The sequence below is a fragment of the Bufo gargarizans genome, chromosome 6, assembly GCF_014858855.1.
Source record: "Bufo gargarizans isolate SCDJY-AF-19 chromosome 6, ASM1485885v1, whole genome shotgun sequence".
NCBI classification, from domain to species: domain Eukaryota; kingdom Metazoa; phylum Chordata; class Amphibia; order Anura; family Bufonidae; genus Bufo; species Bufo gargarizans.
Window position 1 is genome coordinate 251,640,213 of NC_058085.1, and position 72,089 is coordinate 251,712,301.

General features: G+C 44.9%; 3 protein-coding genes and 1 non-coding gene across 4 annotated transcripts; 2 read left to right on the forward strand and 2 right to left on the reverse strand.

Annotated features, from left to right (window-relative positions):
- Positions 1-5,470: 5,470 nt before the first annotated feature.
- Positions 5,471-18,814, reverse strand: TMEM17 (transmembrane protein 17). Its single transcript, XM_044298946.1, has 4 exons — positions 18,660-18,814; positions 14,807-14,910; positions 8,034-8,147; positions 5,471-6,432 (listed from the first exon to the last, which is right to left on the reverse strand). The coding sequence occupies exons 1-4, from the start codon at positions 18,766-18,768 to the stop codon at positions 6,199-6,201; spliced, it is 561 nt and encodes a 186-aa protein (XP_044154881.1). The 5' UTR covers positions 18,769-18,814; the 3' UTR covers positions 5,471-6,198.
- A 3,276-nt stretch (positions 18,815-22,090) lies between these two features.
- Positions 22,091-22,163, reverse strand: TRNAT-UGU. The gene has a single exon. It is a non-coding gene; the product is annotated as a tRNA-Thr (tRNA).
- Positions 22,164-32,395: 10,232 nt separating this feature from the next.
- Positions 32,396-48,153, forward strand: LOC122942331 (gastrula zinc finger protein XlCGF26.1-like). Its single transcript, XM_044299889.1, has 7 exons — positions 32,396-32,460; positions 39,121-39,241; positions 40,216-40,401; positions 40,489-40,612; positions 40,879-40,967; positions 44,806-44,917; positions 46,006-48,153. Exons 2-7 carry the CDS (start codon positions 39,170-39,172, stop codon positions 47,160-47,162), a joined length of 1,740 nt encoding a protein of 579 aa, XP_044155824.1. The 5' UTR covers positions 32,396-32,460; positions 39,121-39,169; the 3' UTR covers positions 47,163-48,153.
- Positions 48,154-49,450: 1,297 nt separating this feature from the next.
- Positions 49,451-68,718, forward strand: LOC122942332. The gene is made up of 4 exons (XM_044299891.1): positions 49,451-51,340; positions 52,549-52,626; positions 67,617-67,722; positions 67,986-68,718. Exons 2-4 carry the CDS (start codon positions 52,596-52,598, stop codon positions 68,674-68,676), a joined length of 828 nt encoding a protein of 275 aa, XP_044155826.1. The 5' UTR covers positions 49,451-51,340; positions 52,549-52,595; the 3' UTR covers positions 68,677-68,718.
- Positions 68,719-72,089: the final 3,371 nt, after the last annotated feature.

The window sequence follows — 72,089 nt, forward strand, 5'->3', positions numbered from 1 at the left end:
AGGGCCATACAAAAATGTTTCTTTTGACTTGTGATGCCTAGAAATAACAAAAATAATTTCTGCATTTTTTTTTTAAATGTGGCAACTAAAATTTAAAATATTTGTTGCCACTTGAACTAGATAGACTATAAACAAGTGGCAAGTCCACAGTATTCGGGCTCATGCCCAAGAACGTATTTTCATTTTTTTTTTTTTTTAAACGGAAGTTACTCCGTATGCATTCAGTTTCAGCATGTCCGTGTGTCTTTTTGCGGACCGTATGTGGAACTATTCATTTCAATGGGTCCGCAAAAAAACGGAAGTTACTCCGTATGCATTCAGTTTCAGCATGTCCGTGTGTCTGTTCCGCAGAAAAATAGAACATGTCCTATTATTGTCCGCGTCATGGACAAGGATAGGGCTGTTCTATTAGGGACCAGCTGTTCAGTTCCACAAAATACGGAATGCACACAGACGTCATCCGTATTTTTTGCAGATCCGTTTTTTGGGGATCTCAAAATACACACAATAGTGTGCACGAGCCCTTAAACTGGTACAATTCACACTTCAAGAGAGGAGACAAAAGGGGATGATTTTCTGGTTATGATGTAGCCAGCCAAAGTCCTCCGCCCTTAGACCTTAAAGGGACTGACCAGTTTTGGAGACTTTTTTTAATAGATCCCTGCACCATGTTGTACCTGTTGAAAAACAAATATTCACCTGCTCCCCGCTACTCTGTTTATGGCTCCCTTTAGCAGTCTTCCAGTCCCTTTCTTGTAAACTTACAGAGGTAGAGGGTCACATGTGCTTTTACAGCCAATGATTGTCTGAGGCCAGTCATTGGTTGCAGTGGGCAAACATGACCCCCAGCCATCCAGAAGTTTATAGAACGGGTTCTGTATGACTGCTGAAGGTAGCCAGGGAGGCATAATAGAGCAGTGGAGACCAACACAGTTCTGGTTAAAAGTTCTCAATCATGGACAACCCCTTTAAGGCTCAAAGTATTAATTTTATTGGGGGAAATATAGCTGTCAATGTTAGGCTGTCTCCATACTGGTACCAATAACTAATGATTATAACAGGCACCATAGCACTTAGCCTACATCTGCCATGCAATAGTCTGCAATGGATCCAATAACTGCCTGAGTGACAGAGTCCACCAAATTTTAATGGGTTCTGTTGGGTTTCCGTCTTTTGACTGCAGGAATTATGCTGCATGCTCTGCAATTCTTGCTGTCAAAAGTGATGTAAACTTTAACAGAAACCCCAAGCAGAAGGACATAATGATGAACAGATCCTCAATAAAAGCACCCCGACTGTGCTTTTAATTGGGACACTCAAAAAAGGGTGACACAAGTGGACACATTGCATTAATACAGCTTGTAGCCCAGCAGGGTCAGTTAGCTGGAAGCAATTCATTTTCCGGCCAAGGCTACACAGTAGAGCACAAGTCCCGGAAACATCATGGGGCTGTTACACCCACAATGCAACCATAGGCGTTTTTGCAATCATTACACTGTCACCTGCAAATCTTCTTGCCAAGGAAAACCACTGTGGTTGCATGATGTTAGCCCTACAATTTTATGGCAAGTTTTAGTTACCATGTTTCAAAGGTTGCCTTTTCTTGAACTGGGGTTTAGCTTGTAATGATTATAATACCATAAACGTGCATGCTTAAAGAGGTTTTCCAGGCTCCTGATAGTGATGACCTATCCTCAGGACATGTAGAGAAGTATTGTGTAATCCCACTCAGGACATGTCATTAATATCCAATTGGTGAGGGATCAATACCTTGCACCACCACTGATCAGCTGTTCCCTGCAGCCTCCAGCACTGGAACTAGCACTATGAATGGAACAGGAAGAACAGCTCCGTTCAAAATGTAATGGGCATGATGGGTTACTGCAACTCAGCTGGCGTTCACTCCAATAGAAACGGAGCTGCAGTAACTCAGCATGGCCACTACACTTTGAATGGCGCTGTTTTTCCTGTTCCATTCATAGTGCTAGTTCCAGAGCTGGAGGCTGCAGGGAACGGCTGATCAGTGGAGGCGCGAGGTGTCAGACCCTCACCAGTTGGATATTAATGGTGCATCCCAGAAAGAAGTTATCAATATCAGGAGCCTTGAAAACTGCTTCAACTTGGCTGAATGAGCATATTTATTTCAATTGACAGAGTAGAAAAAGGCGCTGTGAGACCCCTCTAGTAGCTGCTTATTTCCCATGAGAACAAAGGATCGGACATGTTAAAATCCAATGGGAGTAATTTATTAGGAGTGGTGTTTTAAACGCCAGTCTTAATAAGCCCCTGCGCTGGCAGTGGATACACCCAAGTTATGTAGAGGCGTCGGCCTCTATATAACTTCGGCGTATCCATAGCTGCTTCTAAATGTAAGCTCACTTCCTTGCTGTCTTACATTTAGACCATTTTCTATGCCTAAAAGAGATGTAGAAAATGATAAATGAGACGGACCTACCAGCCCGTCCCCTTCCCCAGCCACTTTTTTTAGACCTGGCGGGAGCCTGACCGGGGGAATATGTTACACATTCGATTGTCAGCAACAAAATCCCTGGGTTCCGACAAGCTTTGCCTTCTGCGCATTGGTGATTGGCGGTATCGTATTGGTAAAAAAAAAATAAGACGTTATGGTTATGGATTGATAAGTAAAGTGCAGGTTTTGAAATTCATATTTGTTGCCTATGGTCATAAAACACGTCACTGACTAACGTATAGTCCTTGATATATGTCCTAGTGTGGCAGATCGTCCACCTTACACAATATTCAGGCCGGTGAAGAAGCCAATAGAGCCCAGATTGTGCAGATAGCCATGTCTTGGCACATTCAGCACCTCTAGCACAGACAGGCTAGACAGGGGCACTATGGTTCCCATCAGAGGTTATAAACACAGTTTGTGACAGAGATTGAATAAGAACTAGAGAAGGATGTAAGAATTTGGCACAGGATGGGGTGCAGAATCTGCCTCAGAAATGTCGTTTTCTCTGCTAACAAGCAACAGATGGTGTGAAGGATGAGATGGAGCGGGGGAAGAGGAACAAGCAGGAAAACAAGGCCAGATTTAAAGGGGTGTGTGGAAATGTGGGGAGTAGGGAGAGCCAAACAAGAAGGCTGATAGTGACAGAGGACCATACAAAGAGTTAACAGAAAGGGAGAAAACAGAACAGTAGTCCAAGACAAAGGCAATATCAAAAATGAAGAAATAAAACCGTAAATGATGGAAGAACAGATCTGAGTCATTAGAAGTGATAATATGGTGTAATTAGAGGAGCGCATGCTATACATCTCCGGCATTAACATCGCAATCTGGTCACACTGAAATCGAGGACTCTTCGCACCATGTGCTTAAAGAAGAAGTTGAAAGACTGCATTCAGGCTACTTATTCCCAATAGAAGTGATACCTTTAAGGCCAACGCACACGACCGTATCCGTTTTGAGGTCCGTGTGCTGTCTGCATTATATTTGTGGATCCATTGCTTCCAATAGGTCCGTGGTCTGCAGAAATACTCTATCCTTTTGCACAATGGACTTACGGATGCAGAAAGCACGCGGACCATCCGTATGTTCGTTTCGCATTAGGATCGAACATGTCTTATACTTGTCTGCAAAATGCGGACCACAGACCGCATCCATATTTTGCTGATCCGGTTGTGGGGACCCTAAATCAGTAAGCACTTACCGGACCTGTCAGACATGTAAGAGGTCTTTGGGATTTGTGTTCTAGTTGTTTCCTGACGCTCCATTACTAATCTAGTTCTTTCTTCAAACCGATTGTAGATCTTCCAGCATTTCTGCTCAATCCTTCAAAGGCATAATGTACGGCCCGGCATTTGCTTGTTGGCCAAGTGTGCAGATATATGGAGGGTTACGAGGAATAGCTGTCCGCCAAACGCTCATGTAGCTGACTTTGTGACCCCTGGAAACCTGTCCCTGCCGAGGCCAGTGAATGGCTGCGGCGGTACACGTGACAATGGATGGGACGTCACACTTATGGTCCTCAGGACCCTCAGGGAGATGATTAACAGGGGAGTGGCTTTATGTTTTTGTTAAACGCATCCTCGGCCTTTGTCGATTGTACCTTAGGGGTCAGACAACCCTTTTTAGGGGCCTTTATATGTGGCAGATTTTGCTGAAGAAAATTTCTGCAACTGAAAATCCGTTTCATTCATCTGAATGGGGTCATTTTAGCAGAAAGGACATGCACTCTGATGAATGGAGCAGATTTTCACATGAAATCTGACGCATATGAAGGCACCTTAAATCTCCGTTCCCAATATGCAGGAGCACCACATTGGGAAGACTCGGGCACATGGTTAAACAGTAGCATATGTCACTTATTGGTCCCAGTGTGGTACATGTTTTTTGCGGTGGCTTACAGTCTGCTACACTTAGCTACTTCTTAAAAAAAAAAAAGTATGCCAACGCATGCCAGCCCTACAGAAGCCAACAGAACACTCTTGAGGTGAATGGGCGCCTGTAGCTATATTCAGCCGAGATTTCCAGGAGCATGCACTGAACACATTTACATAAGATGTGAACGGAGCCTAAAGGCTGATTCACATCTGCAGTTAACTGATCCGGCAGAGGAAGGCCCTGCCAGAGTTCACCAGGTCAGGCATAGCCGGACAACTGGTCCGGCTGAAGCTGGCAATTATACCGGAAAGCATCAGGATCACCATTATAGTCAATGGGGTATGGCGGTGCATGGCAGTCCAACTATGTAGGATCCACTGAACTTTGGGAGGCTGTTCCTCTGCCGGATCTGTTACAAGCCCTTAGGGTTGTTTTCTTTAAAGGGGTTGTCCAGGATTTTAAAAGTGATGGCCTCTCCATCACTTTAAGGTAAATAGGTAATAGCATGTCCTCTACTACTTACATGTTTGAGATACGGACACAATTTCCCTTACACAGCTCTCGAAGGAAGGCAGAAGAGAGCCAAAAGCAATAATTAGGGACTTCAGAGACCACTAAACATTGATTCCATATGAAAAGGTTTTTGTTTCTTTCCAGAGACCCTTTAACAAGGCTTAGCTTATGCCCGCACTGTATGGCCATACGAATTCTCCACTAAGTGCTGGTTTTAGGCCACTGAATGGCAGGACTATGTTGCCAATACAAATCGCTATTCTTTCTACAGCCAGTTCATTTTGAGAAGGAAAGCGGAAAAATACTGTAAATTGTGCTGCCATCTAGTGGCTAGTTCGAACACTGCAATCATTTCAAAAATCTGTTTTGCATGAATGTTCATGAGAAAAAGGGAGAATAAGGTTTGAAGACAAATTATTCCCTTTAGCCACTAATACAATTCTGTCTGTATCTCACATGTTTATGAAAAATATTCAGTTCTACGTCTGCATACCTAGAGAAGACTCTGTACCTCGCCCAATATGTGTGTGTAACCACCCTACAGCGTCACCTTGGAGCACTGGATAACTACTAAAAATAAAATAAAACAAAAGGTAGTGATATGTTTTTAATGAAAAAATTCACGTCCAAAAGTAATACAATTTCTTGAAAGAACGAATATATTAAGAAAAAAAGCATCAGCAATAAAGAGTTATTAAACTGTAACATGTTTTTTTTTTTCTCATCTGAGAAATTGGTGGCATGTCACCCCTGGGACCCACACCTATCTCCAGATCAGGCCCCCTGAAACTAAAGAAGAGCGCTCAGCGCTGAAAATTGCACATAGAACACCATGAGCTGCTATCTGCAAGTCAGATGCTCTCAGCATCACCAACAATGTTCTTTCATCTGCCGTTTGGATGCAAGCAATTGCCAGATAGGGCTGTCCTTAAAATAAATGCCCTTAACAAGTTGAATCAGGTGAGGGTCCAAGTCTTGGCACTTGAATAGGACAAAGCTACAAAATTTAGCACCACTGCTTCTGTAGACCACATCCAGGTAGATAGACCATGAGTGCTTCAGCTCCTTAAAACATCTGATTGGGGGGGATTCTGAGAGATGGACCTACACAGATCTGATATTGATGGCCTGTCCTGAGGACAGACCATCAATAATCTAAACAAGGAAAAATCCTTGAAGTATAGCTCCCACCAGTTAAAGCCTATATATAAGGATGCCCATAAAGTGCCTTTATCTCATTATGAGGAACAATTACAAGATGTTGAAGTAACCATACAAGACCAGTTACTTTTCAAGTAACAGAGCTTGACTACCTCATCCACCCTGATTGGGACCATTTACGCATGTTCACCCAAGTTTCCGAGCTGGTGAAACCTCCCAGCAAGACGTCTGGTGGTCTTCCGTAGAGTAAGTGACGACACAGGGATTTGAAAGAGCAAGAATGCAGTCAGTATTCCATGTGACGCTCGTTCAAGTGGCAACGGTTCCACGCCAGGATCACTTAGAAGAAAAAGTAGAAGCGGCAACTGCAATAGGATGCTGAGCAGCCAAAATCCAGCTAGTTCAGGGACCTGTGGAAAAACGCAGGATCACATTAGTAAATTATATATGTGAACAGACCCATTAGCTGGCCTCTTGAATATCACTAAATTGAAGTTGTGGATGTAGCTCTTTCCGGAAAACAAGTGCCATGGCTCCAACCATGTGGTCCCCGTCTACCAGTCAGGAGTCATAATTACAATACAGTAATTAGAATATAGATGCCCTTTATTAAACCGGTCTCTCTGGTGTCATGCACCCACACATGTGCGGTGCGCTCTCCTTTACTTTGGGGGCTTGTTTTTGAGATAGATGTGCAGTCCCAGAGATGAGACTTGCACCTACGTGACATTGATGGCATATTCTAGTGATATGCCATTAAAGTCTGAGATGGGCCAACCCCTTTAACTTCAAACAGGGAGGCGGTTAAGAAAGGTTCAGTGACACCACAAAGGATGAATGATCTTTCTGGGAATGTTCTTTCCAAAAAGATCCTTCATCCATGAATGATCTTTCCATAAAATGAAGATATTTCATCCAACTATTGGGCGAAACTTTTAAATATGAGCAACTTCTTTTCAGACGATAACTGTCTGTCTTCGATTGGCTAAAATGATCGCTACATATGATATGTCTAAAATTTTCTCTTTTTATACATTTTAGACTAACGTGTAAGGGTACCTTAAAGGGGATGTTCAGTTGTTTTTTTTTGTACAAGTGAAGGGTTATCCTCAGAATAAGCCATCACTATCTGATCAGTGGGGGTCTGACACCACACCGATCAGCTGTTTCGGTGTAGCTTCTGCGCTGGAACCACACAACAGTGTAGTGGATGGAGCTGGTTGCTGTAGGCCTGCTCCCACTGAACTGAACAGGAGCAGTAATCAGCTCCGTCCACTACACAGTGGTCTGAGCTGTATAGTTCCAGCGCAGGAGCTACACTGAAACAGCTAATTGATGGGAATGCCTGGTTTCAGATCCCTGCCAATCAAATAGTGATGGACTATCCCGAGGACAGACCTTCACTTGTAAAAGGCTGAAAAACCCCTTTATGGCATGAACCAATCTGTCCTAAAAGGACAATCAGTCCAGATCACATTCTCTAAATATGTTGGTTCAGGAGATCATCTAAGCCTTTCTTGAATTGCTAAGTTCCTTAAAAGGGGTTGTCTCACTTCAGCAAGTGGCATTCATCGTGTAGAGAGTGTTAATAAAAGCCACTTACTAATGTATTGTTATTACCCATATTACCTCCTTTGCTGGCTGGATTCATTTTTCATCACATTATATACTGCTCATTTCCATTGCTACGACCACCTCTCAATCCAACAGCAGTGGTCATGCTTGCACACTATAGGAAAAAATGCCAGCCTCTCTGGTGGCCGGGTTAATGGAAGAGCACATAGGCTGGTGCTTTTAAAAAAAATAAAAATAGTTTCACACTAGTGGTAAGTTCTTCTGGACCGCTGTTCAGATTGAAAAACAGCCTGGCAGAAGACACCGTATCCAGCATAGCCAGATACTACCTGACCGTGTCAGACCCCATTCACTATAATGGGACTCAACGGGGATCCAGTGTGAAACGGAACCTAGGTGGCCGTCTCAAAACTTCCCTGCTCTGCGTTTACTACACCTTTTCTTGCAGGTTTCCACTGTATCCGAGGTACAATCGAATGACTTCAATCACAGACATCAGGATCAGAAGAGTCACAAGAATGAATTTGTAGTGATCTGGGAGGAGACTGTACTGCAAAAACAGAAAAAGCGACAAGCCGGTGTAAATATACAGATTATAGTTAGTAATACTATAGTAAAAGACTTACAGAATGAAAAGATAAGCTACTGCAACAAGAAGGGAAGACAACTCCCTGAGCTAACGAGAGGGGACACTAATAGGGCAATGTAGGGGACATTATACATAGCAAGGCAGGACAAGCCGCTCACAGATAGCACAGTATGGACTGGACAGTGACCATATACTGGAAATAGGACATAATAAAGCTCTGTTCTGTGCATGCCACTGAATGCCATAAGTGCACATGTCGTCTGCAGGCCACAGTGTTACACAAAAACAACCTTATAGCATGCTACATACAAAAAAACATCACAAATACACATCTGCCAGCCGAACAGTACAGTCTTCATGATGCCAGACAGCTGCTGCCGAGGACCATCTGCACTCTTCAAGGGACTGTCCAGACAGTGGAAAAGGTACGTAAAACACTAAGATTACTTAAAAATAGCAAGAAATAAAAGGAACAAAGAGAATGGACAGAAAGCGGCTTACTATACAATACATGTTAGGGCACAGCCATGATCCACTGGGAAAAACGACCCATGTGTCGGCAGTGACTCCCCTGATCCGAACTGACTGCATGATAGTAATGAGTATCTGACAGTGGGTCTATTGCAGTGTACTCACATGATGATGAGCGCAGTACAATAGCCTGTATCACAAGAATCAGGGGAGCCGCGGTATGCCCGAGAGATGCACCCATCAAACAAAGCACCTTGACTGAATCGATCCTGTAGTTTTGATGCCACAATTTAACACCTCACTATTGGGCTGTCCACTGGTATAGAGGGAGTGCTGGCCATTTTTGCTGAGAGCAACAGCTGTAGGCTACATGCACACGACAGTTGTGTGTTTTGCGGTTCGCAAATCACGGATCCTCAAAACACGGATGTGTCCGTGAGCATTCCGCAATTTGCGGAACGGCACAGACAGCCTTTAATATAACTGCCTATTCTTGTCCGCAAAGCACGGACAAGAATAGGACATGTTACTTTTTTTTTTTGCGGGCCACGGAACGGAGCAACAGATGCGGACAGCACAGGGAGTGTTGTCTGCATCTTTTGCGGCCCCATTGAAGTGAATGGGTCCCCATCCGAGCCGCCAAAACTGCGACTCGGATGCAGACCAAAACAACGGCCGTGTACATGAGGCCTTAGTCATATATATATACACAGTGGGATGCGAAAGTTTGGGCAACCTTGTTAATCGTCATGATTTTCCTGTATAAATCGTTGGTTGTTACGATAAAAAATGTCAGTTAAATATATCATATAGGAGACACACACACAGTGATATTTGAGAAGTGAAATGAAGTTTATTGGATTTACAGAAAGTGTGCTATAAATGTTTAAACAAAATTAGGCAGGTGCATAAATTTGGGCACCACAAAAAAGAAATGAAATCAATATTTAGTAGATCCTCCTTTTGCAGACATTACAGCCTCTAAACACTTCCTGTAGGTTCCAATGAGAGCCTGGATTCTGGTTGAAGGTATTTTGGACCATTCCTCTTTACAAAACATCTTTAGTTCATTCAGGTTTGATGGCTTCCGAGCATGGACAGCTCTCTTTAAGTCACACCACAGATTTTCAGTTATATTCAGGTCTGGCCATTCCAGAACGTTGTACTTGTTCCTCTGCATAAATGCCTTAGTGGATTTTGAGCAGTGTTTAGGGTCGTTGTCTTGTTGAAAGATCCAGCCCCGGCGCAGCTTCAGCTTTGTCACTGATTCATGGACATTGGTCTCCAGAATCTGCTGATACTGAGTGGAATCCATGCGTCCCTCAACTTTGACAAGATTCCCAGTCCCTACACTGGCCACACAGCCCCACAGCATGATGGAACCACCACCATATTTTACTGTAGGTAGCAGGTGTTTTTCTTGGAATGCTGTGTTCTTTTTGCCTCCATGCATAACGCCCCTTGTTATGGCCAAATAACTCAATTTTAGTTTCATCAGTCCACAGAACCTTATTCCAAAATGAAGTCCAAATGTGCTTTAGCCCACCTCAAGCGGCACTTTTTGTGCTGTGGGTGGAGAAAAGGCTTCCTCTGCATCCCTCTCGCATACCGCATCTCCTTGTGTAAAGTGCGCCGAATGGTTGAACGATGCACAGTGACTCCATCTGCAGCAAGATGATGTTGTAGGTCTTTGGTGCTGGTGTGTGGGTTGACTCTGACTGTTCTCACCATTCGTCGCTTCTGTCTATCCGAGATTTTTCTTGGTCTGCCACTTTGAGCCTTAACTTGAACTGAGCTTGTGGTCTTCCATTTCCTCAATATGTTCCTAACTGTGGAAACCGACAGCTGAAATCTCTGAGACAGCTTTCTGTATCCTTCCCCTAAACCATGATGGAGAACAATCTTTGTCCTCAGGTCATTTGAGAGTTGTTTTGAGACCCCCATGTTGCTACTCTTCAGAGAAAATTAAAAGAGGAGGGAAACTTACAATTGACCCCCTTAAATACTCTTTCTTATAAATCGGAGTCACCTGTGTATGTAGGTCAGGGGTCACTGAGCTTACCAAGCCTATTTGAGTTCCAATAATTAGTTCTAAAGGTTTTGGAATCAATAAAATGACAACAGTGGCCAAATTTATGCACCTGCCTAATTTTGTTTAAACAATTATAGCACACTTTCTGTAAATCCAATAAACTTCATTTCACTTCTCAAATATCACTGTGTGTGTCTCCTATATGATATATTTAACTGACATTTTTTATCGTAACAACCAGCGATTTATACAGGAAAATCATGACGATTAACAAGGTTGCCCAAACTTTCGCATCCCACTGTATATATATTTTAGCAGAAAGACCCAGCTTTGCACAGGTATATTTCATTTAATGTTTCTGTGTGTCGTTAAAAGATATCAACAGTATCCCCCATAACAGTGACCTCTACAGCACCTTCACCCCTTAACACTGACCTCCATAGTGGACCGTCCCCTTATCTGTCACCTCCACTGTTCCCTGCCCCCTTTAGAAAAGTCCTCCACAGCAACCGTCCCTTTAATAGTGACTGCCACAGTACCCCGTTCCCTTAACAGTGACCTCACAGTACTCTGCTGACTTAACAGTGACCTCCACAGCAGCTGCTCCTTTAATAGTGGCCCCAGCTCCCTTAACAGTGACCTCCACAGTGCCTGCCCCTTTAACAATGACCTCCACAGCAGCTGCCCCTTTAATAGTGGCCACTACCCCCTTAACAGTGACCTCCACAGCGCCCTGCCCCATTAAGGCTAGGGCTACATGACGACATCTGTCGCTCGACATTTTGTTATACCAATGTTGCGCAACAATTTTTATAATGATAGGCTATGGTGTTGCACTGCCACATGCTGCGACTGCGACACGACAGTCGCAAAAAATCCATCCGAGATGGATGCATGTAGCAGCGTAGTTGTACCGTATGTGTCGTGCGACTTATTGTCGTCGTGTAGCCCTAGCCTAAAGCTGACTTACAGCACTGAAGAAAAATGGCTGGGTTGTTATAAAAACCTGGAGTAAAACTGTGTGTATGTGGGAACTAAGGGCCTGTGAGCTTCTAATGGCTGATAAGGGACATGTGACCGTGTGTACAGCAGGCTTGTATTGGCTAATGCAGGTAATTTTTTTGGGAATATCTGAGGAACGGTACGTCCTAGATCTGTGACTAGCAGAAGGACCCGGCTTCGCACGGGTATATTTCATCTATTTCATTTTATGTTTCTGTGTGTTGTTAAAAGGTATCGACAGTATCCCCCATAACAGTGACCTCCACAGTGCCCGGCCCCTTTAACAGTGACCTCCACAGTGCCCGGACCCTTTAACAGTGACCTCCACAGTGCCCGCCCCTTTAACTTTGACCACCCCATTAACAGTGACCTCCACAGCGCCCGCCCCTTTAACATTGACCACCCCTTTAACAGTGACCTTCCTAGTGGCCGCCCCTTTAACAGTGAACTCCACAGCGCCCGTCCGTTTAATAGTGGCCCCTGCCCCCCCATGCATGTAGCAGTGTAGTTGTGCCGTCATACGTCATATGACTGAATATTTAAGGATCTGTGAACTGCTAAAACCTGTGATCAGTTGTTATGGCAACCTGGAGTAGGACCTGCGAGCTTCTGTTGGCTAATGAAAGACATGTGACCGTGTAAATGGCAGTTCGCATTTAAGTGAAAGGCTTCCTGGCTTGTGTTGGCTAATGCGGGTCATTTTTTGGGAATATCTCAGGAACGGTACATCCTAGAGAGCTGAGACTCGCTCTATAACCTTCCTGGACACCTGATGTACCTGTGTGCCAAATTTGGTGAAGATTGGTCCAGTCGTTTGGTCGCGCATAAAGAACGTCTAGACAGACGTCTAGACAGAAACTCATTTTTATATGTATAAGAGACTAGCAGAAGGACCTGGAACGGGTATATTTAATCTATTTTATGTTTCCGTGTGCTGTAAAAAGATATCGACAGTTTCCCGCATAACAATGACCTCCACAGTGGCGTCCCCTTTAACATTGACCTCAACAGTGCCAGCCCCTTTAACAGTGACCGTCCCTTTAGCATTGAGCTTCATAGTGGCCTCCCCTTTAACGGTGACCTCCACAGTGCCTGCCCCTTTAACGGTGACCTCCACAGTGCCTGCCCCTTTAACAGTGACCTCCACAGTGCCTGCCCCTTTAACAGTGACCTCCACAGTGCCTGCCCCTTTAACAGTGACCTCCACAGTGCCTGCCCCTTTAACAGTGACCTCCACAGTGCCGGCCCCTTTAACAGTGACCTCCACAGTGCCTGCCCCTTTAACAGTGACCTCCACAGTGCCTGCCCCTTTAACAGTGACCTCCACAGTGCCTGCCCCTTTAACAGTGACCTCCACAGTGCCTGCCCCTTTAACAGTGACCTCCACAGTGCCTGCCCCTTTAACAGTGACCTCCACAGTGCCTGCCCCTTTAACAGTGACCTCCACAGTGCCTGCCCCTTTAACAGTGACCTCCACAGTGCCTGCCCCTTTAACAGTGACCTCCACAGTGCCTGCCCCTTTAACAGTGACCTCCACAGTGCCTGCCCCTTTAACAGTGACCTCCACAGTGCCTGCCCCTTTAACAGTGACCTCCACAGTGCCTGCCCCTTTAACAGTGACCTCCACAGTGCCTGCCCCTTTAACAGTGACCTCCACAGTGCCTGCCCCTTTAACAGTGACCTCCACAGTGCCTGCCCCTTTAACAGTGACCTCCACAGTGCCTGCCCCTTTAACAGTGACCTCCACAGTGCCTGCCCCTTTAACAGTGACCTCCACAGTGCCTGCCCCTTTAACAGTGACCTCCACAGTGCCTGCCCCTTTAACAGTGACCTCCACAGTGCCTGCCCCTTTAACAGTGACCTCCGCAGTGCCTGCCCGTTTAACAGTGACCTCCGCAGTGCCTGCCCCTTTAACAGTGACCTCCGCAGTGCCTGCCCCTTTAACAGTGACCTCTGCAGTGCCTGCCCCTTTAACAGTGACCTCCGCAGTGCCTGCCCCTTTAACAGTGACCTCCGCAGTGCCTGCCCCTTTAACAGTGACCTCCGCAGTGCCTGCCCCTTTAACAGTGACCTCCACCGTGCCTGCCCCTTTCATAGTGACCTCCACCGTGCCCGTCCTTTTAATAGTGACCTCCACAGTGCCCCCCTCTTTAACAGTGAACTCCACAGCTCCGTTTAATAGTGGCCCCTGCCCCCATGCATGTAGCAGTGTAGTTGTGCCGTCATAAGTCACATGACTGAATATTTAAGGATCTGTGAACTGCTAAAACCTGTGACCGCTTCCGTTTTGTCCCCATTCATTGTGAATAGAGACAAAACATAACTGAACAGAACCACTTGGTTGCGTTCGCATACCGGAGAGCAAATGGCAGCATGCTCCTGTTTGCTTTCCGTCCTTGGATGCAGAGCAAAACGGATCATGCAAGTCAAACGGATCCGTGACACAATAGAAAATGAATCTGTCCCCCATTGACTTTCAATGGAGTTCATGATGGATCCATCTTGGGTATGTTAAAGATAATACAACCGGATCCGTTAATAACAGATGCAGATGGTTGTATTATCAGTAATGGAAGCGTTTCTGCTAAACCCTGACGGATCCAGTAAAAACGCTAGTGTGAAAGTAGCCTAAAACCGAAAACGCAAAAGAATGTTTCAGACAAGCGTATTACTCTACATTCCTATAATGTCTGGCTCAGTAGACCTGGGGATGTGCCAAGACTAGTATGTATGATCATAGCCAAATCGTGTAACCCTTTGATGTTGGGGGAAGGCATAACTCAGTGTTTGAGAGGGAACCCCATGACTGCCCCAAAGTTCTCTAGGATTTCAGACAAATTGAAGATTGTTCTCCTCATTATGATTGGAACGTGACAACTCTATATGATCTAATATTCTCGCAGATGCCAGATGCACAACCAACATGGTCGATAGGTACCATATGCCCGTACATTTTCTACTGCCATCTGTGACACTGACAAGAAGCATCTAATAAAACATGCAAAACAATTCATGAAGAACGTCTACTGAAAAGGCACACGCTGAGCGCGGACTCAAACAGTAGAGGACTGACAGTGTATGTCATGTTCATCAACACATCCATTCTAATTAGTACCTTTAATTGAAGCGCTAGAACATCACAGATCCACCAGAACGGGAAATAAAATGTGTTGAAGTAGAGCGACATCTGCAGCGGCAAACTGGAGACAATGTCAGCCTCTAAAAGAGAAGATAATCAGCGATATGATAGAAAGAGGTCACACAATATCTCCGACTGGAATCTACATACACCAAGGTGATGGTCCAAGGGGTTACGAGAAGCAAGACCCCCTCTAGAAGCCATGCTGTAGGGTCAGTCACCCCAAAACGGATCTACTGGCCCAAGTATTGGACTACCTAGGCTAAGATGCCAAGAACTGGTTTGCAGACATTACATTGTGGTCCCAATTTTAGGGATGTCTGATGAGGGTTACATATATGTGAAGACTGGGAATAAGTTCTGAGTGAGGCAGATGAATAACAACCTATTTTTGAGGGACCAGTTGACTTTCTAGGCTAACTCGTCTGGAGTCAAATGAAAGGGGTTTCTCATACGGATTATTTATCCTCAGGATAGGTCATCAACATAAGATCAGCTGGGGTCCGACTCCTGGCACCCTCACCGATCAACTGTTTGAAGGCCGGGGACTCTTCCTAGGCTAGTGACATCATATTCACATGGCCTAGACGTAGCTCAGGAAAATTCAAGTAAATAGAGCTGAGCTGCAATACCAAGCACAGCCACAATTCAATAGACAGCGCTGCGAGAAGGCCAAGTGCTCACTGGAGTGCTGTGATCAGCGGGGATGCAGGGCGTCACACCTACTGATCCGTTATTGACGACTATCCTGAGGATAGGTCATCAATATTTTAAACTCCCAGAAAACCCCTTTAAGGGATTGATTTAAACTATGGTAATATCTTTAGTGTAGCATGTCCACCAAGTTCATGACGGAACAGACACTCACTCGACAGACTCGGATGACCTCTGTTCGGGCCCAGACACACCGAAGAGGCTAGTGATTGGCTGCAGTGGTCACGTGATGTCAGCCGGGTAATCAGAGCCCTGCCAGTAGAACCAGAGTGACGGCGTCTGTCAGGTAAGTAACAATCTAGTCTTTATTTCAGGTGTGTGTTATCCGGTTTCCTCTAAAAACTGGACAACCCCTTTAAAACTTAAGGGGGCGTTCAGTTTAGAAAACCCTTTTCGTACACCTTATTAGGGGATTCTGAATTAATAGAGGGGGATCCTATGTATGGGATCTGCTTAACCGAATATCTACAAAGATTGTCTCTCGCTCTGGGGGACCTGTCCTGTCCAGGGGTGGATTTGGTATTTCTGGGGCTCCAAGCAGACCCATGTCCGGGGCCACCACTGCATTGCTAAACTCCACCCCATCAACCAGCTAAGCCCTACCCTCAGCTTAGCAGTGTAGCCTGGGGACTCCTGCTCTGCAGCTAGGAAGGGCCCCCTCCCCCCACACAAGCAGTATGTCTGAACATGGTCTTCTGCTCTCTGGGGCCCCAAGCATTTGATTGGTTTGTGTGGTGGTTAAGTCCACCCGTAGTCCTGTCCTACATTACACAAACAACCCAATTGAAGATGGTCCGAGTGGAGAATCCCTTTTAAGAGGTTGCACTAGTATAGATGGTGGTGGCAAACCTTTCGGATAAGACATTGAAGTCACCTCCACTCAGGTGCGTTCCGATTAGATACTGGGTCTTGCCACAAGAGGGCATAAAGAAGCTTCCCTTGCTGTCCTGTAAAAAGGCTCTCAGAGGCTACTTTTGAATACCCCTTGGTGAGAGATGGTTGACTGCTAGACATGCCTCTATGATGGACTTGAAGACATTTTGACCAGTTTAAAGACTTTGAGAGGGGGGGGGGGGTGCGTCATTGGACGAGAGATGCAGGATGGTCATTTCCCGCCATCCTAGGTCCTTCTGACCTAGCTGTTAGCATCTTGAATAAACCTCACAGAAAGGACGTGCTGTCTCCATATTTCTTGTGGATATCCAACTTGTTAGGGGAAACTAACCACTTCCCCTGGAGACGTTCACCCACCACCAGATCTACCTGGGTGTACTGGCCACCATCTTTGATTTTTTGAACTAGCTGTTAGGAGATGTTGGGAGCAGTGGTTATGTGAGGGCACACACAGTGACCAGGCTCCGGACGGCCCAGACAGACCACCGGTATAGAGCATCATATGATCCACTGACGAGCACAAGCAGTTCCCAGTTTCATGGTCCCCCATCCAGACACAGGAGACACCTATCCTACTCTCCATTGTGATTTCTATCCAACAACTTCTTATTGTCACTGAGTTTACTTTGGATGCCGACCATTACCACCTCATAGCCTGAGCCTTAGGAGTTTTTTTTATCAATAATCTTTTTTTTTCCCATCTTTTGTACTTTACTTGGGATTTTTTTTCTCTATAAAAACTTTATTGATTTTCTTTTTGCTATTTTTTTTTAGTCCCACTATGGGACTTACACTGCAATATTCTCCTAGTTATACTTCTGTACTGTAGTAATTGTCAGTCATATACTTGGATAGGCCCCTAGTTGTCACGGCCACCAATTGGCAGCACCCAACAGTGACGCCAACAGGGTGCAAATGGGCTCTCTGAAAAATCACCTAGATGCTGCAGTTGTTAATGACTGCCACCAAGATCAGATGCCAGCCGTTATGGCCAACATCCGCTGCTCACAGCTCAGGCAAAGCTTACGCCGTCCCATACATTTACATAGTTGAATGTGAACCACTACTTGCCAACAATGTAACTGCGCAGAAGAGGGCAGGGAGGGGTTGGATTTGAAGCTTTAGAGGGTCTTCCAAATTTTTTATATTGATGACCTATTCTTAAGATGGTTCATCAATATCCAATCGCCAATAAGCTGTTTGAAGAGGCTGCGGTGCTTGAGCGCCACGACCTCTTCCTAGGCCTGCGATATGGTGTCCATCAGCCACAAGGCCTTTATGCAGCTCAGACCCATTCAAGTGAATGAGACCGAACTGCAATACTGCACTTGGTATACTATGAACTGGATGGGCGCCAAGGCACCTCCAAACAGTGCCAAGAGTCGCACTCTGGTTCACCAATATTAAGATCCTGTAAAACCCCTTTAAAGGGGCAATCTGGGTTCAGTTGGGGTCCCTGAATGCAAACTTTCAGTTTGACGTCGCTGCGGCCAATCACTGGCCGCAGCATTGACCTTCTCTTGCTCCATGTGACCATTTGTAAAAAGGAGCGGGTCAACGCTCCGGCCAGCGATTAGCGGCAGCAATATTAGACCAGAACAGAGCAGCGGGAGGCCGAAGAGGGCGAGTAGAATTATCTTTGCAGGTCTCCCCCCACACATAGAAGGGTGACTCAATATATAACCTGGTGCTATTGTGTAGGGCAGGGGCAGTGTCCATGAGAGCAGTGTACTGGTACAGTGTGCCAGTGTTAAACCACCACCGCAACTGGAAACACGTGTTACTGGTGGACATGGTCTGGATGCATTCATGCACAAACGTTCTGTATAGTGTTGAGCGAACTTGTGGTTTAAGTTCGGCGTCTAAAGTTCAGCTTCCGGTTATCGAAGAATCCCGATCTGGATTCCGAATTCCGTTGTGGTCCATGGCAGCGGAATCAATAATGGGTAGTGTTGAGCAAACTTGTGTTTTAAGTTCGGCGTCTAAAGTTCGTGTTATCGAAGTGTCCCGTTATGGATTCCGCTACCACGGACCATAACAGAATTTAGAATCCAGATCGGGATACTTGAATAACCCGAACTTTAGACTCTGAACTTAAAACACAAGTTCGCTCAACGCTAGTTCTGTACCCATACATCTATCACATGCCCATATCAGATGCCAGCTGTAGAGCCCAAGCCCCTGGCGGCACACCCTGGGTACAGCAGACCTCCATACTCACCGCTGCTCTCAGTCACTTCGCTCTTTTTGGGCACAGTTCTCCTCACATCACTGAATATGTTGCGTGTCATAGAATCTAACTGCCGACGAACAGTCCCGGGGAGCGCCATGTTGAATCTACTGGCTTCTCAATACAGCCAAAGCGTTTCCATAACAACCAGCGTATCCGGTAAAAATGAGCATCACTGCGCCTGCGTCATCTGCCTTCCTGCGCCGTACGCTGAGGGGGTGAAAGTCGACAGTGCGCATGCGCAATAACTTTCGGCTTGTGTGGCTGAAGATTTTTTCCTTCAGGTTGCGCACAGAAGTATCTGTTCAGAAGGAGCGGGATTATAAAAGAACCGCACCGTTATGTATAGTGATATGGCTGTCACATTTGTGGACCAAAGTCATATGAAAACTCTCAAAGAATCTTGTGTTAATTGAGACGATTTAACTAGCAATTTTTTCATTCAAGGAGCTATAACTAAGTCTTTTTTTGGGTACATATAACTCACTGATTGATTTATTAACTCTCTCTTTTTTTTTTTTTTTTTTTTGAAGGGATGGGGAAAAAAAACAGCAATACCACCACTTAGTTTTTATTTATAAGATACATTTTTCGTCATGAATAACGTGATAACTTCATGCTCTGGAGTCCGTACAATTGCAGGGATATCAAATACATATAGGGGAAGATTTATCGAAACGGTGCGGCTTAGAGGCCCATAGCAACCAATCAGATTCCACCTTTCATTTACCAAAGGAGCTATGAGAAATGAAAGGTGGAAGCTGATTGGTTGCTATGGGCAACTGAGACAGTTCTACTTTTTACCACTATTGATAAATCGCCCCCATAGTTTTTTGGAATTGCACAATGAAAGTCTAAAAAAAAAAAGTTTATGTTTTTGTATTGCCGCATCCCGAGACCCATAACTTTTTTATTTTATGGCTGATTTTTGTGGGATGACTTTGGGGTATATAACACTTTTTGATCACTGTTTATTCAGTTTTTGGTGAAGAATTTTGGTGAACAATATGCGGTGAAGAATTTTTTTGGCAATTTTTATGTTGTTTTTATTGCAGATTATCTGTTTATGTTAACGACCTCATTGAAGTCTGTGGGGAAAAACAGTGCGTGTAAACTGCGTAATTGGCCGAACAATTGACGTGCTGCCGATTTAAAACATTTTAAAATCCTCACGGCAGATCAATTTCTGCTGGAAAAAAATACACAAAGGGAGAGATTTCTCAAAACTGGTGTAAAAGAAAACTCTCTTAGATTCCTCCTTTCATTTTGGACGGCTCCTTTGGAATGAAAGGTGGAATCTGATTGGTTGCTGTGGGGAACTTTTCATTTCCATCTCCCCTAGAGATTGGTCAGATTTCATTTACTTTCCTGGTACAGTATTAGGCCTCTTTCACACAACAGTTTTTTTTCCCAGTTTGTTGCGTTCCATAGACGGAACTATTGATTTCAATAGTTCCGCAAAAATAACGGAATGTACTCCGTATGCATTCCATTTACGTATTTTTGTTCCGTTGAAGGATAGAACATGTCCTATTATTGCCCGCAAATCACGTTCCGTGGCTCCATTCAAGTCAATGGGTCCGCAAAAAAAAAAAAAACTGAACACATACGGAAATGCATCTTCCGTATCCATTCCGTTTTTGCGGAACTATCTATTGAAAATGTTATGCCCAGCCCAATTTCTTCTATGTAATTACAGTATACCGTATATGCCAGATGGAAAAACGGAACGGAAATGGAAACACAACGGAAACAAAAAGCGGAACAACAGATCCATGAAAAACGGACTGCAAAATACTGAAAAAGCCATACGGTCGTGTACAAGAGGCCTTTTGCTGTGGTTTTTACACATGAAAATCCATGTGGAAAAGCTGCGTGGAATCCGTAATGTGTGCAGGTAGGCTCCATTTACACGTCCGTGTGTGTTTTGCGGATCCGCAAAACATGGACACCGGCAATGTGCGCTTCGCATTTTGCGGACCGCACATTGCCGGCTCTAATAGAATATGCCTATTCTTGTCCGCATATAGTGCGGCCCCATAGAAATGAATGGGTCCGCAATTCCGTTCTGCAAAATGCGGAACGGAATTGCGGACGTGTGAATGGAGCCTTTATCCAGAGAGTACAGTTACATGGCCACAAGAAAGTTGCATGAGATTTTATGTAATGTATTACATTGGTGTCCCAATGCAAAAAGCTGCGAGTGCAACGCGACAATCTTAATAAAATCCATCCAAGTCAGATTTTTATTGCAGCTGTCACAGTATGTCGCCATACACTTTTCTGCGACTCGCTGTGGCCATTTAGGGGCTGCTGTGCTTGGCTATGTAGTTTAGGGCTCATTCAGATGGCCGTAGTTCTGTGTCTGCATCCGTTTTGCAATTTTGTGGAACTGGTGTGGTCCCATTCATATCAATGGGGCCGCAAAAGAAGCGGACAGCACGTCGTGTGCTATCCGCATCTGTAGTTCTGTTCTGTGGCCCCTCAAAAAAGATGGAGCATGTCCTAATCTTGTCCGCAATCGCAGACAAGAATAGGCATCTTCTATCATACTGTGGAACGCACACAACCGGTATATGTCTTTTGCAGATCTGCAATTTACGGACCGCAAAACACTACAGCTGTCTGAATAAGCCCTGAGGGGCTCATGCACACAAACATATTTTCTTTCCGCGGTCCTTCCGTTTTTTTGTGGACTGTATGCAGAACCATTCATTTCGATGGGTCTGTAAAAAAAAACGGAAGTTACTCCATGTGCCGTCCGTTTCCGTATGTCCATGTCCTATTATTGCATGCATTACGGACAAGGACTGTTAGAATGGACTGTTCTATTAGGGGAGAGCTGCACATAGACGTCATCCATATTTTTTGCGGATCCGTTTTTTATGGACCGAAAAAAAACATACGATTGTGCGCATGATCCCTAAGTATATATATATAGCTGTAGCCTGCTCTCCCTGTATTAATTGGAAGCCATCTGGCACCAGGAGAGGTATAGAGTGGGCTCAGCATGCACATTGGTACCTGCATTCCCTGGATTTAATGGAGGCTGTTATGGCACAAAAAATGGTAAAGGTCAGAGTGGACCCAGCATGTATGTGGAACCTGCACTCCCTGAATTTTATGGTGGCCATTAAGGCACATAACAGGGAGTATTTAGTGTTACGTTCCTCTCTTATAGTGATCACCTTGACGCTGGCAGACGGGCTGACATTATTTTGTGCAAAATGTATTTGCCAAGAATCTCAGATTTATTAAATAAGTGTAGCATTAGCACCAGAATGTTTCTATAACTACGGCATTATTGTACTTTGCTGCTGCATTGTGTTTTTTTTTCTTCCTATCCTATGGTTAGGCCATCAGCATCTGTTCTGGAAGAGCCCTTTATATGATCTAATATTACATTACCAAAAACAGAGACAAGGCCCCAGCGAGAATTGAACTCGCGACCCCTGGTTTACAAGACCAGTGCTCTAACCACTGAGCTATGGAGCCTCTTTCACAGTCCTAGTGGTGAGTAATGAGCTGAGAACTGCTGTCCGTGCCCAGGAGGCCATTCACAACCACACCCAATTTACAAAAAGTAGTTCTGTGTCCAGAGTAAACAGTGTCAGGAGCAGGATGTGCAACAGGTTGTGGAAAATGTTCACAAAAGGAGACCTGTGGTTAAGGTCATCAGTATCTTATCAGTGGGGGTCCGAGGCCTGGGACCCCCGCTGATCACCTGTTTGAGAAGGCAATGGCTCCTGTGAGAGCCCTGGCCTTCTCTGTGCTCACCAAGCACAGCGCCATACTTTGTATAGTGGCTGTGCTTGGTATTGCGCTCAGTGAATGGGGCTGACCTGCTTGCTCTCAGGCCACATGACCGATGAGTATGTCGTCACTGGCCTAGGAAAAGCTGAGAAAAGGCAGCGGCGCTACTGCGACCACCATTGCCTTCTTAAACAGCTGATCGGTGGGGGGCTCCGCTAGGGCTGCAACGATTACTTGATTAAATCGAGTAGCTCGCTACCCCAAAATCCTCAATGCAAATTTTTTTGCATGGAGGATTCATTTGTGTCATGTGGCCACAGAGCGTTAGTGAAGCGCTTGCTATTACTCATGCTCTGTGGTTCCCCGCCGTCCGGCATCGCACTGCACTGTATCGTCAGGACATAGTGCGCGCTTATGTGCCCTATGTGACGTCAGGACCACAGTGCAGCGTGCGGAGAAGTAGAGGCTAAAAAGCGGTGCCCCTACAGGACAGGTAAGTATTTCACTGGCGCTGGGGACTGATGGCTAGGTGAGGAGGGCACGGAGGACTGATGGCATGGGGGGATGATGGCACAGAGAACGGATGCATGGGGGGTGATGGCACATAGGACTAATGTCATGGTGGGGCTGATGGCACAGAATACTGGTGGCATGGGGGCTGATGGCACAGAGGACTAATGGCATGGTGGGGCTGACGGCACAGAGGACTAATGGCATGGTGGGGCTGATGGCACAGAGGACTAATGGCATGGGGGGCTGATGGCACAGAGGACTAATGGCATGGGGGGGCTGATGGCACATAGGACTAATGTTATGGTGGGGCTGATGGCACAGAGGACTGATGGCATGGGGGGTGATGGCACAGAGAACTAATGTCATGGTGGGGCTGACGGCACAGAGGACTAATGGCATGGTGGGGCTGATGGCACAGAGGACTAATGGCATGGGGGGCTGATGGCACAGAGGACTAATGGCATGGGGGGGCTGATGGCACATAGGACTAATGTTATGGTGGGGCTGATGGCACAGAGGACTGATGGCATGGGGGGTGATGGCACAGAGAACTAATGTCATGGTGGGGCTGACGGCACAGAGGACTAATGGCATGGTGGGGCTGATGGCACAGAGGACTAATGGCATGGGGGGGGCTGATGGCACATAGGACTAATGTCATGGTGGGGCTGATGGCACAGAGGACTGATGGCATAGGGGGTGATGGCACATAGGACTAATGTCATGGTGGGGCTGATGGCACAGAGGACTAATGCCATGGGGGGGCTGATGGCACAGAGGACTAATGCCATGGGGGGGCTGATGGCACAGAATACTGGTGGCATGGGGGCTGATGGCACATAGGACTAATGTCATGGTGGGGCTGATGGCACAGAGGACTAATGTCATGGTGGGGCTGATGGCACAGAGGACTAATGGCATGGGGGGCTGATGGCACAGAGGACTAATGGCATGGGGGGGCTGATGGCACAGAGGACTAATGCCATGGTGGGGCTGATGGCACAGAGGACTAATGCCATGGGGGGGCTGATGGCACAGAATACTGGTGGCATGGGGGCTGATGGCACATAGGACTAATGTCATGGTGGGGCTGATGGCACAGAGGACTAATGTCATGGTGGGGCTGATGGCACAGAGGACTAATGGCATGGGGGGCTGATGGCACAGAGGACTAATGGCATGGGGGGCTGATGGCACATAGGACTAATGTCATGGTGGGGCTGATGGCATGGGGGGTGATGGCACAGAGAACTAATGTCATGGTGGGGCTGACGGCACAGAGGACTAATGGCATGGTGGGGCTGATGGCACAGAGGACTAATGGCATGGGGGGGCTGATGGCACATAGGACTAATGTCATGGTGGGGCTGATGGCACAGAGGACTGATGGCATGGGGGTGATGGCACATAGGACTAATGTCATGGTGGGGCTGATGGCACAGAGGACTAATACCATGGGGGGGCTGATGGCACAGAGGACTAATGCCATGGGGGGGCTGATGGCACAGAATACTGGTCGCATGGGGGCTGATGGCACAGAATACTGGTGGCACTGGGGGAAGCTGATGGCACCGGGGGGGGGGGGGTTGATGAGTTTTTATAAAGGAAAACATTCTTTTAATTAGTTTTTTATTTATTGGATTGGATTAATCAAATTCTTGAATACTTGGACCGCTTGTGAGAGCCCTGAACTAAAGTAATCAATAGATGCAGCCCTAGTCTCAGCTGTCGGACCCCCACCAGTCAGATACTGATGACCCGAGGATAGCAAATGAAGAGAGGTAGTGTCTACTATCCTGAGGATAGGTCATCAGTAAAAAAAATCTCGGAAAACCCTTTAGGGTCTGTAGAAAAGGTATCCAGGGGTGAACTACGGCATGTGTTGCGCGACAATAAAGCTACTTTCACACTGGTGTTTTGGTTTTCCGTTTGTGAGATCCATTCAGGGCTGTCACTAGCGGTCCAAAACGGATCAGTTTTGCCCTAATGCATTCTGAATGGAAAAGGATCCGCTCAGAATGTATCAGTATGCCTCCTTTCCGCCTTCATTCCGCTTTGGAGGCAGACACCAAAACGCTGCTTGCAGCGTTTTGGTGTCCGCCTGGCGATGCGGAGCCGTCCTGGCACACAATGTTTAGTCGCGCGACACCTAGGGCACAACTACACTGCAACATTTGTCGCGTGACAATTTTTATAATGGTAGTCTATGGTGTCGCGCTGTTGTTTTTTGCAACTGTCGTGTCGCAGTCGCAGTGCGGACACCATAGACTACCATTATAAAAATTGTTGCGTGACAAATGTCGTCGTGTAGACCTAGCCTAAAGGGGTTGTCGCATTACAACAACGTGAGGATACGTGTCTGATCGGCTGGGGCCCATCTGCTGGGGCCCCCACCGATCACTAGAAGTGCGGCCCCCACCGATCACTAGAAGTGGGGCCCCCACCGATCAATAGAAGTGGGGCCCCCACCGATCAATAGAAGTGGGGCCCCCACCGATCACTAGAAGTGCGGCCCCCACTGATCACTAGAAGTGCGGCCTCGACCGATCACTAGAAGTGGGGCCCCCACCGATCACTAGAAGTGGGGCCCCCACCGATCACTAGAAGTCGTCAGTATGCATTCTGCATTTTGCGAAACGGCCAACCCTATAATAAAAATGCCTATTTTTGTCCACAATTGCTTTTTGGGGGAGCCACGAGCCACGGTGTGCATCTTTTGCGGCCCCATTGAAGGGAATGGGTTTGCATCTGGTCCGCAAAATTACGGAATGGATGCGGACACAATCATACACAGGGCCGTCTTTACCAAGGGGCAGCTGCCCTGGGCCCAGTTGCTCCTGGGGGGCCCAAGGCAGCTGCCTCTTGAGCCCTGCTAGCTACTGCCCCGGGTGTCAGGCTGTCGGCTACACAGGCATCATGATCGTACTGTGTTAATGCTCTTAATTCTAGGACCTTAATGAGTTTTGATCTAGGACCTTAATGACATCATTACCATGTGACCAGTAACCTAGCAATTACTGGTCACATGGCTATGAGGTCATCACAGGTCCTTGAGTGTTGCAGAAGTTAACTGTGGAGCTTTTTTGTGTAAAGATTACATCAGAAAAAGGTGACAGGGGCTGTTATGTTAATATACTGTAAACTACTGTATAGTGGGGTGCTGTATACTGTGTGGTGGGCTATATATTGTGTGGTGGGCTATATATTGTGTAATGGGCTGTATATTGTGTGGTGGGCTGTATACTGTGTGGTGGGCTATATATTGTGGAATGGGCTGTATATTGTGTGGTGGGCTGTATACTGTGGGGGAGGGGGGGTGGCCTGTATACTGTGTGGGGGCCTGTATACTGTGTGGTGGGCTGTATACTGTGGGGGCCTGTATAGTGTGGGGGGAGTGCTATACTGCTGTACTGTATAGTGTGGGGGGCTGTATCGTGTATATTTTGGGGTGCTGTATACAGTGAGGTGTTGTATACCGTGAGGTGCTGTATACTGTGGGCTGCTATACTGCTCTACTATATACTGTGGGGTACTGTATAGTGTGGGGTGCTAAACTGCATACTGTGGGGTGCTGTATACTATACGGTGCTATACTGCATACTGTGGGGTGCTGGGGTGCACTGTAACACTAGGGTGAGCCGAGCCCTGGTCTCCTTCCTGCAGAGCGGTGCCCACTTCCAGCCTGAGCCCAGCTGCCCAGAGCACTGATCCTGAGCCGCTGGAGTCTTCAGAACTGGAAGTATTTACAGTCATTCACTGGACTCTACCAGATGTGTGGATTTTTTGTGTGTGTGTTGTGGTGGAGGGCGTGATTGCCTGCTAAGGTGTGGGAAGGCGGGATCCAGGGGGCCCAAGTAACTTTTTGCCCAGGGTCCAATCAATATTAAAGACGGCCCTGATCATACAGTCAGGTGATTGGGCCCTCAACATGTAAATTTTGTAAAAAAAAAAAAAAAGCAGCAGCGTTAAATAAAAAATCCAACACACTGGGCCAGATTAACTCTTGGAAATGCAGCAGAACCGCCCAGACATAGGGGTCATTCATCACATACGCTGTTCTATGAAACCCCTGCGCAGCTGAAGGATGCGCTAATTTATGGTGAGACGTACGGCTCCTCATAGACTAGGCATGTCCTCCGCCAGTCCGTGCGCTTAGACTGAAAATGTATTCCAGCCCCTGACTGGAGCTTATTTGTCATTTACGCCAAATGGAATGTTAGTGGGGGTCATTTACAGACACAGGCGTTTTTACACCTTATTCAACATTAGGGCGCGGTGAGGGGCCATGAGTGTAGTAGTTTTACGCCAATATTTACACCCATCACTCCCTCGCCATGCCTAAATATCGATTGCAGCGAGTGTTTAAAGTCACAAAAGGGCTTTTGCAACTTTTTTTTTTACACCTAAAGCGCGCTTTGTAAGTGACCCCAGAGTCTTTGGGCAGTCTGGAAGCAGCGAATTACCAAGCACTGAGCATCACACACACACACTGCTCTGCACCGCGCCCATTACACACACAGCTCTGCACCACCCACATTACACACACACTGCTCTGCACCGCACACATTACACACACAGCTCTGCACAGCGCACACACGGCTCTGCACCACCCACATTACACACACAGCTCTGCACCACACACATTACACACACACTGCCCTGCACCGCACACATTACACACACACTGCTCTGCACCGCGCCCATTACACACACAGCTCTGCACCACCCACATTACACACACACTGCTCTGCACCGCGCACATTACACACACACTGCTCTGCACCGCACACATTACACACACAGCTCTGCACAGCGCACACACGGCTCTGCACCACCCACATTACACACACAGCTCTGCACCACACACATTACACACACACTGCCCTGCACCGCACACATTACACACACACTGCTCTGCACCGCGCACATTACACACACACTGCTCTGCACCGCGCCCATTACACACACACTGCTCTGCACCGCGCCCATTACACACACAGCTCTGCACCACACACATTACACACACACTGCTCTGCACCGTGCACATTACACACAGCTATGCACCGCGCACATTACACACAGCTATGCACCGCGCACATTACACACACACTGCTCTGCACCGCGCACATTACACACACACTGCTCTGCACCGCACACATTACACACACACTGCTCTGCACCGCACACATTACACACACACTGCTCTGCACCGCACACATTACACACACAGCCCTGCACCATGCACATTAAACACACACAGCTCTGCACCATGCACATTACACACACAGCTCTGCACCAAGCACATTACACACACACAGCTTTGCACCGCGCACATTACGCACACAGCTCTGCACAGCGCACATATAGCTCTGCACCACCCACATTACACACACAGCTCTGCACCACCCACATTACACACACAGCTCTGCATCGCGCACATTACACACACACAGCTCTGCACCAAGCACATTACACACACAGCTCTGCACAACGCACATTACACACACAGCCCTACACCACGCACATTACATACACACTGCTATGCACTGCGCACATTACACACACACAGCTCTGCACTGCGCACATTACACACACAGCTCTGCACCACGCACATTACACACACAGCTCTTCACCACGCACATTACACACACAGCTGTGCACCACACACATTACACACACAGCTCTGCACCATGTACATTACACACACACTGCCCTACACCACGCACATTACATACACACTGCTATGCACTGCGCACATTACACACACACAGCTCTGCACTGCGCACATTACACACACAGCCCTACACCACGCACATTACACACACAGCCCTACACCACGCACATTACATACACACTGCTATGCACTGCGCACATTACACACACACAGCTCTGCACTGCGCACATTACACACACACAGCTCTGCACCCCGCACAATACACACACACAGCTCTGCACCGCGCACATTACACACACACAGCTCTGCACCCCGCACAATACACACACACAGCTCTGCATCGCGCCCATTACACACACACTGCTTTGCACAGCGCCCATTACACACACACAGCTCTGCACCGTGCACATTACACACACAGCCTGCACCGCGCACATTACACACACAGATCTGCACCATGCACATTACACACACAGCTCTGCACCGCGCACATTACACACACAGCTCTGAACAGCGCACATTACACACACAGCTCTGAACAGCGCACATACAGCTCTGCACCACCCACATTACACACACAGCTCTGCACCAAGCACATTACACACACAGCTCTACGCCACCCTAATTACACACACAGCCTGCACCAACCACATTACACAGAGCTCTGCACCAACCACATTACACACACAGCTCTGCACCACGCACGACACACACAGCACTAGACCACGCACATTACACACACAGCCTGCACCAACCACATTACACAGAGCTCTGCACCACCCACATTACACACACAGCACTGCACTACGTACATGACACACACAGCTCTGAACCACGCACATTACACACACAGCTCTACACCACGTACATTACACACACAGCTCTGCACCACGTACATTAAACACACAGCTCTGCACCACGTACATTAAACACACAGCTCTGCACCACGTATATTACACACACAGCTCTGCACCACACACAGTCTGCACCACGTACATTACACACACAGCTCTGCACCACGTACATTACACACACAGCTCTGCACCACACACATTACACACACAGCTCTGCACAGCACACATACAGCTCTGCACCACACACATTACACACACAGCTCTGCACCACACACATTACACACGCAGCTCTGCACCATGTACATTACACACACAGCTCTGCACCACACACACACTGCTCTGCACCATGTACATTATACACACACTGCTCTGCTCCATGTACATTACACACACACTGCTCTTCACCTCGCACATTACACACACAGCTCTGCACCACACACATAGCTCTGTACCACACACATTACACACACACAGCTCTGTACCACGCACATTACACACACACAGCTCTGCACCACGTACATTACACATGCACATTACACACACAGCTCTGCACCACACACAGCTCTGCACCGTGTACATTACCCACACAGCTCTGCACCACACACATTACACACACAGCTCTGCACAGCACACATACAGCTCTGCACCACACACATTACACACACAGCTCTGCACCATGTACATTACACACACAGCTCTGCACCACACACACACTGCTCTGCACCATGTACATTATACACACACTGCTCTGCTCCATGTACATTACACACACACTGCTCTTCACCACGCACATTACACACACAGCTGTGCACCACACACATTACACACACAGCTCTGCACCATGTACATTACACACACACTTCTCTGCACCATGTACATTATACACACACTGCTCTGCACCATGTACATTACACACACACTGCTCTTCACCACGCACATTACACACACAGCCCTACACCACGCACATTACACACACAGCCCTACACCACGCACATTACATACACACTGCTATGCACTGCGCACATTACACACACACAGCTCTGCACTGCGCACATTACACACACACAGATCTGCACCCCGCACAATACACACACACAGCTCTGCACCGCGCACATTACACACACACAGCTCTGCACCCCGCACAATACACACACATAGCTCTGCATCGCGCCCATTACACACACACTGCTTTGCACAGCGCCCATTACACACACACAGCTCTGCACCGTGCACATTACACACACAGCTCTGCACCGCGCACATTACACACACAGATCTGCACCATGCACATTACACACACAGCTCTGCACCGCGCACATTACACACACAGCTCTGAACAGCGCACATTACACACACAGCTCTGAACAGCGCACATACAGCTCTGCACCACCCACATTACACACACAGCTCTGCACCAAGCACATTACACACACAGCTCTACGCCACCCTAATTACACACACAGCCTGCACCAACCACATTACACAGAGCTCTGCACCAACCACATTACACACACAGCTCTACACCACGCACGACACACACAGCACTGCACCACGCACATTACACACACAGCTCTGCACAGCACACATACAGCTCTGCACCACACACATAGCTCTGCACCATGTACATTACACACACAGCTCTGCACCACACACACACTGCTCTGCACCATGTACATTACACACACACTGCTCTGCTCCATGTACATTACACACACACTGCTCTTCACCACGCACATTACACACACAGCTCTGCACCACACACATTACACACAAAGCTCTGCACCACACACATTACACACACTGCTCTGCACCACGTACATTATACACACACTGCTCTGCACCATGTACATTACACACACAGCTCTGCACCATGTACATTACACACACAGCTCTGCACCACACACATTACACACACAGCTCTGCACATGTACATTACACACACAGCTCTGCACCATGTACATTATACACACACTGCTCTGCTCCATGTACATTACACATACAGCTCTGCACCACCCGCATTACACATACACTGCTCTGCTCCATGTACATTACACACACACTGCTCTTCACCACGCACATTACACACACAGCTCTGCACCACGCACATTACACACACAGCTCTGCACCACCCGCATTACACATACACTGCTCTGCACCATGTACATTATACACACACTGCCCTGCACCACGCACATTACACACACAGCTCTGCACCACGCACATTACACACACAGCTCTGCACCAAGCACATTACACACACACAGCTTTGCACCGCGCACATTACGCACACAGCTCTGCACAGCGCACATATAGCTCTGCACCACCCACATTACACACACTGCTCGCACATTACACATACACAGCTCTGCACCATGCACATCATACACACACAGCTCTGCACCCCGCACATTACACACACAGCTCTGCACAACGCACATTACACACACAGCCCTACACCACGCACATTACATACACAGCTCTGCACCACGCACATTACACACACACTGCTATGCACTGCGCACATTACACACACAGCTCTGCACCCCGCACAATACACACACAGCTCTGCACCACACACATTACACACACAGCTCTGCACCACGCACATTACACACACAGCCCTGCACCACGCACATTACACACACACTGCTCTGCACCACCTCACAAAGGTTACGCTTAGCGCACACATCACCCTGTCCATTAGACACGATGAAGCTGAGTGCAATGTGTGCTTGGCTGTGGGTGAGGTAGCGGTAACGTGTTTGCTATGGTTGATGAACTGCACACATCTCTACACGCGGCTCAGGAGGCCAGGATTGTTCCTGCATGGGGGGAACCACCTTCAGATGAATGGGTCAGTGTTTGCCATGTGTGACATTACAGTCTGGAGACTCCTCCTACACAGATGACTGGTCACATGATCATGACATCATCAAAGGTCCTTTAACCCCTGGCATCCAGCTTTCACACAGATAGCAGTGTATAGGTCCTGGTTGGGGTATGTATGTACATGTATTGATAATGTAGCTGCATGCCTGTGTACACAGCTAGGGACGTACACATTGTGTGCTCTGTGCAGGACCCAGACTGATATCATATAGAGGCTGTCATGCTGTCCCCACTGCCCCCTATGTACAGGAGCCTTCTGCTGCCTCCTCTCCCCATAATGCTTCCCCCCCTGATACATAAGGTGTCTCCACTTCCCCTCGTATACAGGACACATCCGCTGTCTCCCCCTTATACGGTAAACCTATGCTGCCCCCTTATATACAGGATGCTTCCTCTGTCTTCTTCGTATACAGGGTACTGCCCCCCATATATACAGAAGCCTTCTCTGCCCCCTGTATATACAGAAGCCTTCTCTGCCCCCCATATATACCGAAGCCTTCTCTGCCCCCCATATATACAGAAGCTTTCTCTGTCCTCCATATATACAGAAGCCTTCTCTGCCCCCCATATATACAGAAGCTTTCTCTGTCCTCCATATATACAGAAGCCTTCTCTGCCCCCCCATATATACCGAAGCCTTCTCTGCCCCCCATATATACAGAAGCTTTCTCTGTCCTCCATATATACAGAAGCCTTCTCTGCCCCCCATATATACCGAAGCCTTCTCTGCCCCCCATATATACAGAAGCTTTCTCTGTCCTCCATATATACAGATGCCTTCTCTGTCCTCCATATATACAGATGCCTTCTCTGCCCCCCCTATATACAGAAGCCTTCTCTGTCCCCCTATATACAGAAGCCTTCTCTGCCCCCCATATATACAGAAGCTTTCTCTGTCCTCCATATATACAGATGCCTTCTCTGTCCTCCATATATACAGATGCCTTCTCTGCCCCCCCTATATACAGAAGCCTTCTCTGTCCCCCTATATACAGAAGCCTTCTCTGCCCCCCTATATACAGAAGCCTTCTCTGCCCCTATATACAGAAGCCTTCTCTGCCCCCATATATACAGAAGCCTTCTCTGCCCCCCATATATACAGAAGCCTTCTCTGCCCCCATATATACAGAAGCCTTCTCTGGCCCCCATATATACAGAAGCCTTCTCTGCCCCCATATATACAGAAGCCTTCTCTGCCCCCCATATATACAGAAGCCTTCTCTGCCTCCCATATATACAGAAGCCTTCTATGTCCTCCATATATACAGATGCCTTCTCTGTCCTCCATATATACAGATGCCTTCTCTCCCCCCCCCTATATACAGAAGCCTTCTCTGCCCCCCTATATACAGAAGCCTTCTCTGCCCCCCTATATACAGAAGCCTTCTCTGCCCCCATATATACAGAAGCCTTCTCTGCCCCCATATATACAGAAGCCTTCTCTGCCCCCCATATATACAGAAGCCTTCTCTGCCCCTCATATATACAGAAGCCTTCTCTGTCCTCCATATATACAGATGCCTTCTCTGCCCCCTCCTATATACAGAATCCTTCTCTGCCCCCCTATATACAGAAGCCTTCTCTTCCCCCCTATATACAGAAGCCTTCTCTACCCCCTTTTATACAGAAGCCTTCTCTACCTCCATATATACAGAAGCCTTCTCTGCCCCCCATATATACAGAAGCCGTCTCTGCCCCCCATATATACAGAAGCCTTCTCTGCCCCCCATATATACAGAAGCCTTCTCTGACCTCCATATATACAGATGCCTTCTCTGTCCTCCATATATACAGAAGCCTTCTCTGCCCCCCATATATAGAGAACCCTTCTCTGCCCCCCATATATACAGAAGCCTTCTCTGCCCCCATTCATACAGAAGCCTTCTCTGCCCTCCATATATACAGAAGCCTTCTCTGCCCCCCATATATACAGAAGCCTTCTCTGCCCCCCATATATACAGAAGCCTTCTCTGCCCCCATTCATACAGAAGCCTTCTCTGCCCTCCATATATACAGAAGCCTTCTCTGCCCCCCATATATACAGAAGTCTTCTCTGCCCCCCATATATACAGAAGCCTTTTCTGCCCTCCATATATACAGAAGCCTTCTCTGTCCTCCATATATACAGAAGCCTTCTCTGTCCCCCGTATATACAGAAACCTTCTCTGTCCTCCATATATACAGAAGCCTTCTCTGTCCCCCGTATATACAGAAACCTTCTCTGTCCTCCATATATACAGGAGCCTTCTTCCCCCATATATACAGAAGCCTTCTCTGCCCCCCATATATACAGAAGCCTTCTTCCCCCATATATACAGAAGCCTTCTCTGCCCCCCATATATACAGAAGCCTTCTCTGCCCCCCATATATACAGAAGTCTTCTCTGCCCCCCATATATACAGAAGCCTTTTCTGCCCTCCATATATACAGAAGCCTTCTCTGTCCTCCATATATACAGAAGCCTTCTCTGTCCCCCGTATATACAGAAACCTTCTCTGTCCTCCATATATACAGGAGCCTTCTCCGCCCCCCCCCCCCATATATACAGAAGCCTTCTCTGCCCCCCATATATACAGAAGCCTTCTCTGCCCCCCATATATACAGAAGCCTTCTTCCTCCATATATACAGAAGCCTTCTCTGCCCCCCATATATACAGAAGCCTTCTCTGCCCCCCATATATACAGAAGCCTTCTCTGCCCCCATATATACAGAAGACTTCTCTGTCCTCCATATATACAGAAGCCTTCTCTGTCCTCCATATATACAGAAGCCTTCTCTGCCCCCCATATATAGAGAACCCTTCTCTGTCCCCATATATACAGAAGCCTTCTCTGCCCCCATTCATACAGAAGCCTTCTCTGCCCTCCATATATACAGAAGCCTTCTCTGCCCCCATATATACAGAAGCCTTCTCTGCCCTCCATATATACAGAAGCCTTCTCTGTCCTCCATATATACAGAAGCCTTCTCTGCCCCCCATATATAGAGAACCCTTCTCTGTCCCCATATATACAGAAGCCTTCTCTGCCCCCATTCATACAGAAGCCTTCTCTGCCCCCATTCATACAGAAGCCTTCTCTGCCCTCCATATATACAGAAGCCTTCTCTGCCTTTAAAACAAATAAAATTACAGGCTTGTATGACGCATTTCTGGTGAGGTCTGCCTATTTCTTCTGATACCAGGTAAATTACAGGCTTGTATGATGCGTTTCTGAGGCGGTCTGCCTCTTTCTTCTGATACCAAGTAAATAACAGGCTTGTATGACGCGTTTCTGAGGCGGGCTGCCTCTTTCTTCTGATACCAGGTAAATTACAGGCTTGTATGACGCATTTTTTAAGGAGGTCTGCTTCTTTCTTCTGATACCAGGTAAATTACAGGCTTGTATGACGCGTTTCTGAGGAGGTCTGCCTCTTTCTTCTGATACCAGGTAAATTAGAGGCTTGTATGACGCGTTTCTGAGGCGGGCTGCCTCTTTCTTCTGATACCAGGTAAATTACAGGCTTGTATGACGCGTTTCTGAGGAGGTCTGCCTCTTTCTTCTGATACCAGGTAAATTACAGGCTTGTATGACGCGTTTTTTAAGGAGGTCTGCTTCTTCCTTCTGATACCAGGTAAATTACAGGCTTATATGACGCGTTTCTGAGGAGGTCTGCCTCTTTCTTCTGATACCAGGTAAATTAGAGGCTTGTATGACGCGTTTCTGAGGAGATCTGCTTCTTTCTTCTGATACCGGGTAAATTACAGGCTTGTATGACGCGTTTCTGGGGATCTTTGCCTCTTTCTTCTGACACCAGGTACATTACAGGCTTGTATGACACATTTCTGAGGCGGTCTGCCTCTTCCTTCTGATACCAGGTAAATTACAGGCATGTATGATGCTTTTTTGAGAAGGTCTGCCTCTTTCTTCTGATACCAGGTAAATTACAGGCTTGTATGACGCGTTTCTGAGGAGATCTGCCTCTTTCTTCTGATACCAGGTAAATTACAGGCTTGTATGACGCGTTTCTGGGGATCGTTGCCTCTTTCTTCTGATACCAGGTACATTACAGGCTTGTATGACCATTTCTGAGGCGGTCTGCCTCTTTCTTCTGATACCAGGTACATTACAGGCTTGTATGACACATTTCTGAGGCGGTCTGCCTCTTTCTTCTGATACCAGGTAAATTACAGGCTTGTATGACGCGTTTCTGAGGAGATCTGCCTCTTTCTTCTGATACCAGGTAAATTACAGGTTTGTATGACGCATTTCTAAGGAGGTCTGCCTCTTTCTTCTGATACCAGGTAAATTACAGGCTTGTATGATGCTTTTCTGAGAAGGTCTGCCTCTTTCTTCTGATACCAAGTAAATTACAGGCTTGTATGATGCTTTTCTGAGAAGGTCTGCCTCTTTCTTCTGATACCAGGTAAATTACAGGCTTGTATGATGCTTTTCTGAGAAGGTCTGCCTCTTTCTTCTGATACCAGGTAAATTACAGGCATGTATGATGCTTTTCTGAGAAGGTCTGCCTCTTTCTTCTGATACCAGGTAAATTACAGGCTTGTATGACGCGTTTCTGAGGAGATCTGCCTCTTTCTTCTGATACCAGGTAAATTACAGGCTTGTATGATGCTTTTCTGAGAAGGTCTGCCTCTTTCTTCTGATACCAGGTAAATTACAGGCTTGTATGATGCTTTTCTGAGAAGGTCTGCCTCTTTCTTCTGATACCAGGTAAATTACAGGCATGTATGATGCTTTTCTGAGAAGGTCTGCCTCTTTCTTCTGATACCAGGTAAATTACAGGCTTGTATGATGCTTTTCTGAGAAGGTCTGCCTCTTTCTTCTGATACCAGGTAAATTACAGGCATGTATGATGCTTTTCTGAGAAGGTCTGCCTCTTTCTTCTGATACCAGGTAAATTACAGGCTTGTATGACGCGTTTCTGAGGAGATCTGCCTCTTTCTTCTGATACCAGGTAAATTACAGGCTTGTATGACGCGTTTCTGGGGATCGTTGCCTCTTTCTTCTGATACCAGGTACATTACAGGCTTGTATGACGCGTTTCTGGGGATCGTTGCCTCTTTCTTCTGATACCAGGTACATTACAGGCTTGTATGACCATTTCTGAGGCGGTCTGCCTCTTTCTTCTGATACCAGGTACATTACAGGCTTGTATGACGCGTTTCTGGGGATCGTTGCCTCTTTCTTCTGATACCAGGTACATTACAGGCTTGTATGACCATTTCTGAGGCGGTCTGCCTCTTTCTTCTGATACCAGGTACATTACAGGCTTGTATGACACATTTCTGAGGCGGTCTGCCTCTTTCTTCTGATACCAGGTAAATTACAGGCTTGTATGACGCGTTTCTGAGGAGATCTGCCTCTTTCTTCTGATACCAGGTAAATTACAGGTTTGTATGACGCATTTCTAAGGAGGTCTGCCTCTTTCTTCAGACCATATACCAGGTAGAAGAAAGTGATAGACTGCCTCAGAAACGCATCTTACAAGTCTGTAAGTGTGCACAGCACCCTGTTGTACCTGGTGAACACTGCATACCTACCTTATATATACAGACCGCTTTTTTAGATATTTTAGAATTTAATATATAAAGTCTACTGTGTGGCCATGTTTACACAGAGGAGAAATTGCCTGAAATCTGCATAAAAAGCTGCATGCAGTGCGTGAAATCAGCAACAGTCGGGAAGTATATCCAAGAGATAGGGCATGCATGTCCTCAAATTCACTACAGTTTTATTACAGGTTTTATAAAACCACATTCACATACATAATTCTCTACATCAATTTTTCAGTGTAGCATCCTCACTGAAAATAACTTATAAACCACATGGATAATTGCCTTATGGGTACTATATACTGTAGAAAACCTTGTGTATAATTCTGTGGTACTTGTGGCTCTGCAGTATCATTATTTGTATTCAAAATCATTTTCCTAATGTTCCCACAAATTTAGGCCTCATGCGGTCTGCAAAACACGGATGTCGACCCTGTTGCTTCCGCATTTTTTTACGGACTCTTTGACGTCAATGGGTCCATGGTCCACATTTTGCGGCCAAGTATAGGGCATGCTCTATCCTTTTGCGGAACCGAAATACGGATGTGGAGATCACACAGATCATCCACGTGCTTTCTGCATCTGTATGTCAATAACTCCACAAAAAGATAGAATATATTTGCAAAATGTGGACCACTGACCAATGGAAGTCAATGGGTCTGCATAAAAAAATGCGGATGGCACACAGACTGCATTTGTATTTGGCGGATTCGTGGACCATAAAACGGGCATAGTCGTGTGCATGAGGCCTTAAGGTTATTATTTTCTAGAGTCTAGACCATCAGTCTGCGGTTCTATGTGTTATTGGTAACCCCTGTCCCATCATGACATAATTGAGGCATCATTGACTCACATTCGGGCTCCCACTGTAACGGTTCTCAGAAGCGACAGCGGTATGTAAAGTATCTGACAAATGGAAAGGATTTCCTCTGTCAGAGCACTGGTGCCCTGTGGTGGCCTTCTATGGCAGCTGGGGATCTAAGAAAGGCTCTCAGGTCTACCATGAATTCTATGTATTTGCACTTAGGTACTTGAGGAGAACAGTGAAATTCTATTTAATAAAGTTTATTAAAAATAATTTCTCCACCCAAGAAAATTACTAACCTCTGATTACCGTAATTGTTTTTGTTATGATTAAGTCTAAAGAAATGTGTATTGTAAATTGGCCGTAGGCTTTCATGCATGATGAGAACTTCAGGAATCTTGTTCTCTTTCAGGTTACTATAGTGTAAGATATTGGTCCTTTTCCTGGCTGACCCACCTAGGATGGACCAAGAAAGAAGTGAGATGAAAATATTAAACCTCGCCCTGGAGATCATCTGTCTTCTCACTGGAGAGGTAATCAATTTCCATTACATCCGTCTTCACTACTGACAATAAAGGGGCATGACTGGAGGGGTGAGGCCTTCAGAGACGTATGCCATGGAGGGTATCCCATGATTAATGCAAAAAAATGAGAAGCAGACATCATATACCGTAGTACATGATAATGTCTTTCTAACAACTATACAACCAGTCCTGTACCTCACATGGATCCAGAGATTTCTCCATTTATTCCTCCAAATGCTCCACTAGAATTATTTCTAGCTGCCATCTTGGGAGTGTGTTCTTTCTGTTGCAGGTCTCTTCCTATCACAGCCCGGGGGTCGGGCTGTAGCTCCCTTCTTGTCACAGCTATGTGGGTGTGTCCTTTTTGCTGCAGCTCTCTCCTTGTCAGGGCTTATTCAGACGGCCGTATATTTTGTTCCTCACCCGTTCCACATTTTTGCTGAACGGGCGCGGACACATTCATTTTAATAGAACCGCAAAAGATCCGGACAGCACGTGGTGTTACATTCCGTGGCCCCGCAATTGCGGACAAAAATAGGCATTTTCTATTAACAAATTGTGGAATGCACATGGGCCGGTATCCGTGTTCTGCAGATCGCAATTTGCGGACCGCAAAACACATACGGCCGTCTGAATGAGCCCTAACTGTCACAGCTTCTAACAGGAAGTAGGGCTGGTGGCAGTTGAAGGATAGAACTGAGCATGTGTGACCACCTCAGTGAGGTAGACAAAGAAAAAAGGTAAAGAGCAAGCAGCAGGTGGGGCACTGTAAGATACATTATATAGTATACCCCAGCGGCTATGCTACATTTTCACAAACGTATTTAAATACAGGTGCTAGCTTGACAAATGTAGAATATGTCTCCTAGAACAACCCCCTTTATGTCGCATTACATTCCTCTTCAATACTGATAAACACAGTGGAGAGGTGCTGGATTCTGGGAACGTACATAGTGATGCTTATCAGGGTCCTCCACACATAGGATTACACAGTAGTGAAGAGGACATCTGATGAGTGCTGTGGGAGCCATACCTGTGTGTCAGAGAGACGGAGTAGGAACCAGAGCCCGAGCATGGGGCCTACACCTCACTCACTGACACCTGAGAGAATCAATGAGCAGAAGATCCTAGACCTCACCAACAAGATCATTGAGCTGCTGACTGGAGAGGTGAGCGCTGCTGGGAAGGATGGGAAATTATACAGTAACACAAGGGATCATGTATCTGGATGATGACTATATCATTGTGTGTGTCAGGTTCCTGTAAGGTGTCAGGATGTCACCGTCTACTTCTCCCTGGAGGAGTGGGAGTATTTAGAAGGACACAAGGATCTCTACAAGGAGGCAATGATGGAGGACCACCAGCCCCTCTCGTTGCCAGGTAAGAAGAAACTTCAATGTAAAGTGGTCCAACTCAGGACAGGAATGAACGTTGTTCACTACTTGGTGATGTTTTGCTGATTATTATGTATTATTAATGCGCCTTTCATTCCATAGTGCTGTCCATATGATGAGGGGTGTACATACATAATATACAACACACTATGCTCATCATATCAAGGGAAACAGTGGCAGTTAAAGACACCCCTATATAAGTAATCTTGGCTGTGATGGTCACATACGGTATAAACAGTGTGTCTCCTACAGATGGATTCAGTTGGAGAAATCAGTCAAAGAGAAGTCTTAGTCCTCTGCAGTTCTCTGAAGAAAATCACAATGTCCCACTGGATGACCAGGTAGATGGAGCTGACGTCTGTGCAAACCCCTTGTTCGGATGAAAGTCATTGAATCTAGCATTTTCTTTGTTCAAGGGTTGCTATGCATATTCCTAAAGTTTTCCATAAATGCCTGATAGGTTTGGGTCTCGCCTATGGTACCTTTGTAGGTAACAGATAAAAATGTAGAATTTGTAGGAAAAGGGGGTCCAGCTAACGCTGTTCACTTAAACCCTTTCAGCCCCGCATTTTCTTTTGTTTTGTTTTTCACTCCCTACCTTTCCGGGGCCATATTTTTTTTTATTTTTTTCACATAGTCGTATGAGGGTTTGTTTTTTGGGGGACAAGTTGCACTTTCTAATTCCACTATTTAATATTGCATACGATGTAGTGGGGAGCTGGAAAATTGGAAAAAACGCAATTCCGGAAAAGTTTATGGGTTTTGTATTTACGGCGTTCCCTGTACGGTCAAACTGACCTGTTACTTTCATTCTCTGGGTCAGTAAGATTACAGCGATACCACATACAGTGGATATAAAAAGTATACACGCCCCTGTTAAAATGTCAGGTTTCTGTGATGTAAAAAAAATTAGAAAAAGATAAATCATTTCAGAACTTTTTCCACCTTTAGGCTGGGTTCACACCTGAGCGTTTTACAGCGCGTTCCTACGCGCTGTAAAACGCACAACAGGCAAGAACCAATGATTCCCTATGGGAATGGTTCTCACCTGGGCGTTTTACAGCGCGTACGATCGCGCTGTAAAACGCCCGACGCTCAAACAAGTGCTTGAGCTTTTTTTGGGGCGTTTGTCGCGCGTTCCCGCACATAGAAATTCGGGAACGCGCAACAATGTGTAAACGCCAGTCTCTGTATGCGCGATTGTAAACGCCCGTACAATCGCGCATACAGAGCGCTCGTTTCAGAACGCTCAGGTCTGAACCCAGCGTTAATGTGACCTATAACTGTACAACTCAATTGAAAAACAAACTGAAATCTTTTCGGTAGAAGGAAGAAAAAATATAAAAATATAATATGGTTGCATAAGTGTGCACACCCTTAAATTAATACTTTGTTGAAGCACCTTTTGATTTTATTACAGCACTTTTTGGGTATGAGTCTTATCAGCATGGCACATTTTGACTTGGCAAGACTTGCCCACTCTTCTTTACAAAAACACTCCAAATCTGTCAGATTGTGAGGGCATCTCCTGTGCACAGCCCTCTTCAGATGACCCCACAGATTTTCAATCGGATTCAGGTCTGGGCTCTGGCGGGGCCATTCCAAAACGTTAATCTTCTTCTGGTATAGCCATTCCTTTGTTGATTTGGATGTATGCTTTGGGTCATTGTCATGCTGAAAGATGAAGTTCCTCTTTGTGTTCAGCTTTCTAGAAGAAGCCTGAAGGTTTGGTGCCAATATTGAATGGTATTTGGAACTGTTCATAATTCCCTTTAGCTTAACTAAGGCCCCAGATCCCGCTGAAGAAAATAAGCCCCAAAGCATGGTGCTGCCACCACCATGCTTCACTGTGGGTACGGTGTTCTTTTGGTGATGTGCAGTGTTGTTTTTGCGCCAAACATATCTTTTGGAATTATGGCCAAAAAGTTCAACCTTGGTTTCTTCAGACCATAACACCTTTTCCCACATGCTTTTGGGAGACTTCAGATGTTTTTTTTTGCAAAATAAGCCTGGCTTGGATGTTTTTCTTTGTAGGAAAATGCTTTGGTCTTGCCACTCCACCCCATAGCCCAGACATATGTACAATATGGCAGATTGTTGTCACATGTACCACACAGCTAGTACTTGCCAGATATTCCTACAGATCCTTTAATGTTGTTGTAGGCCTCTTGGTAGCCTCTTAGACCAGTTTTCGTCTCGTCTTTTCATCAATTTTGGAGGGATGTCCAGTTCTTGGTAATGTCACTGTTGTGCCATATTTTTTCCACTTGATGGTGACTGTCTTCACTGTGTTCCATGGTATATCTAATGTCTTGGAAATTCTTTTGTACCCTTCTCCTGACTGATACCTTTTAACAATGAGATCCTTCTGATGCTTTGGAAGCTCTCTGTGGACCATGGCTTTTGCTGTGGGATGCGACTAAGAAAATTTCAGGAAAGGCCAAGTAGAGCAGCTGAACTTTATTTGGGGTGAATCAGAGGCACTTGAAATAATGGCAGGTGTATGGTGACCCCTATTTAACATGATGTTGAATGTGATTGCTTAATTCTGAACACAGCTACATCCCCAGTTATAAGAGGGTGTGCACACTTATGCAATCATATTATTTTAGGTTTTTTGTTTTCTTCCCTCTACCTAAAAGATTTCAGTTTGTTTTTCAATTGAGTGGTACAGTTTATAGGTCACATTAAAGGTGGAAAAAGTTCTGAAATGATTTATCTTTGTCTCATTTTTTTACATCACAGAAACCTGACATTTTAACAGGGGTGTGTAGATTTTTTATATCCACTGTATGTATCGTTTTTCTTGTGTTTTAAAGGAAATGTGCCACCAGAAATTTTATCTGCCAGTTAAAGTCAGATAGTAGCACATCTCCTTCTTTTTTTCTGGTTTTATTTTCTGATTGCAGTTTTATTTATTCTATTTCCTGAACATGAGTATGGGGGCGGCCATCTCTCCTGAGCTGTTCTTTACAGCATTTACAAATGGCAGCCCCATGGGCCATAGACACAATGGTCTGGAGGGGACCTCATTGACTTCTATGGGAGAGTTTTCTAGACGTGCTCTGTGACCTGTGCATGAGGTCATTGTATAAGGAAAGAATAGATCTGAAAATCACCTATTGTGAATGGTGGATCCTGTCTTATCTATACACAGAGATTATATCATTCCAGGCAGGATTAGAATGAGTTAACTGCAGTAAAGTGATCTGTAAAGACTAAGAAGTGGCGCCAATCATTAGACATAGTGGCCAGTGTAAAAATTTAACAATTTTATCTATTTTGTTTAAATGTATGTAATACATGGAAAATTAAAAACATCATCAAAAAATATTTTAAAAAATATATATATATTAGTTTATTATTGTATTTTATTTTTTTAACTACATTTTTTTAAAACTTTTTTATAGTTCCCACAGGGAACTATTACAAGCAATCATCAGATTGCTTCTCTCATACACTTCAATGTATTAGCTTTGGAGTGTATAAGAAATACACTGTATATACTGTATACACTCCATAGGAACTAATGTGCGGCAGGAGGAGGTTTTTTGTGAGTTCAGATCCCGTGGTCACATGTGACCACAGCAGCTCAAGGGTTAAAAATCTGCAATCAGCATTACCACCAGTCGCTGGCATTAGGCCAAGGTGTCTGCTGTATGAAACAGCAGGCACCTGGTGGCTATGGTGCCCGTCACATGTCAGGAAGGGGTTAAAGAGAATCTGTCACCACAAAATGCTGTGCAGTCTGTAGGCAGAATGTTATAGAGCAGGAGAAGCTGAGCAGATTGATATGTAGTTTTGAGGGTAAAGATTCAGAAAACTTGTCCTCATACTTTTGTAATGCATTATAGGTTAACACTTATGGCATGCCAAGATTTGTCCTTTGGGAAGGTCTTTATTTTATTTCAAACCCAGCCTGCAATACCTGTTAAAAAAAAAAAAAAAAAAAAAACATACCTGCTCCCAATTCTCCATTCTGGCTCTGTGGTTCCCTTTGTTGGTCTCTTATCCTGTCTATAAATTTCCCGATTGACGGGGTCATGTGTCGCTGCAGTCAGTGACTGGCCTCAGCTGTGAAGTGTCCCCAAGCAACACTGATGGGTCATACGCCACTTGGGGACAAGTCATCTAAACTGAATTATTATAGTTTATTAACTAGTCCATATGTTGAATTAGGATGAAAGTCTGATAGACATTAAAGTTGAAGTTGTTGATGAAGAAGAAGAAATGGATTTGAGAAGTAATCAGTCATTTAAGGAAGAGGACATTCCTATTGATATAAGCCCAGGTGAGTGATAGAAAGGAAATATCTGCTCCTCTTTCAGTCTCCAGATGGCTATAGCTTATAAGATAACTCTTGATCAAGTTACTGGAACAGTGGTGTTTACAGTTGATTTTTACATTACAACATACATCTGACTTGGTCCAGTGGGCACTCATGTACCAGTAAGGCTACTTCCACACTGGCGTTTTGGCTTTCCGTTTGTGAGATCCGTTCAGGGCTCTCACAAGCGGTCCAAAACGGAGCAGTTTTGCCCTAATGCATTCTGAATGGAAAAGGATCCGATCAGAATGCATCAGTTTGCATCCGATCAGTTTCCATTCCGCTTTGGAGGCGGACACCAAAACGCTGCCTGCTTGACGAAACTGAGCCAAACGGTTTTCTCTGACACAATCTGGCACAATAGAAAACGGATCGGTCTCCTATTGAATTTCAATGGAGTTCATGACGGATCCGTCTTGGCTATGTTACAGATAATACATTACTGATATGGGCTTTTGATTGAGTTATATTAGAGAGCTTGTTGCCCATCCATCAGAGCCACCCTGGCCATAAATAGTAATTCGGGTAGGAATATTTTCTGATAGTGGGACCATTGGATGTCTTCCCTCATCCAAAGAGGCATAATAATGGTTCTAGGCGGAGGGTAGGCCTCATAAAAGTGCTTTAGGCATTGGAAGGCATCCTTCAAAAAGTGAGCAATTTGGGTAAATCATATGACAAAAAGTAGGGTATTTACAACAGTTTTAATATATTGTAAAAAGTGAGACCTGTGAATCTGGCAGGCATAGAGACAACATTTTTGCTGTACTAGCCCATGAAGTTCTGCTAGTTATGATTGCTCACTCATCAGCTGGGAACAAACAAGGAGCAACGAACAGGAGGGATGGAGCCATTAGAGGATCATTGTGGGTTACCAATATGGACACCAGAAAACCCCTTTGACCTAGGTGAATTAATAATTTTATTTTGATAAAAGAATGTTCGCTTAAGTTTGATACATGCTCTCCTCATTTTCCTATAAGTAAAAAAAATATTAGCTTAGCTTTTCTGATGAAAATAATAAAATAATGTTACACACATTTTTCCTCCAGGTGGCCACAGCGTGAACTTAGGACAAAACCTCTTTTCATCTACAGCCTTGGTGATGGTGACAGACAATGGTGATATCACAAATGATTATCCAGGAGAAAAACAACTTCAATGTTTGGGATGTGGAAAATGGTTTAAACAAAAATTGGATCAGACAACTCACAAAGGAGCGATACAAATTCAATGTTCAGAATGTAGGGAATGTTCTACCCAAAAGTCAGGTCTTACTGAACATCAGAAAATCCCCACAGGAGAGAAATCATTTTCAAGTTTGGATTATGGGCACAGTTTTACCAAAAAATCACATCGAGTGGAGCATAAGAAAATTTACAAAGGGGAGAAGTTGTTTCCATGTTCAGAATGTGGGAAATGTTTTACCAAGAAATCAAATCTAGTACAACATCAGAGAATCCATACAGGGAAGAAGCCATTTTCCTGTTCCGAATGTGGAAAATGTTTCACCAAGAAGTATGGTCTAGTTAACCATCAATGGATTCACAAAGGGGTGAAGCCTTTTTCATGTCCTGAATGTGGAAGTTTTTTTACCCAGAAATCGGATCTGGTCAAACATCACAGAATTCACACAGGAGAAAGACCGTTTTCATGTTTGGAATGTGGGAAATCTTTTACTCAGAATTCAGATCTTATTAAACATCAAAAAATCCACACAGGGGAGAAACCATTTTCTTGTTCAGAATGTGGGAAATGCTTTAGTAAGAAATCAGATCTTATTAAACATCAGAGAGTTCATACAGGGGAGAAACCATTTTCATGTCCTGAATGTGGAAAATCTTTTACTCAGAATTCAGATCTTGTCAAACATTATAGAAGTCACACAGGGGAGAAGCCATATTCATGTTCTGAATGTGGGAAACGTTTTTCCCTGAAATCAGGCCTTGTTAAACATCACAGCATTCACACAGGAGATAAGCCATTTTCATGTTCAGAATGTAGTAAATGCTTTACCAAAAAAACCTCTCTTGTTAAACATCAGAGGATTCATACAGGGGAGAGGCCGTTTCCATGTTTAGTGTGTGGAAAACGTTTTACCCAGAAACCTGTCCTTGTTAAACATCTGAGAATCCATCAAGTTGTGGAGGTTGTTCCTGATGTCTTCCATAATACAGAGTCTCTCCAGATCTTGAATTCTTCTGTTTAGGTGAAATTGATCTTGATCTTTTACGCCAATAATATACTTTTATAATGTCTTGGTAACCAAGAGAAAACTAAATAGGACACAATGGAGTTTCATTGTAATTTTTAAAGGGGTTGTCTATGATTAGCCCCCTTGAAGAACATTTTTTTTACATTTTACAGTCAGTCAAATTGTACTTTGTTTTCAATGTATGAGGTTTTGTCTTTTGCATAACAAGCAGTTTTTTATGTAGGTGCTACGTTTTGGTATGTAGTGTATATACTAACTCAATTTAAAAATAAAACGCTCTGCTGCAATTTTTTTTTTAGCGTTTTTACACCATTATGTTTACCACAATACCAACTATGTGTATATCATTTTATGTTTTGTAACTTTTTTTTTTAACTTTCTGCTCTGCGCTATGGTGGGAAGGTAGTACTATAATGGTACCGTGTTACTGTGTGGCTGTGTTACATAGCTGGCACTCTGCTCTAATGGCTTGGAGGGGACATAACTCTGAAAGCTAACCTAATAGGCAGCCTGTAAGTTTTAGATAATACAATGCAATATAAAAAATATAGCAGTGTATTATATCACAATCAGAGGATTCTATGGGGAAGAAGTAAAAATAGTGTTTGGAAAAATGAAAAAGAAAGTAAAATCCCTTTTTTTTTGCATAGAAATGCCTTTATTTATGTGAATAAAATATACATTAAACTGTACACAATTAACAACTTGTACAATAAAATAATCACATTATTTATCCCATATGGTGAACATCGTAAAAAAAATATTCTAAATTGCTGTTTGTTTTTTTAATGAATTCTATACTCTGAAATACAGAGATCATATGTACCCCATAATGGGATCAATGAAACTGAAAAATATACATTTTCTGGGTCTTTGAATAATTTTAAAATTATTTTTAAAAGTAAAGAGTTTTTATTGTGCAAAAGTATAAAACCATAAAAATGATCAAACTCATACTGTATGATGAATGCTATAAAAACAAAATAAAGTTACCCTAGGAACCTTTTTCAAAAGTTATAAACTACATTAGCTGTACCGCAGAATGTTGCGCTCCTATACCTAACTGAACTTGGTCAAAAAAAAACATGGTTCACTTTTGTCCTGCATTGACTACCTAGGACTGAAGAAGATAACAGTGAAAAGTAAATGTTCCATGTCTTCGATTTCTGAAGATTTTGACAGGATCTGTGAAGCTAGGATCTTCAATAAATTGTATCTCTGGGAAGCCTATAGCTCATTCTCGCCAAGCCACGTGGTCTCTGTTCTTGGATGCCTTATCTCATGTTCCTTTGACCCAACAGACCAGATAGCGGAGCCTTAAAAGGGTTATCCAAGGCTGGAAATGGCCCCCATACACCCGGGCCCCTCACACTGATCTTACCTGGCTCCCTGCACCGCTCCTCGTCCCCTAGTGTCACCCACAATGCCGGGAGGCTCGTCGCGTCACTGCCTGCCATTGACGCTCTTGGTGAGAGGGATCGTGCAGTCTGGACTACAGAAGTACAGGGCATTATCATGACTGATAACACTGTGTGCATCTGCCTGACCTTTCTGTAACCATAATGACAGCTTTATGTCACTATGATTCGGTTACATGCTAAGAACTACAAGGTTCAGCATGTCCAGTCTGTCATTACTGGTTACCAGAGAACAGTACTGGGAGGGAGTATAAGGACAGAGAACTACAAGGCTCAGCATGTCCAGCCTGTCATTATTAGTTACCAGAGAAAAGTACTGCATGCCTCCCACGTTTCCCTCTTTAGGAGGGACAGTCCCTTTTTTTGACCCAAGTCCCCCTGTCCCTCTTTGATCTTTAGGGTCCATTCACACGTCCGCAGTGTATTGCGGATCCGCAATACACCCGTCCGGCACCGCCATAGAACTGCCTATTCTTGTCCGCAATTGCGGACAAGAATAGGACATGTTCTATTTTTTTCCAGAGCCGCAGACCGGAAGATTGGGGGCGTGCTACGGAAATGCGGATGCGGACAGCACATTCCTGCCCCATAGAGAATGAATGGGTCTGCACCAGTTCTGCAGAATTGCGTAACGGGTGCGGACACATTCACGGATGTGTGAATGGACCCTTAAATGTCCCTCTTTTTGACCTAGGGAATTACTAAACTGCTCCTTACTAAACTATCTGTATGGTTTCTACTTGTATATTAGACCATAATTTCATTATTTTGTGCAATTTCTATAATCTGATGATTCATGTGCTAATATTTAAATGGATATTGATGCGCAAGAAAAAAATTATCCTAGGGCAGTGGTGGCGAACCTATGGCACGGGTGCCAGAGGCTGCACTCAGAGCCCTCTCTGTGGGCACCCATGCCCTGGAAAAAGTCTAAGACATTCCTATATGCCTTAGGCTTTTCTTGCCATTCATCAGCGCAGGGCGCACTATGAACAGTACAGGCAGCACATTCAATGCAGACACGCTATTATAGCTAAATGACAAAGTGCATGGAACTTATACTATGTTGAACTGTAGTATTCAGGTTAAACTGCCGAGTTGGCACTTTGTGATAAATAAGTTGGTTTTGTGTTGCAGTTTGGGCACTCAGTCTCTAAAAGGTTCACCATCACTGGTCTAGGGGCTCCACATGTAAAATATAAAGGAACTTACTCACCCCCGACTGCTGCACTTCTGACGGGGGTCAGTAATTATGCTATGGGCGGAGTTAGAGGCGTGGGCTAGTATGAAAAGAATTGCAGCAATGTGCGCCGCACATATTGTCCATTTTTGGGATTTTCAAAAGTTGGGAGGTATGGTACTGGGTGGGAGTGTAAGGACAGATAACTACAAGGCTCAGCATGTCTATCCTGTCATTACTTATTACCGGAGGACAGTACTGGGAGGGAGTATAAGGGCAGAGAACTACAAGGCTCAGCATGCCTATCCTGTCATTACTTATTACCGGAGGACAGTACTGGGAGGGAGTATAAGGGCAGAGAACTACAAGGCTCAGCATGTGCAGCCTGTCATTACTTATTACCGGAGGACAGTACTGGGAGGGAGTATAAGGTCAGAGAACTACAAGGCTCAGCATGTCTATCCTGTCATTACTTATTACCGGAGGACAGTACTGGGAGGGAGTATAAGGGCAGAGAACTACAAGGCTCAGCATGCCTATCCTGTCATTACTTATTACCGGAGGACAGTACTGGGTGGGAGTATAAGGTCAGAGAACTACAAGGCTCAGCATGTGCAGCCTGTCATTACTTATTACCAGAGGACAGTACTGGGTGGGAGTATAAGGTCAGAGAACTACAAGGCTCAGCATGTCTATCCTGTCATTACTTATTACCGGAGGACAGTACTGGGAGGGAGTATAAGGGCAGAGAACTACAAGGCTCAGCATGCCTATCCTGTCATTACTTATTACCGGAGGACAGTACTGGGTGGGAGTATAAGGTCATAGAACTAAAAGGCTCAGCATGTGCAGCCTGTCATTACTTATTACCAGAGGACAGTACTGGGTGGGAGTATAAGGTCAGAGAACTACAAGGCTCAGCATGCCTATCCTGTCATTACTTATTACCAGAGGACAGTACTGGGAGGGAGTATAAGGGCAGAGAACTACAAGGCTCAGCATGTCCAGTCTGTCATTACTTATTACCAGAGGACAGTACTGGGTGGGAGTATAAGGTCAGAGAACTACAAGGCTCAGCATGTCTATACTGTCATTACTTATTACCAGAGGACAGTACTGGGTGGGAGTATAAGGTCAGAGAACTACAAGGCTCAGCATGTCTATCCTGTCATTACCTATTACCAGAGGACAGTACTGGGAGGGTGTATAAGGGCAGAGAACTACAAGGCTCAGCATGTGCAGAATAACACAGCCAGTGCCGACACAGGACTAACCAGTGACTGCTGACAATACAGCTGATAAGGAAAAAACTCGTCTCCCTGATCCCATTACTTTCTTCCTTCACAGCGCAGCTCCGCCCCCGCACTGCTAAGCCCCGCCCCTCACGCGACTGGTCACCTGATCATAATAAAGCTCTGGGCTTTTCCGGAGGCTCTGCAGTCTTCTGCTGATAAGCCCCGCCCCTCATGTGACTGGTCACCTGATCATAATAAAGCTCCTGGCTTTTTCGGCTCTAGTGATACGCCCCGCCCCTGCTGTGATCGCGCGTTCCGCAGCTACAGGTCGGGTCCTCGGTATGTATCGGTGCTTCTGCTGCACTTCACAGCACACAGGTTAAGTCCGCATTCACACTTTGTTCAGTACTTTACATCCGTTTTGGTATGCCAGTACTTGTAGTGAGTGCACAGCAGAAGTGCACACCTTACAGATACTGCAACAAAATGCAAAAATATGCAACTATGACAGAAGCCTTATAGAAAAGACAGAGAGCGCCCTGCATATAGGCAGTGTACAAGGGGCAGTCAGGGTCCTCACTACCGTGGGGACCTCCACTGATGGACATTCGGTTATCGTATCCGGCCAGGAGGAGGTTTGGAATCAGAGGGTACTTTAACACGTTGCAGAATTGTGTGCGGTGTCACAGTACCAGCAAAGTGAGTCTTTAGCCGTTCTCATCCACACGCTGCGGAGAAAAATCCACCGTGGAAATTGAGTTGTGGCGCAAATCTTAAAAGTGCAGCATGTGAAATAATGCTGAGGACTTTCATTGTGGATTTTACCTTTTGCAATGTAAACAGTGAAATCTGCGCCAAAGAACACCATTTGTGGTGTTGCTGCAACGTGTGAACGTTCCCTCAGGGAGTGTCTGACTTGGCTTTGCCCATAATTCGGTGGCCTTTAGACCATTTTCCCACAAGGGTGTTCAGTCCCAGAAATACGCTTTGTGACGGCCATGACCTTGTGATCTATGATGCGGGTGTTCTGCTGGTCAGCGGTCCTGTACATACATCATGCTGTGGATCTGGAACAGTAGGCCCACTTCCCAGCAGGAACTCACAGCATCAGAAATCACTATGCTGCGGTGAGTTTTGGTCAAACCTGCAGCAGTCTAGGAAAAGCGGTCCTCACGCGGAGCCTATTTTCCTGAATGACCTCTTTTCTGAACGTAATCTTAGTGGAGAGGACCACGTATGGCCACCTGTCCTATGGGGTACAGGTTGCAAACGTGGGATGTGTATCTCCACCAACAGTAGGTAAGCCCTGGACTTGGGCTCATAACCAAACTCCAGATTATGTTTGGTAAAGGAGCCAAATGGCCAAAAGAAAACGTAAAGGAGCACTTTGGGTGGAAAAAAAACCTGACTGAAACTCTTTAAGCTAATATTGTGACAGTATGATGACCCACCCTCCATGATATAATTGTAACCACCTCATACAGTAATCCCAAGAGATAATGTGGATGAGTCTATGACGGGTTTTCACTGTCTGTTTCTCCATGCAGGAGTAGGAGTATTAGAGGAGCATTAGAATCTGTACAAGAACTTCATAATGGAAGACCACCAGCCCCTCACATCAACTGGTAAGATGATTTTTTTTTTTATATGGGCTGTTCGTTTTATGTCCTGCTGGATGATATCATTGCAGGTTTTTGGTCAACTCAAGCCAAATAGGCAGTTACACAAGCCATTGTTTGTCAGCTCCTGTGTGAGCGCATGCACAGTGTTGGCTGGTTTAAAGGGGTTGCCCAGCTTCATGTTATTATTCAGATTGTGCAGAGCATCCACAAATTGCACATATGTGAATTCTCTGCACTTCAAGATAGTGATGAGTATCCTCAGGGTAGGTCATCAATTACATATACTTTGTATGTGCAAGCTCACAACAGAAGACTGCCAAGTGCTGAAGCATACAGCCCCAAAAACATTATTTTTTATTTGTCTTTATGGATGAGAGCAGGTAGGAAAAAGGGTCTGATCTACCTGTTTAAGGAAAGGAAACCTGCTGATGTAAAACAGTAGAACCTCTGCCACGACCACTAGGGCTTCCTGTCCCATGTGAGGATTAGACCTGCTGTAGTTGTTTTCTTTACTACAGGGTCTTTCTCTGCATGTAGAAGCAGAGATGGTTTCTACCAAAGTGTAAAGCTCACACCTGGAAATACTGACCTGTTATTCATACATCAGTGTTTGGTCAGTGATTTCCATCAGTGATTGTAAGTAAAAACCAGATGTGGGTCTAGACATAGAATTGGTTCAGATCTTTCCATTATGCCTTATCTCCTTGTAGCCTTCACTCCTGGTTTTGGCGCACAATCACTGATGGAAATCAGTGACCAAAACCCTGATGTGTGTAGCATTTTCTTCTGCAGAAGAGTTTTTCTGCCCTAGTTGCCACTGTTTGAAGAGGATCTTGATCCAAGATGGTTTCCTTTATCTTGGTGTGTGTGATGGACTACTATACGAAGAGAAGGACTGCTATTTGCAGATTTCTGTGTTGCATTAAAATCTTAGTCTTCTGCTAGTAACATACCATATTTTTTAACCCCTTTTGGATTTATGCCGTACGTGTACTGGAAAATAGAGGCATCTGAAAGAGATAATGGGTTCTCCAGGATTTAATAATTGTTGAGGACCCAATCCTTCAGATTTTGCTGGAATGGGTTTAAGACGTCATGATGCATTTGTCAACTATGTTTTTATTGGCAAAACAATCACAAAGCCAAACAAATGAGTTAGGTGCATCAATAATGAGTAGGAATGTTTCAGCTCCATAATAACGTCAGCTATCATGATGCATTTGTAATAGACCTTAGGTACCAGTACAATGGAAACCCCCAAGAAATAACTTCATTTTGGAAACTACGCAATTGGTTTGATGATGGTTTTGACCCTAAAGGTGTTTCATAGACTTAATTAACATTGGACTATGGAATTGAAAAATCGTTTCCAATAGTATGTTGCTTTAGCCCCAAATTGTTCATTTTATCAATTGTCCATTGGAGAATAAACACCCTACAAACTGATTTCTCCCACGTACAACAATACCCTCCTGGGGACACTGCAGGGAAAGGAGCACCATTTGGATTTTAGAGCATAGATCAGGGGTGGCCAACCTGTGGCTCTTGAGCCGCATGCTTCTCTTTGCTTCTTCAAGTGTGGCTCTAGCTGTGGAGCTGGGAAGCAGTCAGGCGGCTCACTCTCCACCCCATGCTCAGATCTCTTCTCCTGATTGGGCACTGTTACTACTTTGCAGCTCCAGCTCACTCTCCACTACGTCCTGATGCACACAATGTGAGAACGTAGAACATGGAGTCACACACTATGACCTGACGTTGTGCTCATCAGGTCACAGTGGAGAGTGTGTCAGACATGCAGAGTAGCAGGTGCCCGAGCAGGAGCCCAGTGCCTGATCAGGAGAGGAAAGAGATTTTTTTCAATTATAGAACTGAGCATAGGGGTCTGATCTAAGCATGGGAGGTTCTGATCTGAGCATGGGGAAGTGTCCTGATCTAGGTAATGGGGGTCTGATCTGAGCAGTCGGGGTCTGACCTGAGCAATGGGGGTCCAGATTTGAGCATGGGGGCAAATCTGAGCATGGGGTGTCTTGTTTGAGCATGGGTGGTCAGATCTGAGAAAGGGGGAGATCTTAGCATTGGGGGGGATCTGAGCACTGAGGGTCTGTTACTGGGAGTCTGATTTGTGTTGTCTGATCCGAGCATGGGGGTCTGATTTGGAGGTCTGATGAGGTTTTGGGATATTTTTTTTTACGTCAGATGAGGATTGGGGATCTGATTTAGGAATCTGATCTGAGGTCTGATGAAAAATTATATATTTTTCTTTTTTTTCTCTTATTTTTCTTTGTTAAAACCTAGGTGCATCTTGTAGGGCGAAAAGTACGGTGACTTGTGTGTAAATGTGTAGCTTGTGGCTCCTCGTAGTCATAATTTTATTTTTCTTTTTTCTTTTTGGCTCTTTGTGTCTGTAAGGTTGGCATAGATTTTAATGAAATGATTTTTAAGAACCATAACGTTTTACATTTTTATGTCAACTGATTTGTCTGAATACATATGACTTTTTGATTGTTCTTATTTCATTTTGTGGGAGGTGGCCATAAAATTGCAAATCTTTAAAATAATTTTATGTGGTTCACTATGCGGTTTAAATTACACTTTCATTTTAGAAGTTGGGTTACGGTTATGATACCAAATTTTAGGGCTCATGCACACAACCGTTGTTTTTGTCCGCATCCTGATTTTTTCATCACTTCATCATGTGCTGTCCACATCTGTATGTCTGTTCTGAGGCACTTGCAAAAAATAGAACTTGTCCTTTTCTTGTCCATATTACAGACAAGGATAGAACAGTTCTATAGAGGCAAAGGCTGCAAAAACGGCTATGGCTACGTGCATGAGCCCTTATAGAGTATTTTTATGCATTTTCTTCACCAAAAAATCACTTTAAAAATAGTTTATATTGTGTTTCACCACATTCTAAGAGCATGAATGGTCAGGTTTAGTCTTTTTTTTTTGTGGAAGTCAGTAGTTTTTATTTGTACCATTTTGGGATAAGTATCGTGACTTTTTTATTTACATTTCTTAGTAGGTAAGAAGCTTCTATGTTTTTGTTTTAAGGGGTTAATTGTGTAATATAAATTACAAGATAACTTCTGCAGGTTGATACGATTACAACGATACCAAATTTATATGGTGTTTTATGTTTTACTACTTTTGCATCGCAAAGTCACTTTTTACCCAAAACATTTTTTTGTGTGTCAACATAGTCTAAGATCCATAATATTTGAATTTTTCTGTTGAGGCAGCTGTATGAGGGCTTGTGCAGTGCTGGGAAAAAATAGGGAGAGCTGTGCAGCTATAATCTGCTGCAGATTTCTCTGACAGACAGCTAAATGTGATGTCTACAATTGTGCTCAGCTTCTTGTGCTGACCTTCACCGTTTATAGAGATTAGGCCTCCTGCACACGGCCGTTTTTTTTTTTTTCCCGTTTACTGGCCGTTTTTTGCGTTCCGTATATGGTCCGTATACGGAACCATTCATTTCAATGGTTCCGCAAAAAAAAATCGGAATGTACTCCGTATGCATTCCATTTCCGTTTTTTCCGTTCCGTTGAAAGATAGAACATGTCCTATTACCATAGGGAAAAACGGAACAGAAACGGAAACACAATGGAAACAAAAAAACGGAACAACGGATCCGTGAAAAAAGGACCTCAAAACACTGAAAAAGCTATACGGTCGTGTGCAGGAGGCCTTAGTATTGGGTAGGGAGAGGGAGAACAGTGCCTCTGTAAACAGCTCCTAATTCTCTCACTGATCAGGCAGAGCATTCAGTCTGATATTTTAACAAGCTGTCTTGGTGTCTGGTGCTTCTGCCCACTTGACTGCGAAATTTAGACTGACTTTGAGAGGGACTCCTCGGCAAAATGTCTTTGCTGCTAAAAAGTGCATCTTATAGCAGTACTCCAGGCATGGAAAATATATATATATATATATATCTGTTCATGAGTAGCTCCAGCACTGGACACAGACACCAGAACTTCATAACTCTGTCCGTTGTGTAGTGGACGGAGCTGGTTACTGCAGCGCTGCTCCCATTCACTTGAACTGGACCTGGACTGCAGTAAGCCGGCACCACCACTATACAGTTGCAAGAAAAAGTATGTGAACCCTTTGGAATGATATGGATTTCTGCACAAATTGGTCATTAAATGCGATCTGATCTTCATCTAAGTCACAACAATAGACAATCACAGTCTGCTTAAACTAATAACACACAAAGAATTAAATGTTTTTATTAAACACACCATGTAAATATTTACAGTGCAGGTGGAAAAAGTATGTGAACCCCTAGACTAATGACCTCTCCAAGAGCTAATTGGAGTGAGGTGTCAGCCAACTGGAGTCCAATCAATGAGATGAGATTGGAGGTGTTGGTTACAGCTGCCCTGCCCTATAAAAAACACACACCAGTTCTGGGTTTGCTTTTCACAAGAAGCATTGCCTGATGTGAATGATGCCTCGCACAGAAGAGCTCTCAGAAGACCTACGATTAAGAATTGTTGACTTGCATAAAGCTGGAAAGGGTTATAAAAGTATCTCCAAAAGCCTTGCTGTTCATCAGTCCACGGTAAGACAAATTGTCTATAAATGGAGAAAGTTCAGCACTGTACTCTCCCTAGTAGTGGCCGTCTTGTAAAGATGACTGCAAGAGCACAGCGCAGACTGCTCAATGAGGTGAAGAAGAATCCTAGAGTGTCAGCTAAAGACTTACAAAAGTCTCTGGTTTATGCTAACATCCCTGTTAGCAAATCTACGATACGTAAAACACTAAAAAAGAATAGATTTCATGGGAGGATACCACAGAGGAAGCCACTGCTGTCCAAAAAAAACATTAATGCACGTCTACAGTTTGCACAAGAGCACCTGGATGTTCCACAGCAGTACTGGCAAAATATTCTGTGGACAGATGAAACCAAAGTTGAGTTGTTTGGAAGAAACACACAACACTAGGTGTGGAGAAAGAGGCACAGCACACCAACATCAAAACGTCATCCCAACTGTGAAGTATGGTGGTGGGGGCATCATAGTTTGGGGCTGCTTTGCTGCGTCAGAGCATGGACGGATTGCTATCATCGAAGGAAAAATGAATTCCCAAGTTTATCAAGACATTTTGCAGAAGAACGTAAGGCCATCTGTCCAGCAGCTGAAGCTCAACAGAAGATGGGTGTTGCAACAGGACATCGACACAAAGCATACAAGTAAATCAACAACAGAATGACTTTAAACAGAAGAAAATGCGCCTTCTGGAGTGGCCCAGTCAGAGTCCTGATCTCAACCTAATTAAGATTCTGTGGCATGACCTCAAGAAAGCGATTCACACCAGACATCCCAAGAATATTGCTGAACTGAAACAGTTCTGTAAAGAGGAATGGTCAAGAATTACTCCTGACCGTTGTGCACGTCTGATCTGCAACTACAGGAAACGTTTGGCTGAAGTTATTGCTGCCAAAGAAGGTTCAACCAGTTATTAAATCCAAGGGTTCACATACTTTTTCCACCTGCACTATGAATGTTTACATGTTGTGTTCAATAAAACATGGTAACATTTAATTCTTTGTGTCTTATTAGTTTAAGCAGACTGTGATTGTCTATTGTTGTGACTTATATGAAGATCAGATCACATTTTATGACCAATTTGTGCAGAAATCCAAATCATTCCAAAGGGTTCACATACTTTTTCTTGCAACTGTATATTGGACAGAGCCTCCGTCTCATCTGCGGTTATGCCTTCAGCAATTGTTCCAAGCAGCTGATTTGTGGGGGTGCCGGGTGTAGTTTTTATGAATATCCCAGTGATGTTAAACCAGTGCTCCTCAGCTAGAGACTAGGTCCATCCACATGAATTGTATATTTATATTTTTGATAGAACTTGTGCTCTTACCGGTATTGTATTTTAACAAGAAAAATGTGTTTATATACTCGTTTGAAGAGTTTACTCCTTACACACAGTAAATTGACCCCCACTGATTTGCCAGTATTAAAGGGGCTCTCCAGGACTAGAAAAAAATTGCACTCTTTTTCAAATGTGACTATGGGATCTGAGAGTACAGAACTCGGAAGTACAGCACTTCCAGGCTTGGAACCTCTTCCCCACGCACAAGCCGATTGTTCGTTGAGAAAAGCCTGAGCCTGCTAGACACTAGCAGGCCTTTCACAGGTATATTCCAATGTAGGCCTACAGGTGGCAGCACTACATTGGAATAATTGGAATATACAGAATTTTCTACTTAGCAGTGGATTTAACTCCATTGCTAAATAGAAATGGCAGTATGACGATTGTATGTTGTGAGGTCCTTGGGGGCTTAAAAAAAAAAAAAATATATATATATATATATATATATATAATTTAAATTACCCCTTTTTCCCCAGAATAAAAATAAACAATAAAAAATGAACATCATAGGCATCGGCGTGTCTGAAAACACCCAGACTTTTATATAAAAATATTTATCCAATACAGTGTAGCAGGACAAAAAAATCAAAATGGCCAATTCACCATAGTCAGTTCACCTCCCAAAAAAGATTGAATCAAAAGTAATCAAAAAAGCATACACACTGCAAAACGGTATCAATAAAAACTACAGATTGTTTTGCAAAAAAAAAAAAATTTGCCCCCACAAAACTCCATAGACATAACTATAAAAAAGTTATGATGGTGAGAATATGGCGATAAAAAGAAAAAAACTTTTTTTTCTAGTATTAGGCCTCATGCACACGTCCATTGTGCGGACGTTCATTGCATTGGGGACAGCAATTTGCAGTCCCCAATGCATGGGCACCGTCCGTGTGGCTGTAGTGCTTCTGTAGGGTTCCATGCCTCTGTTCCGTACCGCAGCTCCGGATTGCGGACCCATTCAAGCTGTTTTCCGGGCCACGGCCGGGAAACAGCCGTGTGCATGAGGCCTTAAAGGGGTTCTGCAGTTCTTTTTAACTGGATAGATCATCAGCAACTAATTGGCGGGGGTCCGACACCCGGGATCTTTGGCGATCAGCTATATGAGCGCCACGGCCTTCTCTCCGTTTCCCTCAAGCCCAGTGACGTCACGACTATTATCACTGGCCTGGGCAGGGCTAAACCCTATTCAAGTGAGCGGAGCTTAGCCCCGGCAAGGCCAGTGATACTAGTCATGACATCACTGGGCATGAGGGAAACGCAGAGAAGGAGCGCTGATGCCTTCTCAAACAGCTGATCGGCAGGGGTCCCGGGTGTCGGACCCTTGCTAATCAGATGCTGATGATCTGTCCAGAGGATGGATCATCCGTTAAAAAGAACTGCAGAACCCCTGCAAACTATATTCATGTGGTATTGTTGTAATTGTACTGACCCAGAGAATGAAGAACACGGGTCATAAAAACAAAACCTATAAAACCGTGGCAGAACTGCTTTGTTTTTTCAATACCTCCCCATTTGGAATTTTTTTCCTGCTTCCCAATAAATCATATGCAGCATAAAATGGTGCCATTAGAAAGTACAACTTGTACTGCAAAAAACAAGGCCTGAGGGAGTGCTGAGGAGGCGAGCCTCCTTATCTCAGAGCGCCTGCGCCGAATCAACACAGGCGCGCGATTTTTGAAATGCTGACAGGGCCGGCCGGAGGAGGAGATCGCGGCTGGCCCTGTCAATCAACAGAAGGAGGGGGAAGTTTTCTGCGGCTGCTACCAGCAAGTAGACGCCCTACTTGCTGGTAGACAAGTAATTAGCATATCATAAAAGTATGTTTTTTTGCTAAATCTACTGAACGAAAATTATTAACAACATAATGTATAGCAATATGGCAGGATAGGGATTATAAGTACACAAAAAAATAAATAAAATTAGTTTAGTGGGGTGACAGAAGCCCTTTAAAGTCTGCCCCCCCCCCCCCCCCCCGTTAAAATGTCAGGTTTCTGTGCTGTAAAAAAATTAAACAAAGATAAATAATTTCAGAACTTTTCCCACCTAATGTGACCTATAAACTGTACCACTCAATTGAAAAACAAACTGAAATCTTTTAGGTGGAGGGAAGAAAGCAAAAAGAAACTAAAATAATGTGGTTGCATAAGTGTGCACACCCTCTTACAACTGGGGATGTAGCTGTGTTCGGAATTAAGCAATCATATTCAAAATCATGTTAAATAGGAGTCAGCATACACCTGCCATCATTTCAAGTGCCTCTGATTAACCCCAAATAAAGTTCAGCTGCTCTAGTTGGGCTTTCCTGGAATTTTCTTAGTCACATCCCACAACAAAAGCCATGGTCCACAGAGAGCTTCCAAAGCATCAGAGGGATCTCATTGTTAAAAGGTATCAGTCAGGAGAAGGGTACAAAAGTATTTCCAAGGCATTAGATATACCATGGAACACCGTGAAGACAGTCATCATCAAGTGGAGAAAATATGGCACAACAGTGACATTACCAAGAACTGGACGTTCCTCCAAAATTGATGAAAAGGCAGGAAGAAAACTGGTCTGTGAGGCTACCAAGAGGCCTACAGCAACATTAAAGGAGCTTGTAACGGATCTCCTTGTACCCCGACCGGGTACCTACGTCGATGGAGACTCCTAGTGCTTCCCGAGGACTCCAAGGACTCCACTTGACACCGTAAGTACTGCAGACCCCACGAACCGCCGAAGCTTGGTTGAGGTCTCGCCGTCTTCTACCCACCCTGGACCTACGACAAGGCTCCAGGCTCCAGTGAGGGAACCTCTCCTAAATCCAGAGAGCAGGAACAGCTCTTACAAGAGCTAGTAGTTATAGCCAGGGGAGTATAACAAATCTTCAGCGTATAGCAATCCCCCAGTGTCGATCAGTTACCCAAACACCAGCCTCAACATTATGAAGGGTAAAACAGGAACTCTCTTTATTGAAGATCAACTCAGTATTTATACATTTCAAGAAGTCTAACAACATAACGCAATCAACCATGAACAACATGCAAACAGACATCTTCACCCCCTCCATAATGAATTATTATCTCCTGAGTGTATCATAGGGTGATCTACTCATCTAGGAGTCGGCTGCTATTATAATCAACTATCTTAATCCCATCACTAACACAATCAGTGGGAGTCTCAGTGCAGAGTTAACCCTTTTTGTGTTGCCGAATCCACACCATGCCTTTTTAATGGGCAATAGGAAATATGTGGCATATAAATTACACACATAAATCAGGGTTCATAGTTCCTTGTAACCCCAAAAGGTCTTAGGGGGTCTCCATAGTTCTCGGTCCATAGTCTGTAGGAAGGGGGCTGGCCCTCAGGCTTCTCCAGCAGTCCCAGTGATGGTTCAGTCCGTCACAGAGCTGCAGGAATATTTGGCAAGTACTGGCTGTGTGGTACATGAGACAACAATCTCCCGTATTCTTCATATGTCTGGGCTATGGGGAAGAGTGGAAAGATGAAAGCCTTTTCTTATGTAGAAAAATATCCAAGCCAGGTTACATTTTGCAAAAACACATCTGAAGTCTCCCAAAAGCATGTGGGAAAAGGTGTTATGGTCTGAAGAAGCCAAGGTTGAACTTTTTGGCCATAATTCTAAAAGATATGTTTGGCGCAAAAACAACACTGCACATCACCAAAAGAACACCATACCCACAGTGAAGCATGGTGGTGGCAGCATCATGCTTTGGGGATGTTTTTCTACAGCTGTAACTGGGGCCTTAGTTGAGCAAGAGTGAAAAGTTCCAAATACCAGTCAATATTGGCACAAAACCTTCAGGCTTCTGCTAGAAAGCTGAACATTAAGAGGAACTTCATCTTTCAGCATGACAACGACCCAAAGCATACATCCAAATCAACAAAGAAATGGCTTCACCAGAAGAAGATTAAAGTTTTGGAATGGCCCAGCCAGATCCCAGACCTGAATGCAATTGAAAATCTGTGGGGTGATCTGAAGAGGGCTGTGAACAGGAGATGCCCTCGAAATAAGACAGATCTGGAGTGTTTTTGCAAAGAGTGGGCAAATCTTGCCAAGTCAAAATGTGCCATACTGATAGACTCATACCCAAAAAGACTGAGTGCTGTAATAAAATCAAAAGGTGCTTTAACAAAGTACTAGTTTAAGGGTGTGCACACTTATGCAACCATGTTATTTTATTTTTATATTTTTTCTTCCCTCTACCTAAAAGATTTCAGTTTGTTCTTCAATTGACAAGTTGAAAGGAAGAAATAATAAGCGGCACTCACCAGTGTGAAACTTGATGCTTTATTTGGTAAAGTCCCAATCCAAGTGCTTACAGCATGGGGTAGACGAACAAACTACACGCACCAAACAGCGACGGCCGTTTTGCGCTAGTTGCGCTTCCTCGGGCTGTACACCAGCGCGTATGTTTGCGCCACCTTCTTAAGCACAAAAACAGCGTGTTGTTATGGAAACAATCACCATTATTATGCCGGAATAGAAGGTAAGTTAAAAGCCTATAAAGACATGGACAAAAAGCAGCAGTAGCAGTATCATGTCAGCACATATAACACAACATCATTTACAGGAAGACACTCATGTCATTTCTGTCATTTAAACCCAGCTCACCTAGCGCTCGAGTCCGCAGAATCCACCTTGCTTCTCTCTGCAAAAAGAGGCGATGTCTATCACCTCCCTGCAGAGGAGCCGTTACTATCTCCAAACCTGTGAATGAGATACAGTCCACACTACTTCCGCGGGCATTCCTTATGTGATCAATGAACCTCGGGCACCCCTTACCTGTCCTGACAGAGTTAAGATGTTCTCTTACTCGTTCAAACAAACACCTAATCATTTTACCGATGTAGAACCTGCCACAACTGCACAACAGTAGATACACCACGTATGTGCTCTTACAAGTAATGACATTCCTGATCTTATGATGTATACCAGCAAACTCAATGAGTTTTCTTTGGGAGTTATACCTACACAGAGAACAGCTTCCGCATTTAAAACTACCTTTCGGTATGCTATTAGTCAGCCAATCGCCTTTTTTAACCAGAATAAACCTACTCCTTACAAGTCTATCTCTAATTGTATGGCTTATTTTAAAAGATATCAACGGTTTCTGTTCTGTATGATCACTTAGAGCTGCATCCCTCCTTAAAATATCCCAATTCCTGAAAATTACAGAACAAATCTGTTCCGCCATATGGCTATATTTAAAGGAGAATGCGAATCTAGGGGTATCCCTTTCATCCTGTCCCTGCTTCCTCTTTTTCTTCTTTTTAGTGAGTAAGTCGCCCTGGGAAAAATTCCTTTCCACTCTCTCCATATCTCTATTCACCATTTCCTCCAGATAACCTCTTTCTAACAGGCGTTGTTTTAGCTCCAATGCTTGTTTATGGTAACCTTCATCCTCACTATCCTTCTAAGGCCTCATGCACACGACCGTTGTTCGGCTTGGATGCGGACACATTCACTTCAGTGGTGCTGCAAAAGATGCGGACAAAAAAAAATTGCAGAAGGCACACGGACGGCTTCTTTTTTTTGCGGATCCGCTGTCTCTTAACACTTTGTGGTTGAAAGCTGTCATGATGGAGCAAGCAGTTCACAAAAGCCCTCTGTGACAACCCGTCGCCCCTGACCACAACAGCCACATCCAAGCGTTCCAATCGCAAGCCCCCAAAATTTAGGGTAAATTTCATCCGCATATCATTATTATTGAGGTTTTCCACAAACTCCTTGCATTGTGCCTCTGTGCCTTCCCATACTAAAAATACATAATCTACAAACCGTAAAAATACCTTTATATGGGAGAGGAAAGGGTTCAATGTGGAAAAAATAAATCTATCCTCTAATCTAGCAAGATACATATTTGCAAAAGTGCAAGATTAGGTGTGTATGAAGAGTAAGAGAACATCTTAAAGGGAGTCTTTCACGCCGATTGACCCTATTAACCTATTAACACACTTATGTCCACGGCATCCCCCCTATTAAAACTGTTCTTACCGTTAGTTCCCTGCTAGCATCATTCGTCCAAAAAACACTTTTATTCCGTATGCAAATGAGGCTGTGAAGGTGCCCAGGGGTGGCCTTACAACGGCAGGTGCCCAGGCCCCTGGGTCATTTTCATACCAATTCACTCCCCCTCCTCCGAGTCTGCCCGCCCATCTGCCGCGTCTGCCCGCCCATGGTCTCTTCTCTATCTTTCCTCCTACTGTCCGTAATCCCGCGCATCCGCCAATGACCGCGATATCGGCGCGTGCGCATTGAATGACCACAGTCTGGCCGGGGCATCACAGTTTACTGTGCGCATGCGCCGGCACAACTTACGTTCTTGCCGTGATCACAGCATCACGGCAAGAACGTAAGTTAGGCCCGGGCCGGGTCAATCGGTGTGAAAGACTCCCTTTAACTCTGTCAGGACAGGTAAGGGGTGCCCGAGGTTCATTGATCACATAAGGAATGCCCGCGGAAGTAGTGTGGACTGTATCTCATTCACAGGTTTGGAGATAGTAACGGCTCCTCTGCAGGGAGGTGATAGACATCGCCTCTTTTGCAGAGAGAAGCAAGGTGGATTCTGCGGACTCGAGCGCTAGGTGAGCTGGGTTTAAATGACAGAAATGACATGAGTGTCTTCCTGTAAATGATGTTGTGTTATATGTGCTGACATGATACTGCTACTGCTGCTTTTTGTCCATGTCTTTATAGGCTTTTAACTTACCTTCTATTCTGGCATAATAATGGTGATTGTTTCCATGACAACACGCTGTTTTTGTGCTTAAAAAGGCGGCGCAGCCCGACGAAGCGCAACTAGCGCAAAACGGCCGTCGCTGTTTGGTGCGTGTAATTTGTCCATCTACCCCATGCTGTAAGCACTTGGATTGGGACTTTACCGAATAAAGCATCAAGTTTGAACTTCACACTGGTGAGTGCCGCTTATTATTTCTTCCTTTGAACTTGTGCATATGAGCCCGTGCTATTCTTAAGCTGTGCACCACCGGGAGTGTGATTTATTTGGAGGCTAGTGGGATCGCCGTCCTTCGGTCGCTGCATCTGAATGTTCACAGCTGTGCCACCTTTTTATCTACGTGGCTAAGTTGTTTTTCAATTGAGTGGTACAGTTTATAGGTCACATTAAAGGTGGAAAAAGTTCTGAAATGATTTATCTTTGTCTCATTTTTTTTACATCACAGAAACCTGACATTTTAACAGGGGTGTGTAGACTTTTTATATCCACTGTATATAAGAGCTGATCTGCAGAAGAAGTAACCTTTAGGGCCACCAACTATCACTTATTTTAAAGTTGGAGCCACGGACACCATGCCACGCTATATGGACATGTAGAGGCTCATAACACTGGTCCTAAACAGGGCAGAGCTGTGAGACTCAATGGTCGAGTCCTATCATGACCGCATCCAAAAAGATGCAGCGTGGGATAGAGGAAATGTTCCCATGCCAGCAGAGGTCGCAATAACGCCTGTGCAAGCATCATACACGCCTGTACAGGCAGTTTTACTCTCTGAAAAAAATGTCATGTGTTGCTCTACGCATTAGTATGTCTATATCGACAATAGCCCCAGCCAATCCCAGCGCTTCTCTCATGTACACCTCATGTGAAAGCAGCCATAACAGGCCCACTGATTGGTTACTGGTAAGACATATGCTGATATAAATGGATTGGGGCGGAGCTTAGCACCGCCGGGAAGTGTAATGCTCGGGAGTGGACCCTGGCTGTTGTCATAGGGTTGTGGTTACCCTTTATGTTTGCATCATACAATGAGCAAATGTGAAAGAAGCAACCTGTAGCCTTAAATGCACTACAAAGCCCAGCATGCCCTCAGCTATTTATGCCATGCAGACACTGAATGGCTATTGTATGGGGGAGGGGTGTAATGGCATACAATAACATGTTACATAATAGTTTAGTCCTTACAAATAAAGATATTGACTGGTCTCCCATGGAAATCCAGTTATTGATCATGCAGTGTTGTGATAAATGGAAAATATATAGATTTTTGGATTTTCACTACAACCTTATATCACTGCAGTGTGCTGCGCTTTCATCTCTTTTGGGATATGTAAGAATACCACTGCATTATGCAAGTGATGTCTACTAGAGGGACTAAAAAATAGTTATAGATCAATAATGTTTATAAAAAAATAAAATATATATATTTTTTTTTCATAAAGTTTTTATTGTGCGATTTAAAAAAAACACACACCACACTGTGTTTGCCAGAATCAGTATAATAAAGATATTATTTAAAAATACAGAATTGTTTTTTTCCTATTCACCCCAGCCCCCCCCACCCCAAAAAAATAATATATGTTAATCAAAAAGTTCCATGAACCCCCACCCCCCCCCCCCGCCCAAAAAAAATTGTCCCAATGGAATCTACATACTGTGACACGTACTCAAAAATGAGTGATTCCTGCTTTTGGAATGCATCGACGTAATGAGACACACTATTATTGTGCAAAAGTAGAAAAAAAACACATAAAACAACACATTTTGTATCACCGTAACTTGACTGACCCATAGGATAACAGTAACATCCTAGTATTGTCACACAGTGAACGTTGCAAAATTTAAAGTGCAAAAAGCTGTGGAGGAGCTCCTTTTTTTATATTTAAAGCTAACAAGTTATATGTCCCCCAAAATGGTGTCGCTAAAATGTACAGTTCACTGTAAAATCAAGCCCTCATATGGCTAAAACGACAGAAAAAGTTATGGCTAGAGAAAAAAACAACCACCCAGTGTCTTATTTCGTACTCCTCATCGGCGGAAAATACTCCTCCAAAATGCTAAGAGTGGTTTTATTACTCCTCCGGAAAAAATGTAGTGCGACCTCTGCATGCCAGAGGGACAAGAGCAGAATGTGAACAATATGGTAAGTGCAGCCATAGCTGTTCCCCAAAAAGTAAGGGCTGCCTTTTGCTACCCGTTACTGCCATACAACTCTGAGTTGGCGCTACCATAGTTGACCCCTATTATTGCTGCCATGTGGCCTAGATAGTGTTGGTGCAACTAATATTTTGATAATGTAACTGCTTATTTTTCACACTGCAGAAATATGACATTTTTATAATGTTAGATTTTTTTTTTAGCTAAAGACATCGTTAAGACCAACAGAGAAGATGCCCCCCCTACCAAGAGACCATACATCTTGACCACGCAGAAGATTTTTCTGCAGGATGTCATAGATCTGTCATCGTAAGTATTTTTATTTATTTCTTTTTTTTGCCAGTACGTGTATGGCAGTACTATTAATAAATGGTAGTAGTTGATGGTAATGGAAAATTGCAGTATGGTAACACCATATGGTTAATTCATATCATCATTATACAGTACTGTTAAAATGGTAATGTTACAGTATATGGTAATATGGTATTATAGGAATATCATTCAAATATGGAAACTTGAAAGTTTGAAGTAGCTTCAATTTTTTCTTACTTTTTTTTTTTTTTTTTTTATAGCACAAAAGAGAGCCTTTATGATCCAGAAGACACGTCAAAAACTGAGACTTCTGACCCAGAGACTGCCTCACCTGCGAGCACCCTGTCTTCACCAGTGGCAATGGAAGATTTATCAATCCCGGAGACTTTGTTCGGTGGTGAACAGCCACAACCAGCCAGCGGGGCTGCAAACCGGAGGAGAAGAGGGGGTCTTGCCCCTTTTGCTCAGGTAGACAATAGGGCTCTAATCAACTCCATGATCATACACTATCTAAACCAGAGCAGGAAAGAAGAGGAGACCTTCCTCAGAAGCCTTGCACCCCATCTTCGAAAGATTCCACAAAATCGACAACTTCGGACCAAAGCAGCTCTGATGGCAGTGCTGGAGGCAGCAACGCCTCCCAATGATCCCCAGGAGTTCTTCATGATGATCAACCAGTGGCTCGTGCGAGCAGAGGCCAGTACATCCGTAACCCCTCCGCCACCAACCCCTCAAAGACCCAGACCTTCTACTCCCAGGCCACTTCATTGTAGGCCAGTGGCCTATAAAACCTTACCTCCCGTATACTCCCAGGAAAAGCACCCTAATTACCGCAATGATTGTTATGGGCCGCCTACTGCTGGGCCTTCTTACAAGTTTAGCTCCCTGCAGTCTGGCCACGATCGTAGTGAAGGAAGCACTGCTAGTCCTCCTGCTAGTCCAGTGTCATAACAGCAGTTATTAGACTTAGAATTTTTTTTATTGCCACTCTGATTTGTTAGCACCATGTTGGTGCCTAATTTGATGTTATTTTGCACCATGTTGGTGCATGTTTGTACTTTAACAAAAAAAAAATGTTTCTGGTTACAACGAAAAAACAACCAAACTAAGTTGACTTTCTTTGTGTCATTTATTGGGGTGGGGTGGAGAGGTGAAGTGATGCAAAAAGACCTGACTTTCTAAAACCAGAGCTGGAGATAGGGGATCAGCCCTAGTTTTAGAAATTCTGTTTTCAGTTGGATGTCTAAAACCAGGACTGGGATTACAAAGCAGCCATGGCACACAAACAGCACCAGCCCACATATGATATTATGTAAAAATAGTGGTGCGCAATGCATGCAACAACAGCAAATTTTGCTTTACTTGGCCATGCCCCTATCTAAACCATCAATACAAGAAAGGAAATAAAAGTAGAACACAGAAATGCCTATTCACATGGCCATAATACTCTACATGCCTCCTTAGCACCATCCAATACCACAGCGCAGCACAAAATACCTCCTCAGCAGCGCCAAATAAATACCACAGTACAGCAATAGGTACCTCACCAGCATCTGATACCACGGTGCAGCACAAAATACCTTCTCAGCAGCGCCAAATAAATACCACAGTACAGCATTAGGTACCTCACCAGCATCTGATACCACGGTGCAGCACAAAATACCTCCTCAGCAGCGCCAAATAAATACCACGGTACAGCATTAAAAGGGTTTTCAGGACATATCCCCTTCTTCCCCCACTCAGCCCCTCCGACATGAAATGCTCCGATGCTCTCCCTTGCCCTGCGCTGAATTGCGCAGGGCAAGGGCATTTTCTGGAGATCCAGTTATGTAACAGGCTCTCCATGGGTAAGTTCCACCTAGCAGTGAGCCCAGTGACACTGGCACTAATAGATGGGCTTTAGTGCTGCCCTAGCCTTTAAAATGGCTAGGGCAGCGCTAAAGCCTCCCCATCAGTGCCGGTGACCACCGCAAACACTGCTAGGTGTTTTTTTTTGTTGATATGAGGTTCTTTTCCCAAGGTATTAATACTTTTTCTTAAATAAAATGCTGCGATGCTCATGTCAGAGGGGCTGAGTGGGGGGAGAAGGGGATATGTCTGGGTTCACCTCTACCCTTTTTAATATGCACATTAGGCTCTTGGTGCACTCAAGGTGTTACTTTTGCACTTGTTGCACCCTAGCGCCGCTCATTTCTGTGGCCAACCACTCTCTCTCGCTGCTTTGCCACTGCCTGGCCTTGTCAATTAAGCAGCCAGGAAGAGACTGACCACAGAAAGGAGCGGGCAGCAAGATCAATGGTGACACCGTCATTGCACCAAAGGCCTATTACAGTTGAGTTTCTGCCAGATGAGATCCACAGCAGAAAGTGGAGGGACACAAAGGAATTGCCAGTCACCAGTAATCTGAAGAAGTTAAGATAAAGAGTTAAAAGTGTAATCAATCCACATTTCTACCCTGTAGGTTTACCTACCATTGGTCGCTGATGTATATCCTGTTGAGCTCATGCACACCAACATATTTTTTGTCCGCATATGATCTGCATTTTTTGCTTATCGGATGTAGACCCATTCACTTCAGTGGGGCTGCAAAAGATGCGGACAGCACACCGCGTGCTGTCTACATCCGTATGACTGTTCTGCGGCACTTGCTAAAGAAGATAGAACATGTCCTATTCTTGTCCGTATTACGGACAAGGATAGGACAGTTCTATTTAGGGCAGGACGTTCTGTTCCGCAAAATGCAGAATAAAACACAGCCAGTATTCTTGTTACAAAAACGCGTAAGGTTGTGTGCAAGAGCCTTAAATCTGGGTATCATATTGGCAGATCTGTGTTAGCCAAGACTTGCCAGGTCCTCATATCAGGCAGCTTCTAAATGAGAGCATACTGTGGACAGGAGACTGGTACAGCAAGTAGGATGCCTGGCTGTATCGCTAGAGGTATAACCAGTAGGAAGAGAGAGATTGTGCTCCCGCTGTATAGAGCGCTAGTGAGACCACATCTGGAATACTGTGTCCAGTTCTAGAGACCCCTCCTACAAAAAGGATATAATGAAATAAAACAGGTGCAGAGACGGGCTCCAAAAATAGTGGAGGGGTTCTATCATTAAACCGAACAGGAGAGAACATAACCTGTAGATCCTTGAGGAAAGAAGGAAAAGGGGGGAACATGCTTGAAACCTTTAAATATGTGAACACTGGCGTAGCTATAGGAGTCGCAGTGGTCGCAGTTGTGAATGGGCCCCTAAGCCAAGGGGGCCCACAGGGCCCCTTTTGCTTGTGGTGCTGTATTTTTCCATTTATATGATGCAGTGCATCTTATATAGGGAATACTGGTAAGAGCTTCCATTATGGAAGCACTGTCTAGTCTGCAGGAGGCGGGAGGAATGAAGCACTATGAGCACTGTACTCACCCTCCCTGCTTGTTCTTCTTGGGGCCCGTGCTGCTGTGTCCTGGCTGCCTAGTCTAAGGACGTACAGAGCGCACTATGACCTGATGCTGCAGGCGGTCAGATGACTCTGCAGCATTGACCCTGAGAAGACAAGAGATCCTGGGAGACCACCGGACCTGTAGAGTGGCGGCGGAGCAAGAGAGGTACGTTTATTTATCTTAAAGTCTGATCTGAGGTTTGATATGGGGGGTTTGAGAGGTCAGTGGGGGTCTGAGAGGTCTAATATGGCGGGGTCTGGAAGTCTAATGGTCTGATCTGAGGTCTGATATGGGGGGTCTAAGAGGTCTAATGAGGGGTCTGGTCTGAGGTCTTATATGGGGGGGATCTTAAAGGTCTAATGGGGGTCTGGTCTGCGGTCTGATATGGGTGGGTCTGACATGCAGGTCTAATGGGGGTCTAATCTGGTCTGATATTGGGGGGTCTGACATGGAGGTCTATTGGGAGTCTGATCCGAGGTCTGATATTGGGGGGTTCTGACATGGAGGTCTAATGGGGTCTGATCTGAGGTCTGATACATGGGGGGGAGTCTGAGAGTTCTAATGGGGGTCTGTTCTAAGGTCTAATATGGGGGTTTCTAATATGAAGTTCTAATGGGGTCTGACATGGAGGTCTAAAGAGGGTCTGATCTGAGGTCTGATATGGGGGTCTAATCTGAAAGGTAAGGGGGTATTTTTTGTACCAGAGCACATTATAAGGGGGTAGTTTTTGTAATGGCGCACATTAGGGGGTATTTTTCTACTGCAACACTTTATAAGGAGAAGTATTAGTACTGGGGAGCTATGGGGAACATGTTTACTAGTATGGGCACAATAAGGGCATTATTACTATTGGGGCATTGTTAACACTATGCACTCTGGCAGATTATTTCTTTTGGTGGGACTTTGGGGAGCACTATTACTGTGGGGGGCACCTG

What these genes read in the sequence shown, in the direction of transcription:
- TMEM17 (XM_044298946.1), bottom strand. Translation starts at nt 18,768, where the DNA reads ATGGCGCTCCCCGGGACTGTTCGTCGGCAGTTAGATTCTATGACACGC. An exon ending in CGAAGTGACTGAGAGCAGCG is followed by an intron (nt 14,911 to 18,659) that starts GTGAGTATGGAG and finishes CTTCTCTTTTAG; the next exon opens with AGGCTGACATTGTCTCCAGT. An exon ending in GTGGAAACCTGCAAGAAAAG is followed by an intron (nt 6,433 to 8,033) that starts GTGTAGTAAACG and finishes GTTTTTCCACAG; the next exon opens with GTCCCTGAACTAGCTGGATT.
- LOC122942331 (XM_044299889.1), top strand. Translation starts at nt 39,170, where the DNA reads ATGGACCAAGAAAGAAGTGAGATGAAAATATTAAACCTCGCCCTGGAG. An exon ending in CCAGCCCCTCTCGTTGCCAG is followed by an intron (nt 40,613 to 40,878) that starts GTAAGAAGAAAC and finishes TGTCTCCTACAG; the next exon opens with ATGGATTCAGTTGGAGAAAT. An exon ending in ATGTCCCACTGGATGACCAG is followed by an intron (nt 40,968 to 44,805) that starts GTAGATGGAGCT and finishes ATGTTGAATTAG; the next exon opens with GATGAAAGTCTGATAGACAT.
- LOC122942332 (XM_044299891.1), top strand. Translation starts at nt 52,596, where the DNA reads ATGGAAGACCACCAGCCCCTCACATCAACTG. An exon ending in CCAGCCCCTCACATCAACTG is followed by an intron (nt 52,627 to 67,616) that starts GTAAGATGATTT and finishes TTTTTTTTTTAG; the next exon opens with CTAAAGACATCGTTAAGACC. An exon ending in GATGTCATAGATCTGTCATC is followed by an intron (nt 67,723 to 67,985) that starts GTAAGTATTTTT and finishes TTTTTTTTATAG; the next exon opens with CACAAAAGAGAGCCTTTATG.